The sequence below is a fragment of the Grus americana genome, chromosome 31, assembly GCF_028858705.1.
Source record: "Grus americana isolate bGruAme1 chromosome 31, bGruAme1.mat, whole genome shotgun sequence".
NCBI classification, from domain to species: domain Eukaryota; kingdom Metazoa; phylum Chordata; class Aves; order Gruiformes; family Gruidae; genus Grus; species Grus americana.
In genome coordinates this window covers 1,855,982-1,926,318 of record NC_072882.1, presented here as the reverse complement: position 1 = coordinate 1,926,318, position 70,337 = coordinate 1,855,982, and the positions used below count along the sequence as shown (strand labels likewise).

Genomic DNA, 70,337 nt, shown 5'->3' with positions numbered 1-70,337 from the left:
CCTGAGACCTCTCCAACCAAGCGGTGTGTTGTTTTACAGATGGGGAAACTGAGGCACGGCGTGACAATAGGACTAATTCACATCAGGGCTCTGGAACATCATGCAGCGCCGCACAAGGCAGAGGCTGGGTAGAAAGTGCGCCCGATGATGTCAAATTAGACAGCCAGGTTCCCAGATCTTTTGCTCTTTTTTTTTTTTTTTCTTTTCCACCAGTATTTTTCCCCCTCATTTCTTCCAACGGGTCATTTACTGAGTCAGAGATCCCCCGAGCGATGAGCTCATGGAGCGGCTGGTGCACAGCGGACCTGGGGAGACGGGGACGTGCCACAGCCAGTCGCTCCGACCCCCCTCGTGCCCCGCTCACCCTGGGATGTTTGCTCCGGCGTGGGGGGCACCCTGCAGGCAGACCCAACCGGACCAAGCCTCACCTGGAGGCGCCGAGCCCCCGGGGACCGCGCCGTCGTGCTTCCAACCCCCGGCTCGCTGCAGACAGCTTCAGCCGGCTGCATCCGCAGGCAGCAGATTTACAACCACCCCGTCGTCATTCACTGTCAAATTAACAGCTGAGTCAAAACAGGAGAAAGAGCCGGCATGCTTCCTTAGTCCTCTTTCCCTAAATATTCCCTTTTTCCCCTTAATAAAAGCCTCCTGGAGCTGCTCCTCATCTCCCTGGCCTCAAACCAAAGCTTTTTGGTGGCAGGAGCATCCCATTCGGGATGGTCCATCCATGCAGAAACCCCCCTGCCTGGGCACGCCAGATTTATACCAGCTTCGAAACATAAATGTCAAGTGATGGGGCTGCATAAATTACTTTTAATAAGAATAATGCTGCGTCTCGCTGGCATGTTAATACATATATTACCCATGCTGAGTGCAGAGGGCTCAGCAGGATGCTGAGCGTTTAATACACTTGTTCGAAATGCTCATCAGAGAGAAATCAGTGGCTCCCACTGGCAAACCCCAACGTGCGCAGCTCAAGCGTTGAGCGGTTAATGTTCTCTAGCTGGGTCACAGGCGCGCACCCCCCCGAGCGGCCCCACCACCGGCACGCTCGGCGCTGGCACGAAACCTCCCCGTAAAACCGAAGACGCCGACTCTCAGCGTGCCAGTGGCCAGCGGCTCCCCGGGACCGACTTTGGCGGGTGCTTGGGGTGGGCAGAGGTTGAGAGCAGAGGGGATAAATGAATGAAGGCGTCCGCATCCCAAAGGGACTAAAACGGGATGAGCCCATGCTCAGACCCCTTTTTTGCCCAAAATCCAAGTGGGAAAGATGCTCCAGCACTAATCCCCTTAACAACCCCCCTTAATCCTCCCCTATCTAAATACCTATAGTTTCCAGGGCCCCTTTTACCACCCTCCTGCGTCTTCCCACTCTGAATGAAGGGCTTTTACACTCTCAAGACTCCTTTATATTTTGGAGAGTGTTTTTCTTGCCAGAGTTGCATGCAGGCTGTGAAGCATGAGCTCCGCCATCGCCTCATTGCATTCACGGGCTGGAGGGCTCGAGAAGAGATTGATTTACGATTCCCTAAAAGTGATTTATGCTCTTAGCAGAGCAGAGCGGCAGAGTCTCGTTCCCCCCCCCTCCCCAACGTATGCACACCCCTTCTCTGTTGAAAGTTTTAAGATGAATTCACAGGCAGTCTCCAAAAAAAAGAAAAGAAAGGGGCTTCCCCCCGCAGCCCTCCAACCGCCACTGCTGCGACTATAATTACCCAACCTGTAATCAAGGTAATTTGCATCCAGCACGACCCAGAGTTGCACATGCCCAGCAGAATTTTCCAACCCGCTGCAATCCTGCAGAGCAGGGCGAAATTTTTTATAAGGAAAATCCTGCCACGTCATTGTATTCCTCCGGGTCTTGCGCAAGCGCCCGGCGCTGGGGACAGCAGTGGGAGAGGGTGCAATCCAGCTGGATTTAAGCATTAACTTAAATTTAGGTAGTGCTGAGCTGTCATTCCTAGATGTGGGGTTTCTCCTCCAACTGCGCATCCCCATTTTGCCTGGATCTGCCCTCAAAAAATCCCTACTGAACCCATCAATGAGTCTCGGCTGCTTTCCTAAAGAAATTATCACTTGTGCTCTGTGTGTGTCCGTGTGAGCCAGCATATGAATTCCCCCCTCTCTATGTCTTTTAGACCTCTTGGCCATATTAATATCAGTACTGAGCTAAAGGTCTCAAAGATAATTAAATTCCTACTCTATTGATGTAACCGGGTGAAGGCGAGGGACGGTATTTCTATCTCGGGGAGGTCTGGGTGAGCTCCACACCAGCGTAACCTTTGGAGCCTCCCTGCCAGAGAGAGAGACATTAATGCTGCCCAAAGCCCAGCAGAAACTTCACCCGGAGCCCGGATCCTGCTGGCGAATGGAAAATCCATTTTTCAGGTCGTGCTTTAGAGTTAGTGAGACTCCACTCAAAAGGGTGAGCTTTTGAGCTGGCAACTGGGTTTCCTCCATCCCAGGACTCATGAGGAGCTGCTGGCTCCAACAGCACCCAAAATCCACAGGTATCCTGGGGAGCTTTCACCCAACATCAACTCACCTTCAGTGCAACCGTTCCCAAGGATGGCGTGGGAAGCCGTGGTGTGCCATGACCCCACTGAGCATCCTACGGCCATGAATACAAGCAGGAGACCCCCTCCATCCCTTCCCAGTAACCCTCTCCCAGTGGGACTGGTAGCAGGATAGCGATGCAAGGCTCATACCAGAGCAGTGCCGGAGCCCGGGCTGCAAGGAACGATCCACCAGCTCCCCCTTGGCTCGTAAATCACCGTCCGTCCCGTGGCCCGGCGTTATCATTCATCTTTGAGTCCACACAAATCAATGCGGTTGATGGCTGCCGTCTGTGAAACACCGCTTTTTGCTGGATAACGTGGCATTAGGAGCTGGAGGGAGAGGCCATTTTTAAAAGCTGCCAGTAAAGTGTTTTACAGGGCGGACGGTAATTTATTTTAAAATAAATAAGTTCAGCAGAGGAATGACAGGAGGAAAGTGAACACACCAGTTCCCGGCTTTCCCCAAATTGAGTTATTTTACTGAAAAATAATTGTTTGTTTCTCCTTTGAACTTTCTTTTCCTGGCGTTACGAGCATTTCTGCGCAATTACAACAGCTGCCGCGCAGGGATGGGGTGAGCATCTGAGACTCGCTGGGGATTTAAATCTTGGGTGATGAGCCCTCAACGAGTGCAGCTTCCCCAGATGGGAGATGAGGATTTACACAACGATTAGGTAAGAGCTGGCTGGAGTGCAAGAGCCAAAGCATCTGCCGAAGTAGAAAGAAGGCATGGCCCAGTGTTGGGCTCACCCAAGTCCCCTGTGGTGGGACCAGAAGCATCTGTAGTTTTTCAGAATGAGTTTGAGGCTTGCTGGACTCAATGGGAGAACTTGCAGCTTGTTTCTGAGGTGTCTTATGTGGGATCAGGCTTGGCCACCACCAAAGGATGCCTACAGCTAAACCTTCTCCTGCACCCTGTGCTTGGCCTCTCCAGGAAGGATCAGGGCTGGTTTCTTGGCCCCGTAAGGTCACTGTGAAGCATTACAGGATATATGGGGTGAACTCAGGCTGAGCAGCCAGAGCCTGCCCAGTCCCATCACGTTCACTGAGGGATCTGTGTAAGGGCATGTTGCACCCTTGAGGTCTCGCCCTTGCTCCAGGCGTTGCCCGAAAGCCATGCCTGAAGCAGCTGTGAGTGCTAAGAACTCTCCAAAATACAAAGAACTTCATCAGCACCAAGGTTTTTGGACAGAAATGTCAACGCCCAACAGCATTGCTGCCCATCCCTCACGCCGTACCCCAGCGCTGGTGCACATCAAGGCTCAGCTTGGCACCATGTCGGGCTGACCCCAGTCGAACCAGCCCAGCCTGGGGAAGCTGCAAAGCCACGTCCACGTTGCGCATCTCCTGACCCGGTAATCCCTCCTGGAGTTGGCAGACCTGGGTGGAGGCCAGCTGGGCACCTATTTCTGCGATTTATCCCATATTTAACCTGCCCACAACCAATGCCATGGACTCCAAAGCGTACAGCTGGGGTGTTAGACCCCCCCTTCTCCTCCTCCGCTTTCCTGATGGAAAGAGTTACGGTTGCAGAAGAAAGTTATTTCCATTTCAGATGCAATTTCTGCAGGATGCCTATCTCTGCCCGCTCATATCCATGCTGCTCTTCCTATGCGTTTGCCCAGGTTGATAGGGACTTCCAAAATCTACCAAGGGAGCTGCTGTCTTTTATTTGATGAATGGTTGTAAGTGGAGAAAATAGGTATATTTTCCAGTTTATATCAGACCACCAAAGCATTTCCCAGAAGAGGCAACCCTGGCCTCCATTAGCTCATCCCTAAGTACGATCCTCCAAGCTTATAAATTTTTCTAATGCAGAATCTCTGGGGATGAGGGATGAAATACAGCCCTGGCTGTTACAAAAAGGGAGGTGTTAAAATCTGTTGCTCGCAGGGAACATTGAATCTCAAATGCTGGAAGACCAGCTCAGACAAATCTCCATCAGGAAGGATTTCTGCTTGGGCCAAGATAACTGAGCGGGTGACTTGGTCCCATCCCACCTCATGGCCTATAACTTCAGGATAACAACCACTCGGCTCTGGTGGAAATGGGCCTTGAGGTGAGGAGTCCTCTCCTCATTCATGGGTTTGATTTGCTTTTACGAGGTTAAAAACAGCTCGGTAAATGCTTGAAAGCCATGTAATTCCCACCACCCCCAAATCTACCTGTCAGACAGTGCTAAAACCATCTTCTGCACACACCAGTTGTTAGAAAGCTTTTCAGCTGGAGTTGTCCAAGTGGTTTGCCAGGGAAATCACAGCCATTATCTCCACTTTATAGAATAAGAAATTGGAGCACAGGGAGGGGAAATGACGTGGTGAGGTCACCGGCAAGCTGATGGCAGAGCCAGAAATGAGCACACAGCGGATAAGGTGCAAGGAGATGGTTAAGGGCTCCCAACACTTTCCAGAGATGGACGGAGCAGGTAGAGCTGAAAACTCAAGGCTTTCCAGAAGATGTGGCTGCTTTTGGCTCAGAAAACAAACATCTTGCTAGGTATAACCACATCAAACCTGGTTGATTGAGAAAAGATGTTGTGAGGTGAGAATGGGCTAAAATAACGATGTGGGAATCAACCTGGATTTGGATGAAAAGATGGAGCAATGCTAGGAAATGCATCCAGCTCACTAGACATGGTCCTCACCTGTTAATCCACACCTTTGACACTCCTTGGATTTGCAATTTGTAGGGCAAAGCAAGGGGAGCAAAAAAATCCCATGGATAAAGCATTCTTTCACCTTCCCCCCGGCAAATGCAGCTCAGTGTGTCCCAGATGTGGGAAGAGGTGGGTCCAGGGGGGCAGGTTCTGCAGAAGTGCACAGCAGAGGACATTCTTGAAAAGGGAGCTGAGCAAACAGAGAGGTCAACGGGTCATTCCTGATTTCTGGGTTTATGAAACGCAAGGGATGTGGTAGCGCACTTTGGAAGGATCCCCATCTCACTGGTGTCTGCAGCAAGGTGCATTGCTTTGGCAGGAAGAAACAAGGTGCGAGCTGGTATGGCTCATTCCTGGAGCTTAGTCATGGAGTTAAAGGGTGTTGTCATCAACACACAAACAGAAAACTCCCTGGTCTGAGTTTCATCCCGGCATGATGACAGGGGCAGATTGAACTGGCTTTGCCTCCCCAAAGGTGTTGAGTTTCCAGAAATCCCATTTCCTGCCCTTTTCTGGGCCATGGAGAGGGAAGAAGACATTGAGTTTGCACAAAACATTGCGGCAGCACACCTTGTAGGAGAGAGCTGAGACCCTCAGCTGGGACTCATTGTGCAAGGTGCTGTGCAGACACAGGACCAAAGAGGAGCTGATCATTAAAGAGGGATTCGTTATACCCAACTTCACCCCCCCCAGCAAGTCTTTGCTCTGAGCTGAACGTGCAACAGCCCAAATCTCTTCTGTGTCTTCAGAAATCACGAAGCCGAGGGTGTCCCAAATCCCAGACACCCTCAGCTCGGCTGGGCCGGTGCCATTAGGTGCTGCGGCTGGTTTGAAGCGCTGCAGAACTGGTTTGTGCGTGACCAGCCAGGCAGCTCCAGCCTCTCTGGGTGGATAAAGGGGTGACTTTTCTTTGCCGTCCCCTCAGCCGACTCTAGTCACCCTAATCCATCGCAGTGACGTCAAGTAATGTGCATTTGGCTGGGAGGAAGCACACCGTGCAACGCTTCGCTACCGAAGCTCCAAGATCCCAGGGTGAAATCATGATTCCTTGGATGGGACAGCTTCATTGGTGACAGTGGATTTTGCTCAGGTCCCAAGACCTCTTGGGGGAATAAAGCTGTCCTGGCTGGTGGCACTTTGGGTGCACAGCAGGTCTGACCCTTTTAGATGCTGAAGCCAAGTGTGCAAATGCCTTGATGCCCACACAATCTGAAACCCAAAGCCACCAAAGTCTTTTCCTTCCCCCCATCCTTCTGTCTTATTTTTAGCTCACCAGGCGGAGACTTCAAAAGAAAATCCCTTTGCAAAGAGAAAGGCGAGCCTGGCTCGTCCTGGCACAGGTTGTTTCGAGGTGGATTTGCTGTGCGTGGGTATGAGCAGCCACCAGCCGCCGTGAATCACAGTGTTGCAAATGCTGAGTAAAGATCCACTCCCCGGAGTCGAGTGCTGTGATTCAGGGAGCAGGAGTGTGCACGAGGCTGTGCCTGCCCCGGAGATTTTGGGGCTTACAACCTATTCCCTACCACCAAACCCTAGGTTTGGGTGAGATCTTCCACCTCAGTGGGCATTAATCCCATCGATTCCCAACCAAGCAGGGATTGAGGGTGGGCAGTGACCTCTGGAATGGTCCAGCTGCTGAGGTCTCCAAGGTCTGGGCACCTGATTCCCACTGAGATGGGCTGGGGGAAGCCTTGAGGAACTGAGTTCTGAAATCCTGGGGGAATGAGGAACTGGGCCTGGAGGAGCATTTCACAGGCTTGAAGATGTGAAAGAAAGAAGGAAAAGGAAGAGAGAGGAGAAGAGAGGAGAGAGGAGAGAGGAGAGAGGAGAGAGGAGAGAGGAGAGAGGAGAGGAGAGGAGAGGAGAGGAGAGGAGAGGAGAGGAGAGGAGAGGAGAGGAGAGGAGAGGAGAGGAAAGGAAAGGAAAGGAAAGGAAAGGAAAGGAAAGGAAAGGAAAGGAAAGGAAAGGAAAGGAAAGGAAAGGAAAGGAAAGGAAAGGAAAGGAAAGGAAAGGAAAGGAAAAAGGAAGAGGAATACTTCCTTTAATGCTAGTAAATTGAATGCCCTGGGGGAAAAAATACCCATGAGTTCCCTCCCCAATGTTTGTTTTTGAAAATATTGTTGCTAAACACGAACCATGGGCCAAACCCAACTGGGCGTAAATTGGCTCTGCCCCAAACACTTCAAAGGAGGCAGGCTTGCCTTACACCACCAACACATTTGGCCCAAGGAAGACTTTTTCTTGGCAGTTGGAGCTTCCAGCCACGCCAGGGCTCAGCTCGCCCTGGCCCGAGCGCGATGCTCTGATGAAAGCTCCCCTCGTTTGGCTCCGCAGCCCAGCACCATCCCGCGCACGAGCATTGGACGAGCCAGCAAACACGCCGGCACTCACTTGGGTTTACTTCACTCCTCGCATGAGGCAGGCTGAGCGTTTCATTCATGGAAATTAATAAATTAATTATCCAGAGGACAGAATAATATCTGCAGATCCAAAACGTGCCGTGGATGTGTGCAAGGGAGACCGCATTTGGTTTTGGGTGTGCAGGGGGGAAACCAAGGATTTTTGTGTGTCTGTGTGTGCACAAGGGTTGGCTCTTGGCTTAATAAAACCAGGAGAAATCCTTCTTTTGGCTCAAGCGCTAACCTGAAAGACCCACGTGTGCGTTAAAGAATAAACCATTTTAAGTTGTGGGATTATGGAGGGAATTTACCTTTTATTTCCGTAGCCACTCTCATCACTGCTCATCCCAGCTCGTGTAAATCAGAGCCCCTACGACGAGTTGGGACTGATCTAGGCAGGTTTTTTACCACCGCAGAAACTCAGTAGGAAAAAGTGATTGAATGGGGAATTTGTTGGCGTGGAGTGACCCCCTCTTGCCCACCACTCCGGGGTATGGAGCGGTTTCTTCCCAGATCCCGTTTGGACCAAGCAGCTTTGCACCTTGGCCATGCGAAGGGAAATAAAACGCTCACATGGGATCGGAGCACACATCCCCCAAAATCTGAAAAAAAAAAAAAAAAAAGGAGATAAAGCAAAAGAGCAAAGCGGCAATTAAAAGCATGCTACAACGAAGCTTTCCCTCTCTTCTTCAGGCAGCTTTGGTGGCGAATCCCAGGGCGAAGCAGGCAGGAGGGATTTGCCCCCAAACTCATCTCTCCCATTTCCCACCTGCCCCTCGGTCTCCCCAGGGAGCAATTTTCAAAGGATCCTGCCCAAATTTTGTGCCCTGAAATACAGTGGGATTGTAGGCAAGGGAGATGACCTTTTTTTTTGCTTTACGTCGAAGCGATCGAGGGGGCAGAGAGTTAATTTCTTCTTGGCTTGGGCACTTTTGAAGCTCCTGAGATGAACAAGCATTTCTGAAACCGTTCCCCTGGTGATTTTCCAAGCGTTTGGAAATGGCATCCCTGGGTTTGAAGTCCCTTGGCCATTTGCTGCCATTTTTCTCTCTACTGACTCGGAAAGTTTTGCTCCAGCGATGGAAATAAATAAGACAAAAATGTCCAAGAGAAGGGGAAAAAAAAGGCAGATTTGGGGGAGGGGAGAAAGGCCTGGGAGAGGAATATTTCCAGAGGCAGCGAGTCATGGGAAAAATCCGTTGTTTGACTGGAAAACAGATTTTTAACCATGCGAGACATGGCAGAGTGGGAAGGTTTCTTCAGCTTGGCCAACTGAAGGCATATTTAGTCATGGGTGTGTGAGAGTGGTTTTTGGGGGTTTTTTTTTTTAGCTTTTGTTAATCAGCTCACATAACCACAGCCGATCCCCTTACTCCCCACATTTGCATCAGGATGAACCTCTCCAATGTCTCCCACGGTGTTTTCATCCATCCCTCCATCCCTCTTTCCTCTCTCTGCTGCTTCTAACCCCAACACCCCACTTTTCAAGCTCTCTCCTCAGCCTTTTTTTTTTTCCCCAAAACCAGTCCTTTTGACTGCGATATTTTGTTAATAACATGGGGTCGTCTCTAGCCATCAATTTTTAAGCGTAACCCCAGTCCAGGTCAAGAGGGAACTTTGTTTAAACCCAGTAAAAGTACCATTTTCCTACCAAGAGGACTATTTCATAGAAGCGTGAGTCATTTCTCTTCCTGTTGACAAGTTTTATTTTGTTGAATTTACGCCTGACAAATTTAGGAGGCAAAGAATGAGCCTGAACATCTCGTAAGGGCGGCGATTTTTCATAAAGGGCTGTTGTGAGAGGGAGGCATTTAAGGCAGAATAAATCTCTCTTTGCACTGGGAAGCACACGGGGCAGGGGGGGAAACCCCAACAACCCTATAAGATGGTAAATTGTAAAGTTGTTGTTTTTTAAAAAGCTCTCAAAAGTCCCCGAGCTCTAGCCGTTGTTTAGGAAATCAGGTTTTTTGGCAGCTGGGCAAGAAGAAATGGGGAAAAGAACAACAACAGAAAGTCAAGTGAAATCTTCCCACCAAGAAATAATTTATCCAAGATTTCATCTGCAGGCACATCCAAAAGCAATTACAGGAGCCTCATTACCAGTATTTATTGAACCACCCCCTCTAGCTAGAGGAAAAGCAAAATACATAACTAAAACGAGAGGAAAAGGCCTCTTATAAAAATAGTTAAAAGTCCATAAAAGCTGCTGGACGATGTAAAGGAAAACCAACAAAGAAACCGCACTGGAAAGCAGATTAAATCCTTGCATGATGCCTTGGAGGCAGGGGGAAACCAAGAGGGTCAAGTGCAGTTGCATGTCCAGGAGGTCCTGGCTGGGTTCAGATGCCTTCAGACCTCCTCCTCTTCCTTGCAGGGAGCAGGAGGAAGGCTCAGCTCTGCTTGTGCAGTGCCTGGCTCAGTTCACAGACAAGAAGGACAAAATATCCTGGAAATATAATATACAACCTGGGAAATACGCTGGGAAAATATTCTAGAGAACAGATACAGGGTGCTATGGTAGGGCCAGGACATCGCTGTCCCCTTTTTCTGACTACGCACAGGTGATGGAGAACATCAAGAGTGGCCAAGGTCCACATTTGCACACTATGGTGGGTGGGTGGGTGGGTGGATGGATGGATGGATGGATGGACGGACAAGCATCCCTAAGTGGACCTTCCCTTTCTTTTAATTTCCATTGCTAATTTTCTTTGGAGACTCTTGAGTCTGTAAAGAACACCCAAGATTTAAAAAGTCCAACAGCTTTGTGTTGAAGAGGAGTTCTTTTCTTTTTTTAAATGAACATTTATGCCAAAAATCTCATCTGGGGATGAAACCCCTGTGTGCGATGACCCAGCTCATTGGGAATAGATGCATGCCTTCATTTCCATGTTGAATGTCACCTCAACACTGGTCCCTGCAACCCAATTTCCTTGGAGGGCATCTTCACAAGGGCTTCACCATCATCGGGGGTGCAAAATCAACCCTCTGGTCCTGCCTTCCATCTTCTCCTCTCTCTTGGTGACCTTCATTCTGGTGATCCTGGGAACAACAGGTCTCCAGAGATGGCCACCTATGAAGCTTCAGAGAGGACCAGGTCTTCCAGAAGAAGCAGTATTTCTTGCCCCACATGTCCCGCTGTTGGAAAGGGAGCCGTATTCCCTGTGTCTCTCCTCCCCGTGCCTTCTTCCCAGCTCTTGCTTCCAGCACACCTGCGCATGAAGAAGAAAAACGGGGGTTTCCCAAAGAGAATGAAATTCCCCACCACCTTTGAAGTCATTCTTAGAATGGATATAATTGCACAACAGACCTCCTGGTCTTGAAACCATTTGGTCTCCCATCCTGTACGTTGTCCTTCTCTGGGTCCTTCCCTCATAGCTTTAAGCATAAATCAAGCAATCTCTCCTCAAAATCGGCCTTGCCCTGGGATACCTGACGTCTGAGCCATCTGCCAGTGGTCTCTGGAGACTGCAGCCTCAACTGGAGTCTCACATACCTGGAAGGAGAAGTAACGTCTCATTTTTCACTGGGAGAGCACCAGGTTGGTGCAGATGATGCATTTGAATGGTGCGGTGGGGACGTCAAGAGAAGAGGAGAAAGGCCAGAAATGCAACGGGAGCATGAAGAGATGGGCAGTGGGTGGGACACATCCATCTCCAAGGGACGCTGCAACCATCGGTGCCTTGATCTGAAGAGAGGATGCACCCAGACATCTCCACACCCCCCCAAAAAAATTCCCCCAGAGAGTTAGAGATACCTGCATGTCGCGGAGGTGACAAACTCAACTTGGCTTCCCACCAGCCTGAGCCCAGACAGGCACCAACCCCACCAGGGCAGAGTCACATCTGGGTTAGAAGGGACGTAACCAAATTTTGATATTATGAAAAATACCCAAAAGCCAGGAGAAAAAATTATGTGAGAATGGAAAAAGTGAGATTGTGCTTTTTTCCCTTTTCTTAAAAAAAAAAGAAAAAGTATTGTTTTCTTCTACATTTTTCATTTAAAGGGATGAGGTGGGACAGGGAAGAGCAGTGCGCGTTGTTTGGGGCAAAAAAAGGGGGAATTGGGGCCGCGGGGGTGGGGGAGCAGAATCCGCAGCCCGGCGCGCAGTGCCTGCCTGGGAGAGGCGCCGATACGCGCCCGCGCAGCTCCGCCAACGCGCTATTTCCGCAGTCGGGGGGAGCAGAAGACGTTCGGCTTCTGTGCCCGGCGCTTCCCATCCCCCCCCGAAAAAAAACCGATTTTTTTTAATTGTTTTTTTTTCGGGGGGGGAAAAAAAAGAAGAAGAAGGATGTTGGGCGGCGGGAGGTGCTCGGCGCTGCAGGTGCCGGGGGGCAGCTCCCCCCCCACCCCTCCATCGCACCCCGACCGGCTGAGCCTGGAAGCGCTCATCGCATTAGTCATAGGTCACCGGGAAGGCTCCGAGTTAAGACATGCACAAATCATCATGGAAATCTCTCCCCATTCCCACGGGAGCAAACTGGCACCAAACCACCCGCGCAGGGCTGCTTTTTCCTGGCTTTTTATTATTATTATCTTTTTTTATACATATATATATGATTTTTTTTAATTTTTTTTTTTCCTCCTAGGAAAGCCCCAAGTAAATCCCTAATCCACCCCCGCCCTCGAAAATAGCCCATCGATGGGTTTTAAAAGCACCGTCCCTGAAAGGAAAGACCTGAGCACTTAAGAGGGAAAAGAAAATAAAGCCCGAAGAAACGATTTCCTTCCTTAAATAAATTATTACCAGTTCAAAGACCGGCGCTGCGGTTTCGCGACTGATAATGATCGAATTTTTTTTTTTTTTTCTCTCAGTGCTTTGCTTTCCTAAATTAATAGGTATTTAAATTAGGGGGGGGGGGGGGAGGACTGAGTAGGAAGGCGTGTGTTCACTCACAGGAGTAGATATTTCCAAGGCTGGATCCTAAATTGAAATTCCCGAAGGAAGAACGTATATAAATATGCCCTGAAACAATAAAATAAAATAACGATTTTTATTTAAGAAGGGGTGCGTTTTGTGTCCTTACAGAAAACCACAACTTTAAACCTCCAAGACCTTTTCCAGAACCTACTTTTGCTCTTTTTAAAAGAGAATTTCTTCTTTTTAGTGCTTTTCCCCTTCCATACTTGCAATCTATCAGGTAACATCTATAAGTTACAAAAGCAGCTTTTTGGAAGGGAAAAGGGAGAAACTTGATAAAAATCGGCTATTTTAGGGCTTGTTCGCTCTTTTAACGTTATCCCCGAAAAAGTTATTTACCTGATTTATGGGGGTTTTTTAACTTAAAGCCTGCAGAAACGACCTGCACAGAGCACCAGGTGAAAAAACCCACTCAGGACACTGCGTGGTTGGACATCGAAGGGTGATGGCTTCCCGTTTTGGCCCATTTTCACCGATTTTCGTGTAATTCCTGAGCCCAAAGTGGCGTCAGACGCTGGTCCCAGGGCGGGTATTTTTTTCGGAGCACCAGTTGCCCACGATATTGCGGATTTTGTCCTGTAGCTCAGAAAACAACCGACTCGGATTTAAAAGAAAAAGAAAAAGAAAAGTTAAAAAATCTTACTAAATTAACAACTCGGATTAAAAATTGGAAGGATGAACCTTGGGAGGGGGTTGAAGCGTGGGGAGGTGACCGGAGCGGTCCCCCGGGCTCCCCAGCTTTGGGGGATGCTGTGAGTGAAGATGCGGAGAAATGGGGTGGAAAAGAGGATTTGGGGGAAGCCAAAAGTGCAGGAAACATGGAAAAAAAATCAGGCCTTTGCTGGGAAAAGAGATCTTGGGGGGGGAGGGATCCAAAAAACTCCCACAACAACCGAAGTGAAGAAAACAGGGATAGAATGAAGTGGGGAAGATGCATCGCGATGCCTCCACGTAACTCATCACCTCTGGTCGGGTGGGAGGCGGATTTTTATCGGGTTTAAGCCGATAAAATTTTTTTTTTTTTTTTTTTTTGATGGGAAGAGGCGGGAGGGGGGGGAAACAGCGAGATTTGTTGCTCAAGTCATCCGGGACTGCCCGGCCCGGTGTAATGATTCTCTGACAGTCGCTGTTTTTATTTCTTTGGGCATTTCAGAGTGTCTGGGTTTCAGTGTCGGTTTAAAAGCATCGCCCAGAGCATCTTTTCCATTAATTAAAGTGCGAAATCTATGCCAGACATCCAAGAGCACAGCTCCCCCCCTCCCCGTACCCCAAGTCCATTAGCACACCATAATGCTCAATTAACATGTTCATCGCGCTTAATTAGAGCCTCCAAATCCTGGGGTTCCCCCATGACACCTCTCAGCTTGCAGCTCCCCTCAAACCCCAAGGCAGGGAGAGGCCGCAAGCCGGCTGGATCCCCCCCATGGGGAAACGGGCTGGGTGGTGCCGAGTCCCAGCAAGGGCAGGATTTGGCCCAAAGACGCACCAAGGTTTTGCAAAAAAAAAATTTAAAAAGCCTCCTGGAAGAAACGCCGCAGTCCTGACCCATGCCATTGCGGACACATGTGGGTGATTACCCCGTCACGGATCTATACGGACTGTGCGTGTTAATGCACATGTGTGTTTGCATGTGTAAATTTACATGCATGCATACACGTGGGCGTATGTTTGCGTGTGGATGTGCTGCAGGGGTGTATGAGCGATGGATGGATGGATGGACAGAAGGATGGAGCTCCGTGTCGTGGCTCTGCACCAGGAGGGAGTGGAGTGTGTGTCTTGGTCATTGCTCCATCCCAGACTGTCCCCTTGGACAAGAGACAAAGGTCTGCTGTCCCAGGAGGTGACACCTTTCTTCTCCTGGTGTCAGCTGGGATTTCATCCAGGGTGAAGGCAGGCAGAAAGGGAGAGGGGAAATGCACAGGTAGATGCAGCTGGATGGGCTGCAGCAGCTTTTTTGGAGTGAGCTCTCTCCACTCTGGTGTCCCAGAAAAAATGGACCGACCAAGATGACACAGGCAGAAGATGCCACTCACAGCTGGATCAGGGAGGTGGCCAAGGGGACAACAACAAGGGGACTTTGGGAGGATCCCTGCATCCCAGCAGTCCTGGATCAGCTGTGGTGGACCCATACCCCAGTTACCACAAGGCTGAGCAGAGGACAGACCACGCATGCCCCTGGCACAGAAGAGGCCAGATGTGGCCAGGCCCTGGCTACCGACAGCTTCTATTGTTTTTGGGAGGGTGGAGATGTACCCATTGTTCTCTTGGGGGACAGGAGGGGACCTCGGTTGCTCTGACCCGTGGTGGCTGCTGGTTCTTCTCCATTGTCTGGGGTCCACGAGCAACTCCCTGTTGTTCCTCATGGAGGACGGTGTGGACAGCTTGATTGTCCAGGGGGACTGGGTGGAATGCTGAGACTTGAGCAAATTTGGGCCTAAAATGGACAAAGAGGACCGTCTGTCCCAGATTTGGGGTCAGGGCAGGAAAGGAAGAGAGGGAGGAGCTCTCTCTGGGGACTGTTAACTCTGAAGCCTACAGCCCATCCCTGAGGGTGGGAGAAACCCAGATGGAGGGGACAGGGCAGGGGGGTTCACAGCAGCAAGAGACCTCAAAACTGCAGTTCAAACTCATCTCCTTCTAGGCAAAGACCAAAAATGTGGGAGCTGGAAGAGGTTTCCAGGAGCAGGATGTGTTTCATGGAGGCACAAGGTGCCCGCGGTGCAGGCTCAGGTTGGTGGCTCTGGGTTCTCAACGTGTGGGATACGCTGAGCACCCCAGGGCAAAACCTTCCTGTCGGCTCCGTAACGACCCCTCCACAGCCCCGGGACTTGCTGGTTTGCTCTGCAGATCCCTGAACAAAATTTGTCTCTAAATGGGCAAATGGTAAAATGTGTCGCTAGGAAGCAAAGAACGAGGAACGCCAAAAGCAGCCGCCGTTGAGAAGAGAACAGTTGCAATTATCTGAAGCTGGAGTTTTGCCAGGAAATTTTTTCCTCTTGTTTCTCTTGGCTTCGCTTGATCTCAATTGCCTTTTTTTTTTTTTTTTTTTTAAAAAGAGATTAAAATCACAATTTTATTTTCTTTTCTTCTTTTCTTTTCTCTTCTCTTCTCACTGGCTCCTTCTTTCTCCTTTTCTCCCCATTTCTCCCTTTCTCTCTCTCCTTCTTTCCTTTTCTTCTCCAAAGAGGCCACAATGCACCGCAGAATTTGCAAGGAGATAATTGCATCTTTCACCTCCAGCGGCCTCTGCCTGCCCCAAAAGCTGCCTCAGAATTCCCAAATTCACCTAAAAAGCCAAGGCGAGTATCCTTCAGAGTCACAGCACTAATTAATTGGCTAATCCAGATCAGCCAATGAAACTCTTAATTAAATTCCCCAAACTATTTATACGTTTATACATGCAAATCTGCATGTATATATACATAACCACAGGCATAGCCATAAATATATATATATATATATGCATATGTGTAGGCATAGATCCTTTCATCCTTAAATCTCTGGCTGTATATATAGGACCAGGAAAAGAGGAACAAATCATCTTTAAATTGCTTAACTTCCCCTTCATGAAAATGATTCCTGCCACGGAATGAAGAGCGATCAGAGTGACTTTGGTGCTTGCTCACCATTAAATGCCTGGGCGATGCAGGATTTGGGTCCTTTTGGAGGTAGTTTGTATGTCAAGGGGTATTTGGGGGGTAAATAACCTCTCCTGAGCCAGTCTCTGAGGTCTGTGTTCATCTCAGGGGTCCAGGAGGCAGAAGCATCCTGGGCTTGAGCTAAGAGCATCCTCCACCCCTCCACGGGGCTCTGGAGGGGTAAAACCCGAGTCACCAACCTTAAGCTTGGTCCACGCTCTTTGTTTTTTATTTATTTTGCCGGGAAGAAATGGCAGATTTGCAAATTTTCACTCCTTAGTGCCAGTAATTCCCCTCCTCTCTCCCATCGGCATTGCCGTGGGGTGAAGGATGGCTGCAAAGCGCCCGGACTGGTGGCCACCGTGGGGTGTCCGTGGGCTAGCAAAGTCAAGGCAGAAAAAAAAGCACCTTTTTATATCGCTGTTTGATTTGGGACCTCTCCAGCCCGTGGGAAGCTCCTGCCAGCGCGAAATGCGGATTTGTTGAAATAAAACACTTTTACTCCGCGGTTTTCTTACCTTAATCCTGTCCGGCTGTAAAAATTAATTCGGGCGAAAAATGAATTCGTGCATTTAGCCTCCTAAATTTGCACTCATGACATAAAACGGGGGAGTTAATCTTCTTTTGGTTTTAGTAGTAGTATTATTATTAACGATCCAGTTTGCATTCAAATCGCCCGGTTCTCAAAAACTCCGATTTTTTTTTTTCACTGAAAACTTCAAATCCTCCCCAAAATCCCGGTGCTTTTCCCGGGTGCTTGGCACATCCCTGGAGCCTTTGCATGAGCAAAAACCTCTTTGCAAGAAGGATCAAAGCCTGGAGTTTGCAATAACCTCAAAACACGGCTGGAAAAATAAGGCAGAAATATTTAGGTGAGATTTGGGGGGGGGGAGGAAGCAATTTTACCGGTAAATATTTGGAAACGAGAAAACTGATACAGGCCGGTAACTGGTGTTTATGTATTTTGCAGCCAGAAATGCGAACAGGGCTGGTGCAAGAGCAGCTCGGTGGGGAATAAATCCCGGTGCCCATGAGCAGCTCGGAAAATATCAATTTTCGTGGAAAAAGCTCGCAATATGCAAAAGGGACCCGGGTGGGACTTTGCCCTCCACGCCCCGGCTTTGCCCTGCAAGAGTCGGGAAAGGAGTTGGCTTTGAAAGAGCTTTGCAAAATACCAAGAGAAATGTTTATTGGCCACTATTTTTTTAAAAAAATATATATATATATGTATGAAAAATCTTTGTCCCCGTTATTTTTCATTCCTTTTTCTCAAGGGGCGAAAGGAAAGAGAAGGAGGAATTCATTTAAGGAAGATGCCAAAGCAATAGCGGAGATGAGACCCAGGGAAAATCGCTTTCTTCCACGAAATTTATGCGCATTTTTAATTTGAACACTCAAGAACAGGTTCCTGGGGTTTTTTAGATAGTGAATCTATTGATCTGCAGAGATAAAATATGGTTTATAGCCGGGATTTTTCCAAAGGTCCATCATTTTACCCTCAGATCCTCAGGTGCTGTTACCAGGAGTCGTGAGAAGATGAACGAAGAGAAGAAATCGGAGGAGATTGGTCCCCAACAGAAATTTTACGGCTTTTTTTTTCCATCGTAAATAGCTCTAGGAGGTCTCCAACTCCCAAGATGCATTTACATATAATAATATGATATTACGTAAGGTTAATATAACATGGGGTAATCAGTGCAGAAGCCACCAAACCACTTTCTTTCCCATCACCAGCACACTCCCAAGAGCTGCCTGAAGCTCCCACCTCCCGTTCCCTGCAGTCTTGCTGAAATATCAACTGATCTCCCCATTTCCCTTCCCCTAATTTCTCACCTGGTGAGTATTTTGAAGTGATTTAGCCCCAGAATTAAATCCTTGATAGCGGGTTGTGAATGTTTTGGCTCTCCACTTGATCTGCAAGTAAGAACAGGGGATAAATACTGTCCTAAAGAGTTAAGGACCCCAAATGTCCTCATGCGAGTCACCAGACATTATTTAAAGGACATAATTATATATTCCTCATTAGAAAGACACAACCCGCCATCGGACTTTCAAAGCGAGCTGTGGGAAGACAGAATACAAAGCAGGACCCGGGTTGTCTGCAATTACTTTGCAGAAAAAATTGATAAGTAACTCTTTCGGGCTTTTGTTTGTTTGTTTTGGCTTTTGGGGCTTTTTGGGTTTTGGTTTGTTTGTGGGTTTGTTTTTGGGGGTTTTTTTTTAGCAAAAGGAATAACGATGAATTAATTGGAAAGTAAATAATACGTGAAGTATCTCCGAGGGCTTCAGCATCCCTCCCAGGCAGAGCTGGAAACTAATTTTCGGGATAGACACATAGGAACAGACATAACCACAAGAGAGGAGATGTCCTGGAGAAAAAGGCTGTAAGGGAGTGGCTTAGAGATATATATGTGGTATATAATAGGTATAGGACATGCTATAATTGCATAGATAGATGGATGCATGGATAGGTAGATACGTGGGTGGGTGGAGGGATGGACGGATGGATGCGGCGCACAGATTCTGCTTGGCTCCCGGTTTTCCCTACGCAACACACTGCGGCCAAGTCCTCTGAATAAATCAGGTTTGATTTTTATACGGACTTTCAGCTAATTCTGGGAGAAAGAAACCACACGCGTGGCTGCGGTTCTCCTCTCCTTCTCCCTGCCTCCAAAGTGCGCTGCGGCTTTGTGGAGTGGCGAAAGGGGGGTGCAAGGAAAGCCCCCCCCCCTCCCGGAGCCCTCTGTCCCGAGGGGGTGAGAGGCAGAATCCACCCCCACCCCGAGGCCGTGGGGGACCCTCACCTGACCTAGTCCCTGCGTGGGTTCCTGTCCCTGCGCGGGTTCCTGTCCCTGCGCGGGTCACCGCGGCTTCACTCGGATCTGGAAGCCCCAAGGCAGCGGGGACTGGGGGGGACGGAGAGGACCCTGTGGGGGCTGGCGACCCCGACCAGCATCACCCCAACGCCACCTTCGCCCTTGCCGAAATTTGGCAGAATCAGGCAAACGGGGCTCACACCTAAACGCCAAACCTCTTACAACCCCAGAAATGAACATAAAAGAGAAACCCCCCCGTATTTTCACTCCTTTTACCCCTCCAGCCCCCCTTCATCCCGCCGAACAGGATGAATCCTCACCCCAACACACACTATGTCGGAAAAAAAGACACAATTTCTATAGAACTTTTTTTTTTTTTTTAAGATAAACAAACCTCCGTATTCTGCAGCACCCAAAGGTCCCCAGGTGCAAAATTTTAACCATCCCCCGATTTAACTTTTTTCCCCAGCTCAGCAGACACAAACCCACCCCCAGACACCCCCCCACCCCGCCCCCTTCCTGCCTTCCCTCCTCATTTGTAGCTCCCCGAGGAAGACTCTGCTTTACCCACTTGCGGTTTGATCCCGAAAAGCCCCAGCATGACAATAGAAAAGCCGATTTTTTTTTTTTCCGGCTCGCAAAGGCACATCCTCAAAGAGGGAAAAAACCACGAGGAGAGGGTTTTTTCCACGTGTTTGAGGAGGGGAAAAGCACATAGAAGCTGTGCGGGTCACTCGTGGCGTGCCGGAGCCTGTGAAAGCATTGGAGGACAGGGAGGAAAACCACTTTTTTTCTTCCCCCCCCCCCCTCCAATAATGGAGCAAAATCCCTTTTCACCCCTTTTTAACTGAGGACAGAATGAAACTAGATCTTACTGGTGCGAAAGTTTTGCTGGTGCTTTGGATGCGCTCGGAGCAGCTGAGGGAGAGGGGTGAAAAGGCAGCAGCCCTGCCTGCCTCCTGCCAGAGTTTTTTTTTAGCCCGTCTTTAACCCTAAAACCCTTATTTGAGGGTTTAACCTCGGGAAAGAATTTCATCAGGTTCTTGGCATTTAGGATAGAGTCTGAGGATTAAAATGAAATCAGTGTTGTGCTCGCCATGGAGGATAAACAGCCGTACCTGAGGTGGAGGCACAGTCCCACTCCTGGGTGCAAATCCAGGTTATTCCCATCCAAGCGGATAAAGATCCTGCAAAAAAAGCAAAATGTCCCATCCCACGCACAACCCGCACACGTTTTGGGGGAAAACACAGCGATTTCAGCCTCTCTCGGCCAAGGTGGAGTCATGTATCGCTTTATTTCCCCAAGCGTTTCTTCTCATTTAAAATTCAGCCCAGCAAATATTAAGTTTTGGAACGGGCTGGGGTCTCTCCTTTTACCCAAACCAGAACAGTTTTTCGAAGAGAAACATGGGTCTTTTTTTCTTTTTCCCCGTTTTCTTGCTTCTTTGCTTACTGCATACATATTTTTTCTAGCTAATGCCTAATAAATCCCAGGTTTTCCATAGACGGTTACGCCTCTCCCATCATGATGCTGCTCGGAAATGGAGATTGCATCGCTCTTTTACGCTCAGTGTGAACGTGTGGGTATCGGTCGTGCCTATTCATCATTTATATTCCTCTATTTATTCTATGTTAAACCCCAGTTTGGCAAATACAGTTCATTTAAGTTCAGCTTCTACCTCTGGAAATGAAACTCTTCAGTGTTTTGCTTTTGAAAATGTGAATAAACTTGGCAAAGAGCTCCCACTCTTCCCTCTCAATCCCTCCAAGCAGCTCCAAGGAATGAAATATTTGGATATCAAGTGGACCAAGAAGTAAATAGTTGGGGTGGGAGAAGGGGAGAAACAGCCCTGAACACACAGCTCTCATATAACTGATTCTGAATAATATTTGGCAAAAGAAAGAAGGTTTCTTACACTGGCCTGGTGTTTATCTCCGTCCTTCCAAACGCATCTTGAGTTAATTCGGTATCAGGAGATGGGGAAGAAAAAAAAACAACCCCGGATCGCTGCAATCCCACGGCCATAAAAAAAAAAACCAAAAAAACCCAACAAACAAAAAAAACCAAACCAACCAACCAACTCAACCAACCCCCAAAGCCCCTGTATTTTAGAGCACTTACAAAGAAATAAATAAAACTACATTTAGGAGGGGGGAATAAAGCCTCATCCAAGGGCTACAAAGCACCTGAGCGTCCCCTGCTCCTCTCCCTCGTTCTCTCCCCGAGAATATGAAGGCAAAAATGATGAGAAGCGATAATTACGCTCTCCAGATACCACTTTGTTGACACCAGCCGGACCAAATGGCCCCCTTTTCTTTTGTCAGCGCTTCAGGCGACCTCCTGTTTTAACTTGGAATTGAACTTGGACTTCCGACCAGACAGGGGCCCTAAATTGAGGTAGATATTTTATTTGTCTGTCTCTGAATCGCTGAGTCAAGAAGCACCTATTGCACCGGGCCAGCGTGGAAATAATAACAATAATTAACGGTGGGGAATTGCCAAGAGCTGGGACATTCCGCAGTGGCTGTAAAAAAAAAAAAAAAAAAAGCCCTTATTTGCCTTAAAATGTGGTGCCGCCGTGAGAGGAGGCGGCGGGATGGGGAGGAGAGATGGGAAGGAGAAAAGGGGCTGCGGGATTTTGGGACACACACATCCCGACAAGCTGCCACGTCCCCACGGTGTCATCCCTCGGGTGATGGGTCAGATGAGTGGGACCAAGAGACATTTATCCCTTTCCTCTTCTTCTCAACTTTAGCATGGGTTGGGGTTTTTTTGGGGGGGAGGAGAGAAAAAGGATAAAACACGGTAATGAAGCCACAGGGCTGGAGACAGCGAGGTTTGGCTTTGCAAATCCACCCTCTGTCTTGGGGCGAAGGGGGGGATTTTTATATTTTTATATATATATATTTTTTTCCCCTCTCTGGATAGCAAAATGCAGGGAAACCAAAGAAAAAAACCACACAAAGAACATCCTCAAGATTTAGCAAACACCACCCCCTGCAAGCTGGGGGGATGCTGGGGGGATGCTGGGAGCAGCTTGGGCTGGTGGCTAAATAAAAAATAATTTAAAAATTTTTTAAAAAAAAAGAAGCCTCAGGGTGGATCCACTCCAAACAGGTTGCAGGAATCTGACAGGTTAGGAAGGAGAAAAGCCGGATCGTCTCGGGTCAGGCTCAATTCCCCGTCTGACACCACCCGAGACGGTTTGCTCCAGCCCGGGGAGGGGGGCGAGGGGGGGGAGTAACCTGATATTGTGTTTCCGTCCTCGATGCATCTTTCCTCCTCGCTCCCTCTCTCTTTAAAAGCATTTCAATTAAAGATTAGATGGGGGGGGTATTTGATTTTTTTTTTTTAATTCCCTGTATAAACATCTCCAATGCAAGGGGGGGGTGTGTGTGTGTGTGAAGAATTGGTGATAAACCCAACGGCTGGGACAAATGTAAGTCTGATGCAAAACTCTTCCCCCCCCCCTTTTTTTTGGGTGGGTTGTTTTTTTTTTTTTTTTTGTCCCTTTTCGGGTGCAATGCGTCAAGGCAGAGAAGACTGTATTTAATCTTTTCTTGCGCTATTTTGGGTATTGCTTTTGCAAGAGTGCTGCTAAAGCTTGGCCACAGCCTCCAGCCTCCCTGGTTGTATTAATTCAGCTGAACCAGGGATGTTAGGACTTTATTTTTCTCTTTTAAAAAAAAAAATTAAAAAAAATAAAAGCACGCAAAGTTTGGGAAAAGAAGTCGGGTTTGGCTTTTATTTATCCAAAGCACATTTTGAACAAAGCCTGGGAAAGCTTTCCTTGGATTCCTCTGCAATAATATGAGATTTAGTGGAATAGGGTTTTTTTTTTCACTAAATTGGTATTCCAGTGGGAAAATTGTATGTTGATCTCAGATTTTCTCATACCACGGGCTCTAATTTCCCTGAGGGCTCAAAAGCTAAAATTCTCCTCCTTTAGTTCCCCTCCTCCTCCCCCCCCCCCCCAAAAAAAAAAAAGAATGGAAAAGCAACTTTTCTTTCCAAATCTAGGTAGGGATTTTTCTATGCGGGTGCATCGTGTTTTAGAGGCACTGACAGCGGCTGGAGCCGATTTTCCTCCAATAAAACTCATACCTTGGCCATTTTCCTTTGTATGTGAGATGTCTGGAGGTGGGAAGAACCAGAAATACGGTTTTTCCACCAGAAAATGGTGTATCGAGGGGGGTTTCTAAATCTTTCGGACAACAAAGGGGGGGGGGGAAGGGGGGAAACAAAGGAGGGAAAGGGAAAATTAAAAAAGGGAAAGAAAAATACCCATGTGCTGCAGATTTGCGGTGAACTATTTTCATCTATCCCCTAACTGAAATAAAGGATCTGCCTTTTTGCTTTATTCTCATCCAGCCATCTCCCCCCCCCCCCGCTTTTTTTTTTTTTTCCTTCCAGCATATGTGGATAATAAAAAAGGATTTTATCATAAAATTCCGCAGCCGATGAATTTTCTTTTGGGGGAGATTTCCCTGGCCTGCAGAAGCAGCGCTGGACTTGGAGGCACTTTAGATGTGCACGAATGTGCTTTCTAGGTGTTTGGCCACAGACACATCAGTATTTTCAGAGCAACAGCTCCCTTCACACGTTTTGGGGCAGAAATCCCTCTTTTCGAGAGTTTGCCTTGAATATCTACAAGCCAAATCAGCTGGTTTTTTTTTTTTTTTTTTAAATGCAATGCATGAGAAACCTCAAGATATCCGGCTGCAAACACACGTTCACCTGCAAAACTGTGTTCAGGTCTAAATACCCGTGGTTTATTTTTTAAAGGGGAGAGCGGCAATAAAGAAAATGGCTAATTTAAAGGAGAAAGGGTGGAAAACCGCCTTAAAAACCATCAGCTAAAATGCTGGAGATAAGGTAAAGGGAAACAACTTGCAGGTTTGCAAAGTAGGACAGAGCTGGACACCACAAGGAGATAGATATATATATATATAATTTTTTCTCATGAATTCGGAGATTAATCTGTTTCTCTCTTCCTTTCCAGAGCTGGAATAAAAATAAAGAAATAAATACACTGAATTTCTCCCAGGGTCTGTCTTCAAGGAGGCAGAGAATGGCAAGGGGAACCCATGCTGTCTTCAGAGGAAGAAAATTCAGCTTCTTTCTTCTCAGAGCCCGCTGGTAGATTTTTCCCTGCAGAAATATCCATATAAAACCTTTTCCGGAGCAATCTGCAAGCCTAGAGCCGGCATAAGGATGAAAAAGAGGAATTTAGAAGTCAATATGAATTGATATTGGTCCATTTCCCTTCTTATTTCCCTAATTTAAAAATTAATCCTGAAAATGTGATGCGATTGAGCGAGGCGGACTCTTCCAGCCTTTTTCTATAAATGCACAAGAAGAGGAATATTATACTTTAAAAAGAGCTTGGGGCGGGGAGGGGGGAAATGCTATAAAAGAAACCCCAAACCTAACGAACGGGTCTCACATCTGCTCTTATTTCTAATTGCTCCTTTCCCTCTACCTATTTTTTATTTATGGGTACCACTCTCCTAAGCGGTTCCACATTTTGGTAAGTGTAAACATCCCCGAGCTGGTTTGGGTTCATTAACCCACTCGCCATCGCGGGGAGAACCGCCCTCAAAAGCTGAAAAATGCACAAGAATTGTTAAAAAAAAAAAAAAAAAAAGCATTTTTGCAATGAATTCCTGAGTTTCGGAGCTGAGGGTTGGTTTGCACATCGACCCTCCTCCTCCCTTCCCAGCCACGGACCCTTCCCCAGGAAACCACCCGTTTAAATGTGATTTTTCTCTTGTTACCTCTAGAAAAAGACTTTTTTTTCTCCTTCCCCCCCCCCCTTTTTTTATCTTGGGGTTTTTTTTTCCTTCTGTTATTCTCTCGTTCTTTTCTCTTTTTCTTTTGTTTTTCAGCCTGCAGCCCGCACTAACCCACCGAATTACAAAACTCAGTAATTCATTAAACCCCTATTTCCCCTGGATACGAAGTGGAAATGCCCCAAACCAACCCAATTTGCTCTTATTTTGAATTTATCGTGGTATCCGCCTTTCCTCAGGTCTCCTACCTCAACTCCCGAGCGCCTCGCCATCGGAGCCCTGCCTGCTGCCTGCCCGCTGCCTGCCCGCTGCCCGCCCGCTGCCCGCTCCGCGCTGCGCATCCCCCGTTCCGCCTCCATTGCCCTTACCATAAATCTTTACATTTTTAACATTTAATCCCCTTCCCACTCCGCGCAGATAGGACATATGCTACAAAATGTTAACTACTTCATAAAAACTAAAGGCAAAAAAAAAAAAAATTAGAGGGCTGCTGGGGGAGGGAAGGGTTTTTTCGTTCAGGTCCCCCCGTCCCTTTCCCCGACGTGGCGGACACCCGGCTTTAATTTCCGTATCATTTCTTGCTCGGCTTCTTCCATCACCCCTCCGAGCCATGTGGTTATTGGGACGGGGAGGGATGTTTCTGCTGGGTGATTTCTGGGGGGACTCCCAGCACTTTGTGGAATTCAAAGGCTGCGGGCCTTTTATTTATTTTATTTTATTTTATTTTATTTTATTTTATTTTATTTTATTTTATTTTATTTTATTTTATTTTTATTTTTATTTTTATTTTTATTTTTATTTTTATTTTTATTTTTTAATTTTATTTATATTTTTTCTTCCCGTCTTTTCTCTTTCCCTTTCCTCTCCTCTCCTCTCCTCTCCTCTCCTCTCCTCTTCTTTCCTCTCCTTTCCTCTCCTTTCCATTCTTTCCCCTTTTTCTTTTCCTTTCTTTCCCCTTTTTCCTTTTCCTTTCCTTCCCCTTTTTCCTTTTCCTTTCTTTCCCCTTTCCTTCCTTGTCTCTCCCTTTCTTCTCCTTTCTTTTCATTTCCCCCTGCCCATCTCAGCCGGTTCCAAACCCAGATCCAAGCCCAGATCCAACGTGCCCCGAGGCCGCATCCCCGCAAAATCCATCCCCGACGCTCCCGGGGACCCGCTTGGGCTCCTTCGCCTTGAACTTGGACTTCGACGGCTCTTTAGGACGCCGAAAATCCCCCCTCGACAGCTCGGAGGTTAATTGAGAACTCGCCTTCGCCCTTTTACGGGCTCCCTTTGCAGCGTGGGTTCTCCCACCCTCCAAGATTTGGGGGGTTTTCCTGGGGTTTTTGTCATTTTCCAGCTTTTTTGCCTTTTTTTTTTTTTTTTTTTTTTCTTCTATTGGGAAGAACTGGAAGAGGATGAGCTGGGAAGCGAAGCGCTGGGCAGGGGAGGGGTATTACCCCCAAAACCAGCAGCACCGAGGGATGGTTTTAGGATTCAAGGGGTCACACGCAGCGTGGAGGGGTGTCCTGCGTGGGTACGCATCCCACGAGGCGGGCGACAGGGACAAGAGGGGACCGTCTAGAGGTTGTCTCAGACGACTCCCCACGACACCCCCCCAGGAAAATTTGGGGGGAAATGCAGCGCAGGTGGAGCTCACCCCGCTTCTCAGGGCGCTAACTTTCTAAAAAATATACTTTCCCCCCCCCCCCCACTTTTCCCTCTTTTTCTATTTTCTGGGGTGCTGGAGACGTTTGAACTCCTCCCTCCCTTAATAACTCCTTACCCCGGGGGTTCTCCGAGCCCCCCCCCAGTGCCCCCCTTCCATCCTCTTCCCCCCCAGCCAGCAATCTGCCATTTTTCGATTTTTTTCCCCCAATTCCGTGGCAGCCCGGCCCAGATTTATGAATTAATTCCCGTTTTTCCAAACCCTCACAAATCCTGGACCAACAGACACCGCCCCCCCCCCCCCCGTGTCGCGTGTGCATGTGTGTGTCCCCCCGCTTTGTCCCTACCCCGCTGAAGTATTTATCACCGAACTATTAAACATCAATACCCACCCCCCACGCGTGATGAATGGGCGAAAATCAAATTATTTAGGAGTCTGATAGGAAAATTGCGGGGGGGGGGGAGCGGTTGGGTACAGATTTTGGGTGGTTTTACTTTTTTTGGGGGGGGGAAGCACCTTGCGATGGAAAAAGTAGTCAACAGGTTCCACCCGCAAACAAAAAAAAAAAAAGGAGGGGGTGCTTTTTGGCCGCCCCCTCGAAGCATCGTGGGGTGGTTGTCCGGCGTTTCGCCTTGAAATATTGCGGGTGGGTGGTTATCCTTGTGTGCCCCCCCATATAGCATAGAGCATCCCCCCCCCACCGAAACACGCGGGAGGGGGGGGGATCCTTCAAAGGAAAGCATCTGTCCCCCGTGTCCTCCCACGCGCTTTGCGTGGGGATATGACCGGGGGACACACACACACACGCGCTTCGTCCCACCGCAGCCGACACGCGTGGGCAGGGAGCCTACCCCCCACGCGCGGCCACGCGTGGCTCTTTGTGCCGCCCCCCCTCGACGGGGCGGGCACGGGGGGGGGCGACGACGACACACACGCACGTGACCCCGCCTTTAATGGAAGGGGGGGGAGAAGCAGACAACCAATGAGCGTCGCGGCGGGGTCACGTGGGCGGGGACACGTCGGGGCGGGGGGGCCGGGTGGGCGTGGCCGCGGCGGATTTCTTAATGAAGCGGCGGCCGCGAGGCGGCGGCGCATGCGCACGCGGCGCCGATATGTTGGGGGGGTCGCGGGGCGGCGGGGCGCGGCGCGGAGCTTCCCCCGACGGCGGCGGCGGCCGAGGAGGAGGAGGAAGAGGAGGAAGAGGCGGCGGAGGAGGAGGAGGAGGAGGAGGAGGCGGCGGCGGCGGCGGCGGGAGCAGCGCGGCATGACATGACGGCACCGCTCGGGCTCCCCCCGCGTTGGCCCGACGGCCTCGCCTGCCGCTGCGAGGACGCCCCGCGGGAGAAGAACCGCATGGAGGGGTTGGGGCACTGCCGGGAGATGATGCCCCACGCAGGACTCGCCGTGCCCACCGCTCCACCGCCACCACCGCCGCCGCAGGGAGCCGCGTACGCTGAGCTGGCGGCTGCCGAACCCCCTCGGCAGTGCCCGTCGGGGGCGGCTTCCAGCGCTGCGCTGGGCTACGGTTACCCCTTCGGTGGGGGCTACTACGGCTGCAGGTTGTCCCACTCCCACGGAGTCAACTTGCAGCAGAAACCCTGCGCCTATCACCCCGGGGAGAAGTACCCCGAGGCCGGCGGGCCCCTTCCCGGCGAGGAGCTGCCGTCGAGGGCCAAAGAATTCGCCTTTTATCCCGGTTTTCCCAGCTCCTACCAGGCGGTCCCTGGCTATTTGGACGTGTCGGTGGTACCGGGGCTCGGTGGTCACCCGGAACCGAGACACGACGCTTTGCTTCCCATGGAAGGTTACCAACACTGGGCTCTTTCTAATGGCTGGGATGGGCAAGTGTACTGCTCCAAAGAGCAATCGCAGTCTGCACACCTCTGGAAATCACCTTTCCCAGGTAGGCTGCTCCGGGAACCGGCGTGCTCGCCTCCTTCCCAACCGCCAGCTCCCACCGGAGGCGTGGATGTGCGTGTGTGCGGATGAGTGTGCATATATATATACACATATACAGATAGATACGTGTATGCCTGTATATGTAATTAAAGGGAAAGAAATGGCTCTGGAATGTCTCCTGTGCAAGGCAATGTGTATGAACATGTATGGGAAAGAAGGTGAAGCAATCATTTCTGAATCAAAATACACGCCGTGAGCTTGCTTGGAAAGTAACTTTGCCGTTTAATTCTTCCCTTTCTTCTCTCCTCCCTCTTGTTGCCTCACCTAAAAAGCGTCTCTCGGTGCTTTTCTCTTCATTTTCCCTAAATGCAGAAAGCTTAAAAAGAGGGGGGGGGGGGGAGAATAAAATAAACCCTTTCTCTAGTGGTTCAGTCGAATGAGAAGTGTCGGGGGCCGGGGCAGTAAATCATATGACAATTACACACAATTATAGGAATAGGTGTCAAGTGACAAATGAATCTGTTTGGAGGAGAAGGAGGGAGGCAGAGGGTTGGGGGGGGGGGGGGGGGGCTTCTCCACCAGGTCAGGCAGCCATCCTGCCCGACTGCCAGCCGGGAAGGCAAAACCCCTCCCTGGAGCATCTTTTAGCCCAGCAAATCCCTCGTTCCCTTCCCCTCCCGGTCCCACCGGGCCCAGCCGGCTCCGTGCCCCGACGGCAGCGGCGGGGCGGGGGGGAGGAAGGTGATGGTAGGTGCTGCCTCCCGGTACCTCTCCCCAGCCTCCTTCCATCTCTCCCCCCCCCGCCCCCAGTCCCAGCATTGGGTGGGGAAGGACGCAGGAGCCGGGGGGGGGGGGATGAGGGGGAAATAACGACAATAAATGGGGCGGGGGGAACCCTACAGCATCTTGGGTGGAGAGAAGGGACGGGTCGTTAGTCCTTGGGGGGAGCTTGAGTGGGGGGGCACATCGGTGTATGTATTTTCCTTCTTCGGGACAAAGAGAGTCGGAGGAATGGGTTTTCTCGGGAGAATGTTTTTTGGGGGGGGGATTTGGCGATGCGTTGTTGGCTGTATGATGGGTGTGGGGGTTTCTTGGGGGTGTTCCTCGCATTCAAGCTGTATTTTGGGGAGCTACCGCCCCCACTGCTTTCCCTCCCCAGCGCCTGTGGCTCTGCTGAACCCCCCTGAAGGAGATTCCTGACCCCCACCACTGGCCTTTGCGGCACCCTCAGCACCCCAATCCCCCTCCTTCAAAAAGCCGATCGCCCCCAAATCTCCCCTAGGGGCTCCCCAATTAACTCCTGTCAGCCATAATTGGGGCTGCGCTGCCTGCCGAGGAGAGCTCGCCTCCATCTTCCTGCTCCAGCCAGCTGGGTCACACCTTTGCGGCGAGGAGCTTCGTCTCCCAGGTCACCCCCCCCCACACCCTAGTAGGGGGCTGGGGCTGCCCGAAAGTTTGGGGGAACCTCACTGCCCCCCCCCCCCAGTAGAGGGGGTGAAGATGCTCCCCGCACCCCTGCTGAACCCATTCCCAACAGCCCCTTTGCAAAGCACAGAGCATCTCCCCCTCCTCACCCCGCGCAAAAGCCACAGCGGGGGGGGGGGCAGATGTTATTCTTGCTGGGTCCCCCCCCCAACCCTCCCCGTCACCCAGGGGCTTTCTGGGCTGCACCAAGCCGGCGGGAGGGGCTGGGGTGCGGGGGATGCACTTGTCTCTGCACCGGGCTCGGGGGTACGCATCTGCGGGGATCCCCGAGAAGATTTGCTGCTGGGGGGAAAAAATAAAGGGGGGAGAGAGAGAGAGAGAAATAAATAGGAGAGAAGCTGCAGATATTGTCCAAAATCTGTCCGTTGGGAAGGTCCCTTTGATTATCCACGCACATTAGCGTGCGGGTTGACTTGATGCTCCTTGTTTATCGGCGTGGACAGTGTCGCCAAGAAAAACAGGCTTTCACCAAGTGAATTAGGAATATTGTGTTATTAGTACTATTATTCCCCTCGCTGGATGCATTTTCTGCCGGCCTTGTCTTTTTTTTCTCTCTCTTTCTCCCTCCTTCCCTTCGCTCTCATTCCTCCACTCCTTATTCACCTTTTTTCCCCCCTTTCTTTCTCTCCCCGACGTGCAGAAATCCACACCCCCTCTTCCTCTCTTCCTTATGTTGTTTGTGTTGATTGATTTATTGATTGATTTATTTATTTTTTAATAAAACCAGATGTGGTCCCCTTACAACCCGAAGTCAGCAGCTATCGGAGGGGACGAAAAAAAAGGGTCCCTTACACCAAAATCCAGCTGAAGGAGTTGGAAAAGGAGTACGCGGCCAGCAAATTCATCACCAAAGAGAAAAGGAGGAGGATTTCGGCCACCACCAACCTGTCCGAGCGCCAAGTGACTATCTGGTTCCAGAACCGGAGGGTCAAGGAGAAGAAAGTGGTGAGCAAATCCAAGACAGCGCATCTCCACGCCACCTGACAGAGGATGACTTTGGAGGAGAAAGGGCAAGGAAAAGGAAGCAAGAAGCGTAAATATTTATCTGGTAGTTTGTATGATAACATCATCAGGACTCTGCTGATTCCAAGTCATTATTTAAAAAAAAAAAAAACACCAAAAAAACAACACGACATTCACAAATGCCCACGCGCATCCCCCCCCCAAAAAAAAACACCGACCGCATCTTTGATTTATCCCTCTGTCCCGCTCTGACTGTGAAAACCCCAGTTTTGCTCTGAGAAATCCATCGATAAGGTTAAACTGTGTATATTTTTAAAAGAAAATAATAATAAGCTAAGAGTGTAGTGACGTTAAAGCAGAGAGGAACTCTGAATGTCGCCCTGTAACGCTGTATAGTCCGACCCCCTCGCCAGTCTTTCATATTTCGGGCCATTTCACCCACCGATGTATAAATGTATGGAGAACCTATGGCAAAGTTGCATCAGCTTCGTGTTTTTCTCGGCACTGGGGACCGAAAATAAGAAATAAGGCTGCTATTGTGGGAAGAAAACCATTGCTCGGTATCGCTTAAATATCCCAACCACTGATTTTTAGGTCCTAGATGGAAATGAATTGCTGCACGAGACTATTTTGGGTATGTTCTCATGAGGGTTTCTATATCTCTGCCGTAAAACTGGAATGTCTGTTCTCCGCTGACAAGATGGAAAATGCACAATATTGTCTTTGGGGTTTGTTTCTTTCCCTCTCTAAACCGGCTAATTATCGACAGTGTTCTTTGGATATGTAAAAGCATCTTTTTTTTTTTTTTTTTTAATGTCTTGTATATGTATATAATATTGTGGTGTCCAGATAAAATGTACCGACTGCAGATGACATTTCTTAAAAATAAATATCTTTTTTGTTGTTGTTGTTTTGCCTTGAGGAGAGGCTCTTTGTGCACCTCTTTGTAACCCTGTGCCTCTCCCATCCCTCTCCTCCAACCGTCTCCTCTCCCCACCACCGCAAATACAGCCCGGGCGGAACCTCCGCAGAGAAAGGGTGGGAAAAAAAAAGGGGGTGGGGAGGAATCCAGCAAATTTGGGCAGAAACCGCTTAATAAGGGGCTCCCCGGAAGATGCGAAGGGCATGTCCCCAAGGAGGTGTGTGCCCAGGGGGAGTAAAAAGCGGAGAAAATAAATTGAACCCAGTGCTTTTTTTTTTTTAGTTTTTTTTAATTATTATTATTAATTTTTGTCCTCCTTTTCTTCCCCCCGCAATTACCCCAGGTGAAAACGCGATGACTTTTCCGGAGACGCTTCTAATCTCTTTCAATCTCCCTCCCAAAGGACGCGTTTCGCTAAACCTGTTTGACTCCAGCTCCGGCCCCAGATAAAAATCTCCCAAACCTGCCCTCGCCCCGCCGCGGCCCTCCCGGCTCCGCGCCCGCGGAACTTACGCGGCCCCGAGCCGGCCAGGGCAGCTCGGAAAGAAATACGAGAGAGGAAATTGTTTCCATCGGCGGATTACAATCTACCTTAATATCTGCTAGATTTAATCACCTCGTTAAATGATCAAAAGGGGAGGGGAAGGGGGGGAAAAAAAGGCTTTTAAAGGGATGTGACCTAAAACAATGTTATTGCGGGTTAAATTTGCACTGAGTGTGTGCATATATTTATGTGAGGGGGCAGATAGAGCAGGCACAAGCTATAGAAAGCTATATGAAAAAAAAGATTGGCGTTGGTGTGCGCAGAAAACCACTAGGTGTTCAAGCTGATATGCATAAGTGCGTGTATATAAAATATATATACACATTTATACAAAGGTGTATGATGGCATGTGCATATAACCGTGTATTTCCGTTCTTTTTTATGATCTAGGCGTCGGCGTATATATATTTTATATATATGTAACATGTATGCGTACGGGGCTTGATGGTGTGCATGCAATTTATATAGGTCTGGGTATTAAGGCGCTCTGTGTACCTCTGTCTATCATATATAACAACGTATCTATACCCTCTCTATAGATTTATATATATATATGCAAGTGCACCCCTCTACATTATTTTATTAAATGGTGGGTAGATCATAGGTGTGTTATATATATAAATTTATATATATATTTGCAAGTGCAACTCTCTATATTATCATACGAAGTGGTGCGTAGATCTCATTTACGGTCTGGACCAGTGTGTACGTATGGGTGTACGTATAGCTTTATAAAGGCGTCTAAAAGATAGATACTCAGGGTGTGTGTATGTATAGCGTCTCTCCGCGAGTTCAGTGCGGTGACAGAGTGTGCCCTATGGATCCCATACCACCACCAGAAATACCCAGAAAGCCCCGTATGGATTTGGATGCTTCCCGGAGTGATCCCAAATCTCCGGAAAGGTGGGATGCTGCTTTGTCTAATACCGGGAATGGGGCGATCCGGGGGCTGGATCCTCTCCTGCCAGCTCCCCATCCCTTCGGGGGGTGTGTGTGTGTGTGTGCTGAAAAAAAAAAGGGGTCCCTGATTTCTCCCCCCTCCCCGCCCAGTCCCCGATTTATCCGAGTGCGAAGCTGATGAGCGGAGAAACCCGGGGTTGATCTGATGGTGTTTCCTGCAATTATTTTGGAGAACTTCAGTAGTTTGGAAGCCCCGGCAGAGCTTTAATTCTTCTTCTTTTAATTATTTTTAAAAGACGCTTAGCTAGGAAATACCGCAATACTTCGAGAAACCCATCGCTGGATTAAGTCGTTGGTAAAACCTACCCCAACCCACGGGACTCACGAGAATATATGTTTTGGGTGAAAAAAAAAAAAAAAAAAAAAAAGCTCTTAAAAAAAAAGCGCTTGCTGTGTGTGCAGACACTGCAATGCCTGAGAACAACTCCAGGCAAGCCCAAATCCGACATCCCGACAGCGAGTGTGTTGTTCGCTGTGGCTCTATTCCTCCTCATTGTATCTGAATTTCACCAGTTTTTTGGGGGAGAAAAAAAAAAAAGTTGATGAAACTGAGGTTATTGGACAAAGGTTATTGGAGGGAGTGAGGGGATATGGATAAATACTTTTATTTTTTGTTTACGGGTGTGGGTAATTGAGCCCAAGTTATTCACGGAGTTTCCAGTTCTTGAAGTTTTTGTCAATTGTGGTTGAATTTTGTTGGAAGGAGATTGGGCTGTCCGTGTGTCTGTTTGTGTGTCGGTCGCTGTTTCAAATAGCGTGGGAGGAATTAAAAGGGAGGGAGGGGACAAAACAAACGCAAAACCAAAGGAGAAACAAGAAATTCATTCATTGCACTTCAGGGCACCAAGGGTAGTTGATGGTCTTGGTTGGCAGATAATGGCTAGCCCATGAAACCAGGGGCTCTCCTACCATTGCCCACGTTTCCCGCGATATTTTAAAATATCCTTCTTTTTCGGTGCCGCTCGACCCCCCTCCATCCTCCCCTCGGGGGCTGTACCACCGCCCAAGAGCCGGGAAGGCGCACGGGATGCAGGCAGGCGATGCTGAGGTGCCGGCTGCAATTTTGGGGGGGGGTGGGGGGGTGGAGTGGGGTGGTGGTGGATGTAGACCCGAGGGAATGGGCACCCCGTCCCCGATGTGGGTTTGGAAGGGGTGAGGTCAGGATTGGACCCCCAGGGGCAGAGAGGGAACCCGGGAGCTCCGGATGGACAAACCTTCCCCTTCCCTCCGCACACATCCACGGACACTTGGTCCTCCCTTTAATCCCGGCGGTTTGGTGGCAAAAAAAAATGTTTTCGGGGCTGATCGGATAAAAATAATACTCCCACTTAATTTCTGAAAGAAATCCTTCCTGCCGATCCCAGACACGGTTGATTTGGGTTGGTTTTTTCCAGAAGAAGGGCAAAATATAATCTACAACTCAACTTCTGCGATCATCCTCTTCCAAGAGCTTTGCAGGAGGCACTTGCCCGGAGGAGAAGAAATTAAAATAAAAATTGTGCGCGCACACGCAAAACCCGCGGAACAGCTCGTTATTTCCCCGCTGAAGTTCCGCAGGCGCGGAAGCCGAGCTCCCCCGGACGTGACCCCCTCCCACCCCAGGAACACAAATCCAATTAATTTCTACCTTTTCCCACTTATTTCTTCACACCTCCGTTAGGAAATGGCATTGGGAATCACTTGCTTCTCTTTTCCTTGCTTATTTATCCATTGACGCCTTGCCCGTAGCTCGCTGGGTATTAGGTCAGCAGGCCGTGACGTCACTCCTGTATTACCCTTGACCGTGACTAGGCGTTGTTTGACCTTGACATCACGAGCTGCGGGGATAATAAGCGAGGGGACCCTCACCCTTGATCTTCTCCGCACCAGCCAGCCCCAAGCAGCACCCGCTCCTGTTTACAGATAAACAAGGTGTTATTTGAAGTCTAGACAGGCGGGCTAATGGCCAACAATAAAGCCCTGAAAAGGAAGTTTCCCAAGTTTAGCCTTTTCTTTCCTTTGTATCGAGGACTTTGAATAACTTCCCAACCGCAGCCTTTATGGTAAAATCCCGGACAAGGGATTTCCCTCGCCCTTCTTTTCCCCCCCCCCCCCCCCTGCCATTTTCTTCTTCTTTTCCTCTTTTTTCTTTTGTCTTTTAGCTTGCTTACATTTGCATATTTATTTTTCCTAATGCATTTTTTAAAGAATAACTTCCCAATCTGAAGGGGGAATTCTGCTCTCTCAACCCTGTGCTCAGTGCAGAGGTGAGTATAACTCTTGCCGGTTAACTTTCTATTTGTTGGTCTTAAAAAAAGGCGATTTTTTTTTTTTTTGTTAGCAGCGAAAGAGAAGAGACTTTTAAAGACTTTGCCAAGAAATTATTTCTTAAGACACTGACAGCCAACACGGTGTGTGTACACACATCACACAAACTCCTACAGCACTGCTGGTTCCTCGCTTATAAATTGCCTTGCCTACGTGGTTCAGCACATTTTGGGAAACCCCCGTGTTTATGAGTATTTAAGAATTACATCCAGCAAAATGTCGTGTCTCCTGTCGCCTCCACTTCGGGGGGAAGCTGCTGCCTGGCAGGGAGCTCAGCTGGTTCAGCCCACAGTTGGACCAGCCGTGGGTTTAATAAACTCCCTTTCTTCCCCACCACTTTCTCTTCCTTTACAAGGAACATTAAATAAGTGAGATCACGCTTTTCAAGCTCTCCAATTGCGATTTGCTCAAGTGTCGTGAATTCTAGAGCATTAACCGGGTTGTTGTTGCAGTTGTTGGGGGTTTTCAGCCCTCCAAGGGAATTACAGTACGAAACGCCACTTCTCACCCAAACCAGAGCTGGCGGACAAAGCAAACTTCCCTAAAGTTGGGACTAAACCTTTGCCTTACAAAAGATGCAGGCATCAGTTTACATTAATTTAATAGGAGGAGAAGATCCTCTGCTGGCAAAGCTGGGGGAAAATATAATGATATTCCAGGCATTTAACTATTCCCTGCACCGAGGCTGGGACCCGCCTTGGTTAAAACTGAAAGCTGCCCCAGATGATTTGTATATTGGATGAGCTGAAGTGTCGTAGACGTTTTTATTCGCATCCATTTACCACTTTTCCATGTTATTTTTTTTTTAACCAGCTCCTACGTATTCCATTTTACTACCTTCTTATACAGATATATATATAAGGTGTCTTGTACGCTTATATATCTATAAGGTGGCTATAGACATGCATTTTCCACATCAGAAAAAGTAGCCGGGGCAGGTTTCAATGATATATAGCTAAGCCGAAAGAACAGTTCTGTGAGCTTTCCAAAGCCTGTCTCTATTTTATTCCCCGTGTCATGTATCTATATATTTATTCTAAATACTTCCTTTTTTGACCCTGGCAGCTAACTTCTTGTTAGAGTCACCGCAACTCCTTACAACTCCCAACCAATTTGGGGTGAAATTCGGTTGAGTAGAAAAGCTGATCCATGACGGGATCTGTTTTTCCAACCTGCGGACGCACAAGGAGACCTTTTAATTTGCTTTTTTTTTTCCTTCCCTTTTCCAGGCAGAAAGATGCAATAGATATGTTGCAGACTATTTTTGCCCTATGAGGGTTAAATCTCCTGGTCTTTTCTGGGAGAAAACTCAAAGTAGGGCTAAGTCCTTCCCATCTGAAATGTAAATATTTTGTTGGGGCCATTTTTATTGACTTTATTCTTATTATTTTTATTTTAAGAGACCAGGCTAGAGGGGTGGAGGAGAAAGACCCTGTTTCAAGCGGGTTCCCCGGGCTGTGCAGGAGGAAGGTGAAATGCGGGAGGAGGGGAAGGGGAAATTTTATTTCTCACGCTTGGTAAAGAGAGAGGTTGCGATGGTGCAAAACGGGAAGAGGAGGAAGGGAGGAGCGCAGGGCTAAATCCCCCAAACAGGGGAAGGGGGGAAAGGGCAAAGCACAGAAAAGTCAACCCCAAACTTGTGGTTGTTTCCCCCGTGCAGTGAGTGATGCTCATCGAGACAGTCATTAGCATAAGATGTCGATCCTATTCACTACACTAGACAGTGACCTTGAACTGAGACGTTGCAATCTTGCTTTTCCAGCGTCTTTTTCTCTCTCTTTTGTGGTTTTTTTTTTTTTTTTTTTGGGGGGGGGGTGTTGGAGTTTTGTGGGTTTTTTTCCGGGGGCTGTTTTTTTCCCTGCTCCCATGGGCAGGGATCTTCTCCCGGCTTCTTCCCACCAGCATTTCCCAAAAGCTGTCTGTGTAACTCCTAGAGGTGGGGGGAAAGAAACCCTCCCCGAGGATTATTAAATATCGGCGTCGAAAAGGTCTCTCTACCTGAAAACTGGGATTTCTGCAAATGGGGAAAGACTCAGAGATTTTTTTTGCTGGGCTGGGCAACTTTTTTTTGGGGGGGGGGGGAGGAGGAACACCGCAGGAAAAAAAAAAAAAAAGAAAGGGGGTTGTTCAAGGCAATTTGAGGTAGAGATCAGGGTATATTTTTGGAGAGCCGGCGCTCGGGGTGGGTTGTGCACGAAGGAGACTGCCTAAGGCAGCAGTGCCAGTGCCCCAAGCAGGAGGACTCGGCTCAGCCTTTCGTTTTTAAGCACCGCTCAGCCTGCGCTGAGCATTAGAAAAGCCCAAGCGCTCAACCTGAACTGGGAAATGCATTTTTAATGGGGAAGAAATTCCCGGGGAAACGCTGCAGCTTTGCTCCAGAGTCTTTAGGATTTTTTTTTTTTTTTTTTTTTGTCCCCCTCTTCCATGGACCTGCTGTCTGCTTGCAGCAAGAGCAGCGCTGAGCTGGGGAGCCCTATTGAAGGCCACCAAGAGCAGGGAGTTACTCTCCACGCTGTGCATCGCTTAATATATTTCTGAGCACGGCTGTAGCATTTCCCAGCTCTAAAAAAAAAAAAAAAAAAAAAAGACTAATAAATAAGGGATCCGGGGGTGCTTTTCTCCCTCTCCCTTGCTGTGATGCCCACGCTGACATTATCCCTCCACGCAGGACTCCAGCGCGCAGTTTGTGGTTCACTTGCTCCGCAGCTCAGCCCTGCAGCTGCCTCCCCAAATATTTCCTTGGAGGTAAACGTGAAATGTTATTAATTTTTTTGTTTCACCCGGCCAAAAAAAAAAAAAAATCAAATTGAATAAAGAGGAGAAACCCCAAATACCCGGAGACTCCTCTGAAGGAAAATTGTAGTTTCCCAAGGTCCGGTGGAGAACAAAGCCGTGCAACACCCGGGCACGTCTTATATGGGGAATTTTGCAAAGAAAAGAGCAAGGTAGAGGAAGGGTTTTCTTTAAAAAACCAGCAAACAAAGCCAATTCAGATGGCAACCTCCGGCGATCACGTGCTCATTTTTATATAAACTATTCCTCTCCACGCTTGCCCAGCGTTGAGAGCGCTTCTTGTGCAGCGAGAAGACACTCTTGGAGAAATTGCAAGCAGCTTTTTCACTTATACCTGCAGGGAGAAAAATTCCTTGGCAAGGTTTTTAAAAAAAAAAAAAAAAGAAGAAGAAAGAAAGAAAGAAAAGTGCTAAACTTTCATTCTAGCAAAATATTTCTAGTAGTCGTATTTCTTCCTTCGCAGGCAAAGCGTGTAGGAAGGTATGCACGTATCTCTGCAAGGTATGTATGTAGCATATCCATAGATGTGCCAGGGAGAAAGAGGGATGGGAAATGTGGAAAATAGGTTTTCCACCTTCAGGAGCTGTCCATGGAAGACGAAAAAGCACCTAAATGAGTTATTTTATTGGCACCTGATTTTTCTTGCAGGGCTGGGAGGGGGGTTAGCTGAAGCCCCAGTGTTTTGCCAGCCGAGGAAAAAAAAAAAAAAGACTTTATGCTTGAGAAATATATAAAATATTGGAGAGGGAGGTTGGTTGCTGGCTGGAAAGGCAGCAGTTGGGGAGGTGCGGCTGCACCCGCCCGGCTCAGCCTCCGCGGAGCGCCTCCGCCCCCGCGCAGCGGTTTTACCTCTACAGGAATATTTACGGTACTTTGCAGAGTCAACCTGGCAAGGGGAGCGCTTGGGAGTTGCTTAAGGCAGGGAGGAATGCAAAGCCATGCAAAAATCCAGCAAACGGGGTGGGCATTTTGGTTTCTTAAAAAATAAAAAGGAGGGGGAAGGAGCAAGGAAAAAAAAAAAAAAAGAGAGTGAAGAAAAAAACCCACTCCAAGAAAATAATCTAAAAACACCCTCAAATGTCTTCGCGTGTTCCGGGTTTCCATACAATGCACCTTTTCCAGTACCTTTTTTTTTTCCTTCCCACAACGCATTTATTTTGCACTGCAAGAAGCCAATATTGATTTTTTTTTCCCCCTTTTCTTTTTTTTTCATCCCTTGTATTCCTTTGCAGCAGCTCTGTTCAGTATGACCAGGAGAAGACGATGGGTGGGAGGGAAGAAGAGCTCGGTAGTGTTACGAGGGCAGAATATATTGCTATAAGGTGGCGAGGAACCGGCTCTGTGTGTATGTGTGTGTGTGTACCTCTGTTTCCAGGGGTGGGGACCAAAGAAATGTGGGGGAGGACTATAATTGTTATTCTTTCCCAGAAACGAAGCAAAAAAAAAAAAAAATTTTGTTTTTTCAACACTCATTCTATACGTGTGTGCGCCTTGGTGCATATGGAATATATACCGGGTAAATTAAAGCTATATATAGTCGTGTTCTTCTGGCTGCTTTATTCGACACAGATCATTAATAAAAGCCATTGAGGATTGTTAAAAAAAAAAATCTTCCATCTCTTCTTGAGAGAGTGGCAAGAGCCTGGGAAGAGGCTGCATTTCCCCAGCCCACGACAAAGCCACCTAGTCCGAGAGGAGGGGAAAGAAAATGATAATAATAATAATAATAATTTTAAAAAAAGGTAGAAAAGGTCGCAAATAGCCTCCAACTCTCCCATCCCACCGCGCGTAAATATGAGCCTGTTGCGGGCACCATCATTCGTCTCCTTAAAAAGCCCGTAAACTTTATATGACACAATATCTAATAGTAATTTATTGGGGAGATATTGTAAATTCGAACTGTTTTAGTTAATAAAGGAGCTAATTAATGAGAACCAGTCTCGCTTTTGCAGATGGTGGAGGGCTCCGAAGTGTTGCCGAGGGAGGGGCGCGCAGCGGTTTTGGGGCAAAACCCTCGCCTATCGATTATTTTATGCTAAATATGACATTTTAGGGTGCTTCGAGCTTCTCAAGCCAGCACTGGGAGCAGTTGCCTTTTTTTTTTTTTAATAAAATACTTTATGGGATTTTTTTATGATTTTTTATGATGGGGGGGTGAAGAAGGCGGGGGGGGGGGGGGGAGAAAAGGCGTAAAAAGGCGGAACTTGCTGTTGTGTTTTGTCTCGGCTGCCAGGGGAGGGGAGGGCCCCCCCCTCCCTCCCAGCGCAATTTGGGGCTCACGTGACCCCCCCGGACCAATGGGGCCGAGCCGTCGGTTTAACTATGTTTAATGTCAGATAGCAATAAAGTAGAAGCTTTCGGTCAGGCCCGCGGAAATGGGCGAGCACAACCTCCTTAATCCCGGCTTTGTGGGACCTCTGGTGAACATCCACACGGGAGACACCTTCTACTTCCCTAATTTCCGTGCCTCCGGAGGGCAGCTGCCCGGTTTGCCTTCCCTCTCTTACCCCCGACGGGATAACGTCTGCTCCCTGCCCTGGGCATCCTCGGAACCCTGCAACGGGTACCCTCAACCCTACCTGAGCAGCCCCGTCTCCATTAACCCTTCCTTCGGTAGAGCCTGCGACCTCGCCCGGGTGGAGGAAAGCAAATGTTATTACCGGGAAACCTGCTCCGAAAGCACCGGGCTCAAGAGGGAGGAGAGGGGCAGGGACAGTGCCTTGCTGCCCCTCGAATCCAGCCTCCCCAATGGCATGGGGGGCAATTTCAGCAAATATGACTATCCGACCAGCGAGGCGGTACCCCACGACCCTCCGTCCTGCCAGTCTTTGGAGTCAGACTCCAGCTCTTCCTTGCTCAATGAAGGGAATAAAGGCACGACCGGAGAAGCGGGGGGTTTGGTGTCCCCCCTGAACCAAGGCAGCACTTTAGGCAACGGTGGTAAGACCCGGGAAGGGGTGGGGGTGTCTTGGGGCTGGATCTGGCCGTTTTTGAGGATGGGGAGGGGGTTTGCTTGGAAACTTGCCGTCTTGGGGCTCCTTCGTGGTGTAATTCATGGGCTCAGCGATGGGAAGCGGCGTGTCTATGTGTGCTGAGACCACTAGGGGTAGCACCGAAATCCCTAATGTTTTATTAGGTGGTGCTTCTTTTAAAAGAAAAGGCTATAAACATGTAAATATCCCATTAAAAAAAAAAAAAAAAAGGAAGAGAGAAAGAGACGCAGAGGAGGGTGGTGGTTGCGCATCCCTGCCCGGCGCGGAGGGTTGGCGGAGCGTCCAGGAGCTTTTTGGGGACATCGCAGAGGTGTGTCTGCCCGAGGGAAGGGGGAAGAAGGGGGGGATGCTTAAACACACCCCACCCGGCTTTCAAGGTTGGCACTGGGGTGGGGGTTTCTCCCTGTTAGCGGGGCCGAAGCGAAGTGGAGCCCTTCCCGGAGGGGTTCCCCAGGCTTGTCGCCCGCTCCCTGCCCGTCCTTTGCTCCGTGCCCCGGTTATAACGCTCCCCACCTTTCCCTTCCTCTGCCTCCTGTGCCCGCCCCACGCATCACCCGTGGCCCTGGGAGGCAGCTGGGAGCATCCCTAAGCACCCACCGCCAGAACAGTGGGGGACAGCGGGGACAGCGGGGCCATCAGGGAGATGCAGAAAGGGGTGCTGGGGGTGCCCCCTTTTTAAAAGAGGAGGGTTGGGGTGGGGTTGGTTTTTTTTTTTTCCTTGCCAAGTGCTCAACTCTCGCTCCCCCCTTTGCCAGGTGCTCCTTGGTACCCGATGCACACACGGTCCCGGAAAAAACGAAAACCCTATTCCAAACTGCAGCTGGCAGAGCTGGAAGGGGAGTTTATGGTCAATGAATTCATTACTCGCCAAAGAAGGAGGGAGCTCTCAGACCGATTAAACCTGAGCGACCAGCAGGTGAAGATCTGGTTCCAGAACCGGCGTATGAAAAAGAAAAGACTCCTCCTGAGAGAGCAAGCCCTTTCTTTCTTTTAAAGTTTTAAAAGCGTCCGTGTCGGGTATTAAAAAAAAAAAAAGCAACAACAACAACAAAAAAACCCCACATAGACTCTCTAGCGTTCACCCGAGCTCCCGGGACTTTACCTGATCACTCTTAATCCCCCCACCCCTCCCTACCCAGATATCAATGAATAAAGAAATAATATTAATAAATAACCAGTTTCCCTTAAAATATGAAACCCGACAGCGAGGGGGAAAAAAAATGCATCTGCTCCGTCGAAACCGCGGGGGCACAGACGGCTTCCAGAGATGCTCGGCGGGCTGAAGGGGAGGTTTTGAATGCGACTTTAGCCGCTTTGCCTTTGCCAACAGCACAGGTAGGGTTTCCGTGCAGCGCCGGGCACCGTCGGAGCCGTCGGGGGCCGCCGGTCCCGCTTCTTCCCCCACCCCACCCCACCCCCAGTCCCCTCTTCTACCCCCGCCCGGCTTCGGTTGGCGGCGAGACCGGGGTTGAAGGTGATGGAGATGGATCCTGGAGCTTTTCCTGGGCTGCCACGCAGGGTTTAGGGCTGGTTTGATGTTTAGTGGGAAGGCGGGAGGGAAAAATAGCAAAAATAAAGGAATAGAGGGGGGAAAAAAATAGGGAAGGGGATGGGGGGTTGTTGTCTTAAAGGACCAGCCCCGCATCCTTATGGAAGATGCTTTTTTTTTCCTCCTTCAGTGCACGGTGTGCCCCAAGATGTGGTTTTCTCAGTCTAAATTGAGGGTTTGCGGCTGATCGGTATCTCTAGGCTTAATCAGGATCTCTAGGAAGAGGGGAGAGACAAAGACTGTGTATATATCCGGTGTATATGGTATATATCTATATAATATATGAGGTATGTGTATCACACTATGTCCCTATAGATATGAGGCTTTGATGCAGGCGGTGATGTTGTCCTCAACGCCAGAATATCACAAGGAGAAGGAAAAAGCGCACACGCACCCCTAGAAAACCCTCCCAGGAAAAAAATCTGCACTTCCTTCCACGTAAACTGAGCCTTTCAGAAATTTTTTTTTCTTTCCTCTCTGAATTCACAGCGTTTCTCTGCACTACCCCAAAATTCTATCTTTTCTCTCTAAAAAAAAAAAAAAAGTTTCTTTGCAACTACTCTGCTGACGGAGTATGTATGCTGTTTTGCTGTGTTTATTGATGACAACATAGGAAAAAAGTAGAAAAATTCCCTTTCTTTTGTACCCTCTGGTGATAACAGCCTGTTGGAGTCTGAGCGAGTCGCATCTCTCCTTCCCTGGGATAACTCGGATGAGCCGCTTTGTCGCCTGGGTGCTATTTGCTCAATTTAAAAAAAAAAAAAAAAAAAAGAGAGAGAGATTGTGGGGTTTTAAAATGAAATTATCTCATTCAGCTATGTCTCCCTTTCCCAGCTGCTCATCAGGTTAAAAAAAATGCAGGTTTCTAGCAAGGGCGATGCTTTCTTTACCTCCCAAAAAAGTCCTGCTGGCTGCAAATAGAGACAGCCCCAGCTTTAAGAGGAAATTTCGATCTTTAGGGGTCGGGTAGGGGGGGGGGATTTGGGCTCCCTAAACCCCTGTCTGGCTTTTTCCCTTTCAGGACAGTAGAGAAGGGCCTGATAGGATGCGACGCGTTTTCTTTGTACGTGTGCTCGGATTTCCTGGGGAAACCCCACCAATTTTCGCGATTCCCTGTTCAGGTCTGTGTTCAAGGCACTTTTAGGTTGGGGGGAAGCGAAGCGGGGGGGGATGTGGGGTGTAAGGACGGGGGGGGCGGGGAGCAGCAGGTTTAGGACCCTGGGGAGCTTTGCCTGCATGGGGAATTGTAATTCAGGTTAAAAAGTGGTGGTGGTGGGGGGAAATAGGAATTTTGAATTCAGGGAGAAGGGGGCGGCGGTGCTGCAACCCGGTGCTTTGCCACGCCGCGCTTTGCTCCATTCGTTTTATATCGGAGGGGGGATTAATTTTATGGCAAAGCAGCGTTTTCTGGGAAGTCTGGATGCTCACCACGTGCTCCCGCTTCCCCGCGTTCATGGTCATGACCAGCAGCGCCGAGGAATGCTTTTATTTACGAGCTGCAAAGGATGGAGCCGACTCCTTAAAAAAGGAGGAAAAAAAAATAAAAATCCCTCCCTGGGCTAAAAGGAGCCTTTTCCTTCAGCTTTATTTTTGCAGGAGCATCCAGCAGATCCTCCTCCCTTCATCCCCATCCCTTCCCCGGCTGCTTCTCCTTATTCCCCCCCTTCTTTTTTTTTTTTTAATTCCCAACCTGGGAAATGTTACAGCTTTATTTCCTTCCACTTATTTTTGCAAGGAAAGACACCCCCAAAACACCCCCCATCTCTTTCAATGCTGGTCTCTGGGTGAGGGTCCCCTCTTTCCCCCTCCTCCCACACAAAAGAACCGCCGATGAGGGTATCGTCTGTCGCGATGCTGTGCAATAAAGCCTAGGATGTGTTAAACCATGCATATCTATAGATATATCTCTAGATGCTCCAGCTCGACCATGTGCAATTAAAAGAGGAAGGCGATATGGAGGAATGCAATGTCTGGGGGTGATTTTTGGGGGGGTGGTTGTAGGGGGAGATTTTGGGGGGGTGGGAGATTTTGGGGGGTGGTTGTGGCTTTGGGTGCTTTTAGAGCACTTTATCACTGTGTTGCGAGGCTGAGGGTGACTTCGGGCTTTGCGGTGTCGTGGGGACCGGGGGTGTGTAATTCCACGGAAAAAAAAAAGGACCAAATCCACCCAGGTTTTGTTTAACCGAGCTCCCAACACCCCCCCACCCCTGCAATGAGGGTGGGGATGGAGGCTGGATTTTGAGGAAGGTAGAAATGAGGGTGAGTTACGGTGAGATGTCAGAAATGTTGTGTTGGATTTCAATCCCACCATCCCCAAAAAACAAATCAATCCGTTTCGTTATTCTTCACCCACCGAGGGGCACTTGTATCCCCCGGAACATAATAATAATAATAATGATAATAAAAACCCAACAAAAAACCAACCCACCCCACCGTCCTCCCCAACACAAAGGCCAAGACACCAGCAGCAACCCCTAGAGAAAATGCCGAAGAAAAGGAAAATATATGCAATATTCTCTTCCAAATTGCTTTAAAAAGGCGGCTCGGTGGGTTTTCTGTTTATTCTGTGCTTGTTCTCCGTGTACGTGGTATCATTTTTTCTGCTTGTATCCCCTAGTCTAGGTTATCGCGGTTGTTAATATGCATCCTTCGCAGTATAGTTCATATGTAATGTTTCTTACCTCAAGCTATTCTATGTAGGGTCTATGCAAATGTCTGTTATAGCACGTTCTGGCTTTATATAGTCATGTAAAAAGTTGCTTCCCAATAATAATAATAATAATAAAAAATTAATGTATTATTATGTGATTTCTTGATAATAAATAAAATTGCCCAAACATCTACTTGGTGATTTACTGTTTACTATTTAAAATTAGTATTAACTTGCAAGGTTAATAAAAGAGTAACAAAAAAATATATTGGCCAGCCTTGCCTTCTGTGGCTTATAGATCATCTTTTGGTAAAAAAAGTAATTAAATGAATGTGTAAAATGCGTTGTAAAAGGAAAGAAATATCGCTTGCTGCGTCGCTCTAAATATAATTAGAAAAATCCTGGGGAAACAAGAAGCATAAGTTAATCTCCAAATTGCTGGTTTAATGAGAGTTATAGTTGTGCGCGTAGCATTAATTGGAAGCAAAACTCAACAGAGATGTTATTTTTTTTCTAAAAAAGAAGCTTAAATATGGGCTAGTTGGGATTCTTTTGTCTCTGGTGGAGGGTACAGGGGGACTATACCTCTCCTGGAAGCATCTCCCTGCCCAAGGGGCTCCCACGGTCCCTATGTACATATGGAAATGCCCTATGGATGGGTTTCCTTATAGATATAGGAACCAGAGGAACGTCAAAGATATCCTGGGTATGACTTTAAGATGGGAATGAGACATGAAAGCACAGCTCTTAAATTGGAAATATATTAGACTGGGTTTAGATTCGGGCCTGTTGATGCTTATTGTTATGGTTATGGTTATTAGGACCAACGTTATTGCGTTTCTTCGGCGTAAATTCGCAGCAAATTCATTTAACGAGAGAAAAAAATAACCCCGTCAGGCCAATTTAAATAAATTAGATTATGATTTCCTCGATCTCTCTCCAAGCGGGTATTTATATATAATGGATTCTCTGCTTTTTCCTTTCGGGGAGATGCCATACATGTCTCAGAGGCAGGGGAAAAAAAAGCTTTTAGAAGATTGATATGGGGTTTTTATTAAAGAAATGCCAAAGGAAATCCTGATGGGGCCTATGGTGAATTAACTGATCCTTCCCTCAGTCCTGGCCATATCCAGCCCCAAGCCCAGTAACCCCCAGCTCAACCCACCCTCCATTCTGGGCACACTGGGAGCCACTGACCTGAGCTTCGGCCTGATGGAGTTAAGATCAGTTTTTCTGTGAAAAACACATGATTAGGATAAATTAATATATTTTCCCCCAATTCCTCAGGGAGAATTCCCCAACACAGGGTGGGTGCACTTGGGGGTCTTCCAAAATTATAAAAGGATTCATCCAGTCCTGAGCAGTTTCTTTTTTTTTTTTTTTTCTTTTCTTCTTTTTTTCCCCAGGAGCTGCTGATTTGGACAGGAGAGGAGGAAGAAGAAAACCAAATATTTCTATAGGAATGGGCCCCACTTTCTTCTCCTTCCAGCAGCAAACCCCAACTTCATATCCCCAATCCAGAGGGATTTAAGTTTGGGGATATGAAGAAGCAGTAGTTGGGGAAATCTGCAGGGCTTGGGGTTTCTACAGAGTGAAAAAATCACTTTTTTCCTGTACTAGTTACTTTTTTTGTACTTTATTTTTTATTTTTTTAACACGGGTGCACACACTCTCCCTCTGTTTCTCCTGCTCCAGGAGAATATACGTACACATCTATCGTGCAAGCAAACTCAAGTTTGACTTTTATACACTTTTATTTCCTTCTTTCTATGTCCCTGCGCCAATCTGGCAGGAAAATGGGCAGGAGGAGGAATTATGCCTAACGGGTCTGAGTGCTATAGGGTGACATAAATTGTATATATTGTAAGTCGGTTCACCTTGAACAGGAATAGTTGGATTTCAAAGACATTCAAACACTCACGAAAATAGATAAAACTTATTTATTACCAGCGAGCGGATAGAACAAATTGTTGCTTCGCCATAAAATCCGTATTATTTCTGGGCTGGTTTCTTTTATTCAGTGGCGTATTTCATCGCTCCGGCTTTAAAATGGATTCGTTAGCGAGGGGAGAAAACCCTCTTCTCTTTAATTGCGAGGAATATTTCTACGGCTAATGACAAAGACCGAGGGGCTATTTCAGAGCTACTGCAAAAATCGTAGAAAATATTAATGCGTGTGGGTTAATTTTAGGGATTTATTCCTGTTTCGGTACTTTCAGAGTATACTCAGTGGGGGAAATATAACGTGCAAAGAAGGAATATAAAAAGGGTATTTTTTTTTTTCTTCCTGAGGCAGGAGATATGTTCTTGACACCTTTGTGCGGAAGAAATGTTTGATTTCTTTGAACTCTCTCTGCAAAACCCGACCCGACTTAGCGCTGAGCTCATTTCAAAGCCATCACGAGCCGCTTTAAGCGAAGTTTAATCAGGCAGTCTGCGAGCAACACTGAAAATCAAGGCAGAAAGTCAAAATTCTTTTCTCCCGCTCCTCATTTTCTCACAACCCCCTTTTTCTGAGCCAAATCGGGGTTTGTTTTTTTTTACACCCAAAGCCAGGCGGACCCAGAGGTGGTTTAGCAGAAGGAAAATTAGGAAGAATTAAAAGTGCAGGAGAAAAATAAACCCGGACACACTGCTGACACCCAGGTTGGTGCTTTTGCCTGGAGGGGAGGGACCTGGAAAGTCTTTTTTTTTTCTCCTATACGCCCCCCAAAATAAAGACTAAAGGCGTAGCCTATATAGCATGGAGTGCTATAGGCTGTGGGTGCATATAGGTGTCCCCGGGTGTGCGTGGGCTTTGGGTGCGCTCAGCCCTTCGGACCTGGCCAAAAGGGAGCTGCACAAAGAGCGAGGTGAAGGGAGCGTGGGTGCCGGGGTGTGGGGTGGGGTATTAGAGGGTGGGGGGGCACCTTTAATTGCTGGACATTGCCTTGGGGTGCGGCGGTAGGTGCTGGGTGCTGGTGGTGTTACGCATGGGAGACCTGGGGATAACGCGCAGGGGAAAACAGCGATTTGGGCTTCAATCCAACATCTTCAAGATGCCCGTGTCCATGCGTGGAAATATTTTACATTCCCGCCTCAATCCACCCCCCCCCAACTCCCCAAACCCAGACAAAAGCAGAGCACCTCTTTGCAGCTGCGTTTTACAGGGCTGCAACTTCAAGTATCACCGCAATTAACAATACATATAATAATTCCCATTAAAGTGAGCAGAATGACTGGATTTCCTTCTCCCGGTCTGTGTGTGGCTCAGGCTCCGTCCTTTGGCTAATTCCGTGATATATTAACTGTTTGCTTTCCTCCCCCCGTGCTATTCTAGGGACTGTTTTCAGGCACATGCCTCCCCACCCCCCCCTTATCATTAATATGCCAGTGCGTTATTGCCGAAGAATGCCTTGGTTTGGTTCCGAGTGGGGGGTTCATAAATATAAAATAAACACAGAGTGGGAATAATTAGCAGCATTTGTCAGCATATGGCCACCCACCCCACTTTGAAACCTTCCAGACCCTGCGAGAGGAAAATGAAGTACATTGCAAGTAATTAGTTTTAAGCAAATCATTTCAAATAGAAACTTATAGGTAAAGCTTAATGAAGTGCAGAGGGGGGGAGGAAAAAAAAAAAAGCCTCTTTTTTTATTGCTTGGTAGGTAGCAAGTAGATACAGCAATATTTTACTGTTGAGAGAATAAATTAATTAATATATCTGTAGCTAGCAACTACAATGGCTCCATGGATGACTGCATTTAAAGGAGATATATGTATCCAGTCTCATTGGTGTTGTTAACAAGAGTGATAATAAAGATGAAAAGGATAAGAAAGATAAAAAGATCAGTCGGCTTGTACTCCTTACTGCGGCTAAATTGCGCGGATTTTCTAATGGCTGCGTCTTGTTGACTCTCCACAAACTCCTGGTTTGTTTTTTTTTTTTAGAGTCAGACTTCATTAAGTGACTTTATTTTCATGTTGCTCAAATAGGAAATAAAGATACGCGCCCCTCGCCCCCCAATAAATCTCGTATTAACTATCCTTCTCTGCAGCTAAAGGCAAGGGGGGGGCCTCTCCCTTCTCCCTATTTCAGTTCCAAAAAAATGATTATTTTTGAAAATAAAGTACTTTACCTGCTTTTGCCAGTGCGGAAATTTAAATATGTTATTCCTATGATTTTCTGGTACCAGACAAATGCAGAAATCTTATATCTCCCTCAGTCAGAATAAATCACATTTAGCCCGTGTTTTGGTCTAGCTGGAATATGAGAGCATGTGCCTCAAATCCGCGTTAAAAATCTACCTGTAATTTTTTAAGAGAGTTTGTGCTTTAATTTTAGGCTTGGGTTAGCCAAACACGGCCACAGAGAACATATAAACCATCAGGATATCTCATTATAAAAACGTTTGCCAAAATTAATTTATTTCAAAGAGAAAGCGTGTTAATATTCTTTTTTTTTTTTTTGCAGCCAGTACACTCCTGTGCCTCCCAAACCTACACGTCGGGTGGAGAAGTGTCGATAATTACAGAGAGTGTGGAAATTCATTTTATTTTTATGATTAACCAGTAAACTATTATGAGGTGAGACGAGACGCTGCTAAAGGAGAAAGCATTTAAAAAATTAGGTATGGAAAAGTACAGTGTGAGACCCAAGGTAGCAATGAGGAATGTCGGGCAGACTTCAGGTCCAGTAAAATGAGGGGAAGGAAAAAGAAAAAGGGGGGGAAAAAGGCCATACATACCTCAAATCAAAATATTTTAAGGTAGAAATAATAGAAAATATTATATTTTAATAGATGGCGTGGGCCAGGGATTTTTTTTTTTTCCTTCGCTGAAAAATAAATCCCGTGGGGATTTGCGGGGATCTGCGAGAGTAAATGGGTGTAGGGAGGGTGTACGTGAACACCCCGTGGAGTGGAAGTATCCGTGCACAGCTCCGGTGTGTAACCGTGGAGCAAGGTACGAGTACAGCACAGCTCACTCTGCCCACCGCCGCCCGGCCAAGGACGGACCAACTCATCGCACCCGCGGACACCCCACTGCCAGAGGGCCCAGCTAAAGCAATTCTGAGATTTTTATATTTTTTTTGTAGCCCGTCGTGCTCATTTTTGGGGGCTGCCGGGACCACAAGGCTTTTCCTTGGGATTTTCCCCCGCCATAGCTCTTTACACCTCATTTCTCCCCTCAAAAAAATAAAATAAAATAAAATAATCCCTCATTCCCAACTTCCAGCCAGAGCCCAAACACTGACTTTATGGGTATTTAAACCAACCATCTTCATCGGTAATTGTGGATGAAGAGTATTTATTGCCTCGGTGGATAACTAGATATATAATTATCTCTTTATAGAAAGACTGTGAAATAAAACATCTGTCTCCCCCCACCCCAGACACACACAAAGGCGGGTGAACACCGTCAAATTTACACATCTGCACAAGCACTTCTTTTTATTTTTATTTTTTTTCCGCCCAAAATACATTCATCAAAGTCCGAGGAACCTCTCCTCAAACTTAAAAAAATCCTCCTAACCCAAAGAAATGGCTCTGCTGTGGATTTTTTTTTTCTTTTTTTCTTTCCTGAATGGGACTAAAGAAAATACCTATTTGCAAAGAGGAGTCGCGCTGGCTGCCGCGGTTCTGCGTTGTCGCTTTTTTATTTTTTTTTTCTATAGGGGGAAAAAAGGATTTTGGGGTGGATTTCGGGGAAACAAAACAGGGGGAAAAAGGTGGTCGGAGAAAAAAATGTGCTGGGGAATTTTTCGGTGGCTCTTTAGCGGACGGAGGGGGGTGGTGGGAAAGGGGATGCGGTGGGGTGAAAGGGGATTTCTCGGGCAGGACAGAGGGAGACGAAAGGGTCTGCTCGCCTATAATCCAGATTTTATTGTAGGCAGCGGATAAAACTTGCCTTCACCCCCCTTCTCCGTCCAAGATTGCAAATAAATTTGGAAAGTTTTGATTTTTTTGTGTGTGGGGGGGTCCGGGGCAGAAACTACCCCACATTCCCCCTCGCCCCCCCACCCCCTCTCCATCCCCTATTTTCTTTTCTTTTTCTTTCCCTGGATTTCCGCGGTTGCGGAGGGCTGCCCGCGCTGCCCTGCCCGTTCTGCCTGCTCTGCCTGCGGGAGGAGCCGTCTGGGCTGCCCGTCTGGGTGGGCGGGGGCCGCCCTCGCAAAGTGAAGGTCAAGTTAAGCCTCCAGCCTCCCTTCCGCGGCCCGTCCGCGCTGCTCCGCCGCAGCCCCGCGGGCAATGCCATTGCCGGCGACCTGCTCGCTCAATGCCGCTACCTTTATTTTTATTAAACACCCCCCCGGCTCCAGCCGGTGAGGGGCAGAGAGATGAGGCAAGTGCTGAAATAACAAAGGGGGGGGGGGAAAGGTTTTATGGAGCCTTTTTCTCCAAATCCTGATTTTTTTTCCATCTTTTTTCTCCCCCCAAGCTGGACTGCAGACTTCAAACAAGGTCTTTCCCCCTTCTCCTTTTTCTTCTTCGTGGGTTTGGTTTTGGGGTTTTTTTGTTTGGGTTTTTTTGGTTTTTTTTTTTTTTGCCTTCTCCTCTTTTCCCAGCAAGATGCAAACCCGTCTGCCGTGGAGGAAATTAAACATCATAAAGAAAAGCCCAATTAAGGTTTAATGTCTGAACATTACCATTTCCTCCAGAAAACAATGAAGTTCGCTCGGTAAGGAGAGAGGCAGAAAGAAAGAAAAAAAGGGGGTGGAGGGAGGGAGAGGGGCAGAATTTTTTGTCTCAAAGAGGGGAAAAATTGGGCATAGAGGGGTAATCATTAAATAAAAAGGGGAGGGGGTGGGTGGGTGTAGCAGATATTTGGGGTTGAGCCAAGCTCGCCTGCTGTGAGTGTTCGGAGATGGGGATAAATTGAATAAAATAATGTGGATTTTAATGCGTGGGCAAAGCTGGTTTCTGCTCATATTTGACTCCTGCGAAAGGTCTGAGCAGGGGCCGGCCGGGTAGGGGGGAAGGGGTTAATAATAAATAAGCAATAAGCAGGGAAAGGGGTGAAAAGGGGGGGTCGGGTGCAATTGGGGGTGGATAAAATCCCCGAGTCCCGTTACTTCTTGCCTTGCAGTAAGTGGTGCTGTCCTTCCCCTGTCTCCCTCTGTTCCCACTCCACCCGGAGCTGATTTCACCCTGAACATTTGCACTCCAGGAAAAAAAAAAAATTAAAAAAAAGGGGGGGGGGTCGGAGAGCTAAAAAAAAAAATAAATAAAGAGGGGAGAAGCACCCAAACCGGCAAAATCACCCAAACCCATCGCTCTTGGGCCGTGGGAAAACGGCAGAAAGAGGAAAAAGCTTGGCCGGGAAAGGACTTTGACAAGGTCTGGGTTTGTGTCTTTGCACCCCAAGTCCCCCCGCTCCCGAACCCCAAATCCCCCGGCCCCTCTCCCACCCTCCCTGCGAGCGCGGGGGGCTGCCTCTGCCGAGCCGAGCCCGGAGTGGGGACGACACCCACCAAAATGTGAATATTCCCCGGTTTTGGGGGTGTGTGTGTGTGTTTCTGCTCTTTCTTTCTCTTCTAATAGGCAGCTCTTTGGTGGGGGACCATGGGGTGTCCCCCTCCCCCGGTTCCACAGAGGTGACAATGACCGTCTGAAAAGCCCCGTAACCCTGCGAGGGCACCGAGCATCGCCTGATGCTGCAGCCCGGCTTCCCCTGACGGCCCAGCTCCCCGCAGCCCCCAAAAACACCCAGAGGAGGAAAAAAAAAAAAAAAGGCTCAATTTTTTCTTTATTTTTCCCTTCCGCGAGAAAAAGAGCATTAAATGTTCCCCCTGGTTTTCGGCTTCTGCCTTACTCAAAGTGTAAAAAAAATAGTGCGTTGAGTACCCAGCACTGGAAAGGATGGAAGGAGAAAATCCGCGATTACTGTAATGGAGAAGCCAATTTGGCACATACTTGCCTTTATTTCATATAAAGAGATAATTATGTATCTATCTGGGTAAATCTCTGCTGTACCGAATAGAAATCCATAGAAATATTCAATCAGAATGCATACATGGGTGTAATACAGCACTGAATAAAGATTTATGCGTATTTATGGTGTAAGAGCAAATAACTTGATATTTCTGCACAGTTGCCAGTGCTGGAGAGAAAGAGAGAAAGAGAGAAAGAGAGAAAGAGAGAAAGAAAAAGAAAGAAAGAAAGAAAGAAAGAAAAAGAAAGAAAGAAAAGAAAAGAAAAAAATTCAGGAGGGAGCAGAAGGAGGGATTAGATAACAGACCGATTATTGGACCGATTTTTAATTCATAATTTATCTGCTCTCAATACACGAGGTATCTTAAAGCCCGTACCTTATTAAAGGAGAACTCCGGCTGAATTAATTTATACATATATTCATTTCAACTGAATATAGCACCGACAAAATACTCAACCCTTATCCCCGATGAAGAAAAAGATGCGAATATCTTTTTTTTTCTTTTTTTTTTTTTTTTTATTCTGCAGGGGAGCTTGAGGAGCTGCGCCGCTCGCAGAGGGCAGAAACCAACTTCTTTAAAAGAGATTTTTGTGCCCCGATCCCTCTGCATCTCCAGCTGAAGAGAAGAGATGGAATCGGTTTTGCATGCGGGGGCATATTTTATAGGCAAAGGGCCGTGAATGCATAGGGAAAGGCAGGTACATACATTAGCTATAGGTAGATGGAGAGGGATGGACACAGGCATTTCCCACCTCCCACTCCTCCGCCGGCAGCATTTATCTTCTAAAAGCTGGATATACGTTTGGAAAATGTCACCCCGTGAAGCAGCTGAAGGATTTTGTTTCATTTTATTCTGATTAATGCGGGGATGGAAGAGAGAGCCCAGCTCCGTCGCGCTCTCAATTGCGAATTATTGAAGTTTATCCCCATAAAGTGTTGAGATTCGCCTTTGATCAATGGTTATCTGAGGGAAATACATCTAGGTGTTAGCTGTTGTGGGGGGAAAAAAAAGAAAAGAAAAAAAGAAAAAAAAAAAAAGAGGGATGCGGGAGCCAAAGTATTAAAGTGCAATACTTGGAAATTATTTCCTGAGTATTTAAGGATTAAATACCACGCATGCAAGCGTGTGTGCGGTTTTAATAAGGCTGGGGCGGATTAGCCGCCCACCTTCTATTCTGAACTTTGCATTTCGGGGTTATTTTGCTAATAAATGGGTTACCCAACAGAAAACACATTTTCCCTGCCACAATTTCCGACTTTTTACGCAGTTTTTTGCACATTTTAGTGGCGCTGCTAAAGTTATCAAGAGGCAATGTCTGGCGAATAAAGGAATTTCTTTTTTTTTTTTTTTTAAAGCTTTGGGTGTGTTTTATATGTCTTCCTTTGTGTTTAAATAAGTATTTTGAGAGGTTTGGAGGGAAGGGGGGGAAAGAAAGGGAGGCTGTGGACTAGAAATAGGTGTTGCTTAACGAGCTCCTCTGGGTTTCCTGTCTCCTCTAAGCTGAATTTCGCAGCGGCTCTAGGAGCGAATTTAGCACGCTGTGAAGTTTTACTTGAATTCCCCAAACCTCGCCTTTTCACATGCTTCAGCAGCTCCCTGCAACCGAGCTGTGCAGAGAAAAAGAAAGTAAATAAATAGATGGAAACACACAGGCATTGATATTCCCCCGGCCTCAGCTCTCCCTGTGGAGAAGGTGGGGAAGGACCCGCGGCTGATGAGAAATTAAAAATAAGTGGGAAGGCCGATTGGCAAAGTGTTGGTTATATTGGTTATTATTAAGCCCAACTCTTCTTAACGCCTCCTCGGCATCACTTCTATTTGAATCCGACACCCGCCGCACATTTTTATCCCAGACAGTCCCAGCCTTGCCTGCGGTTGGGAAGCATAGTTCAATCTGCTTTTATCTTGATTAAGTCCACATGATTTTGAACTTGCAGCTCAGGTCTAGAGAGATCTAAGTCATTTTTTTTCTTTCCCCCCTCTTTGAATTGTTCACAGCTTATATAGTTTTCTTTCGCAGCCTGGCATCCATCCAATTAAATTTATCTTTGCCATTTGGGGACAATAATATTTTCCAAGCGCTTCCCACTTGTAGCTATTGTCTCTCCCTTCAGATTTCCTGTACACATACGCGGTGTCTAGTAATCTGTTTACTGGCCTGGGTTTCCTCTCTTTCTCTTTTTTTTTTTTTTTTTTGAAGTCCATCTGAGGAAGCAATTGTAGTATCGTCGTGGAAGGGAGGGAAAAATCACTTTGAGAACATCTGATAGGCCAAAGTCATTAGACATCAGAAAGTTGGAGCCTATTTAGCAAAAGCGAAGCACATCTCTGCAGCTTCTGGGAGATGCATCTGCTAAAGAAGTGCTTTTTTTGCACCCACTCACGATGCATTTGCAACCCCGAGTGAGCACAGGTTGGCAATGCAGGTTGGAAAAACTCCTTTATTTTTTTCCCCAAAAGCAGGAGGCAAAGCAAACTCTTATCAACTGTGTAAAATAGAGAAAGATTCAGGGTCTAAATAATACATCAGGTATCCTGAGAGCACAGTAAGTAGCAATGAGTAACATGATAAACCAGGTTGGTATAAAATCTATTATTTTATTTTTTTTTTCTTCCCCCCCTCTTTTCCCACCTCCCCTAGCCAATACTTTCCCTACTGTATGGGCTCGGACAAAGACTTCTTTATGGCAATACTTAGAAAAAAGTTTTTGATTGAAGTTGGGAGGTTGCTAACGATTTTACATTGCGTTCAGATAACTCCAGCGTTGGGGGGAAGGAAAAAAAAATAATATCTTGACTCCTCAATGGAATAAAAAAAAAAAAAAGAGGAATGATTTATTGAGAACAGTTCAAGTACAGGATTAACCTAAATCAAAATATAACTTCAGATGTTTACACAGATCAGCTAAAGCCAACTTTCACAACTCCAAGTTTTTGATTTTGGTACAATTGCTACAATGTTTTTTGGTCACGAAATGCCTCTAACATCCCCTTAAAATTCATCTTAGTAACGCAAAACACATCTCACAAGCCTTGAGCCTATTTGCCTGCTGAAAACGCTGTTAAATGTGTTAAGTGTTTGCATTATATCAGGCAAATGAGTGCGGACTCCGGAGCAAGGGGGGGGGTGTTGGTTTTGGGGGGGGGGTGGGTTGGATTTTTTTTTTTTTTTTTCCTTGCACTTTGCTTTTTCTGCTGGGGCAATTTGGGTAGCGAGAAGTCTCCGGTTGAGATGCCAGGATGAAGCTGGGTATTTTTATATATATATATAATTGCAGAAGAGGCACAAGGAGGGGCGAGCTCGGTGCTGCCGCCTCCTTTTCCTTCCCTCTGGCTGAAGAATAACTAAATAAAGGGGGAAAAAAATCTTCTAGATGGGGCAGTTTCATCTTATACACAGAGTCATAGCAAAATCAGCAAAATCAGACCTTTCCTCCCCCCTTCTCAAGTTCCCCTAGCTATTTTTTTCCCCTTTAAAGACCACAAATACAGCTTTTCTTTAATTTTCCCCTCCACGCTCTAACCTTTCCCATTCGCTAGGAAATGAAGCAGGTTTTTTTTTTAAAAAAAAAAAAAAAAAGAGGTTGAAATGCTCTGGGTGCTTTAAGGCTATGCCTTAAAGTTATTTGCCTTTTTTTTTTTTTTTTTTTTTTTTAAGGGCAACCAAAAGGAATGCGAGCCGCCAGCCCTCATTCCGTTTTATGGTGGTCACTTTGGTGGTCAAATTCAAGTGCTGTGACTCCACAGCTGCCTCTTCTCTGCTTCCTTGCAGGAAGCAGGCAAATCCTATCCTTTAAACTGGGTTTAAAAACCAAAACGACACCAGGGCTTGGTTTAGATGTATTTACCTATGAAGAGCAATAAATTATTCACGCACCTAGAGGAGAGACGGCGAGTTTTATGCCACACGGATTTTTGTTGTTTGCTGGTGTGTTAGGGGTCTTTTTTGGGGTGTATGTGCTTTGTTTTGGGTTTAAGGAGCAGCTTGGATACTGTTTTTTTCAACGACACGCTCTAATTCCTCCCCTGGATGAAAAGCTTCAAGCCTACAGCCTTCCTATAGAATCTGGATTGGAATAAATATAACAAAAATATTTATATTTTAGAACATTTCCCCTTTTAATCGGAGGGAGAAGATCCTCCACGCAGGTTGCAAACAGGAGGGAATTGGGGGAAAAAATAATTACACTCATAAACAATAGCTTAACGTTATTAGTTTGTAGTTAGTATTAATATTGGTCCATAAAAAGCCAAGTTAAAAGATCGCTGACACTTTAATTAAAAGTTTTGCCCAAAACGACGTCCAAGTCATAAAATAGGGCAGATTACAAACCTGAAGAAATCCATCTCTGCAGCCCCTATACATATATATATATGTATATTCATCAGCCAAACGGTGCATTAGAGAGGAAAACACAGCTCATTTTGGAATTACAGACATATTTATATGTGTGGATATCTCTCTCTCCACACACACGCATTCAGAGAGACTCGCACGCCCCGATCCCTTATAAAAAGGGTTTTATGAGAACGGCTCTTTAAATAGAAAATACAAAGCTAGAGAAGCAGGGAGGGGGAGAGATCCAGAAATTAATGAGAATAAATGATCAGGAGTGCGTTGTTGCCTTAGGAGGATGAAGAAGGCTCCAAGTGAGGAAGAGCACAAAACCATAGCATGTGAAGCCGCCATGTTTCTCTTCAAGATTTCCTAATAAACACATAAAAATCCGGGCACACCGCCTGATAAGCACTATAGTTTGGAAAGCCCTGCTGAAATACCCCCTGTATTTTTTGCTCAGGCATCTTGAAATCCCTTTGCTCTCTGCTCGGCTGCAAGGTACGGACTTGCGAGGTTGTTTCCTTCCATGAAAATAAACTTTTCCCCCTCCTTTTTTTCATGCATTGCTGCAGAATTACAGGATATTTATATTTTTAGCAGAGGCTGCAACCTCTGCCCGGCTGCTCGAGGTGCGTTTTCCACCCTTTTTCTCTACATCTCGCCCAGGAATTAAGCAACTCCCCTGATTAAAATGCAAACAGCAGGTTGGGTGCTAGCAAATTAAATAAAATTAAATAAAGAAGAGCGAAGTGAAACAGGAGCTACCCAGGGATGCTCAGCATCCCCGAGCTGGGCTGGGACCCTCTGATGCTCCTTTTTGGTGAATTGGTTATTTTCGGGTGAGTTTATGCTTTTTTTTTTTTTTTTTTTTTTCGGGGAGCAAAGCGAAAACACGGCAGCCGTCGAGGTTTTTTCCTGCTCCTAAAGCACAGAGCTCTGAGACTGAGATTTGCCTTCTTTCCTTCTTGTTGTTTGAATTTACTGCAACTCGATTTGACAAGATCCTCTCTATAAAAGCGTCTCACTCTCTCCTGGTGCGTTAGTTTTGTTCGGAGTATTCAGCCCACCACCAAATAGATCCCATGATGGAGTTTAGTTCGGGTTTATGTGTGGACAATTCAATATTTTTATTTCTTCTTCCTTTTACTGGGCGTTTTAAAAGGGATAATTCAAGGGGGAAAAAAAAATATGCCTAAGTGGCAGGCTGTGAAGAAAAGGATAAAAAAGGGAGGGATGCGCTGCCATATTTTCATCTACAGATAAAAGCAGCCACCTCTGTTCGGCAGAGAAATATTTTCCACCTCAGACAGATGATTTCTAATGCAGGTGAAAACCCGATTAGCGCCCAATTGTTGCAGGCAATTTTCTTCCTGCAAGACCATTTAAAGGCAGTGGGCTAACCCTGCGGAGCCTGGTACCGCGGAAGTTACGCGTCCTTCAGGTGCACCTTTCCAATGGGTTTGTAGAAGAGATTTTTTTTTTTTATTTTCCCCAGATATATTTTTTTTCCATGCCGAATAATTCTTTGCAGAACTCGCAAAATATCTGGCAACACTTCGATAACCTTGGTTTTTTGGTATGAAAATGCAGAAGGACAGAGAAAGAGGAGGCTCCCGGGGCACGGGATAGAAGACAAATGACTTTAATAATAATATCTTTTTTTAATTCAGCTGGAAGAATAAATGATGAGAGTATTGCTGAAAGTACATTCATTGATTGACAATAAACAATTGCATTAAATATTCAATATGCCACTCTTACGTAATAAATATTTAACCAAACATTAAAGGAGGTTTTCGAATATTTATTAGACATTGACTTAATTCATTTGTTCTATTCTTTGATATATCACTAATTCGATATCAAAAGTCATTAAGCCAGGCCTGCTTTAACTTTAAAGTTGGAAACTTTACACGATCCCCCGCACACTGTCATTGCCTAAATGGTATATTCTCCATAAAGCATGCCAACTTGGTTGATGTATAGTTGATGTGCACATAGAGATCGACATAATTAGCGTATGTTAGAGGCTTGTTAATTAGCACCAACCCCCTCAATCCCAGATAGAGAGATAGATAGAGATTTACTTCTAATTTCGCAGCCCAGCTGTAGGAAGAGCTGAGCATTCCCGCCTGCAGCAAGGGCTTGAGAAATGTTGGAAAACTTACTTCTGCATCTCCAGCGATTTTATTGAGCTACCTAAAGTCTATTCAGGAACACTTCTAAGGATAGAAATAGCCAGAAGAATAAATTATAATAATCAGCGTAATTAAAATATTTTTTTAAAAGGGTGGAAAAACACGGTTCGAGCTCCCTAAGACCCTCCCTCTCCTCCCTCTCCTCCCCCCCCCTCCCCAGCCCAAATCGCCCCCACCCCATCTCCAAACCCTGCTGAAAAGCAGCAAGCAGAATCCAAATAGGAAGGAGAGGAGGGAGGGAAAGAAAAAAAAAAAAAAAGGCAAGAAGGAAAGGAAAAAAAAAAAAAGCAGCAACTTCACAAGCCACCCCTTGTACTTGTTCTGCTGTGAATGCTTACAAGGGGTGTGCCTTCGGGAAAATGAATACAAATCTGCAATTGATTTTCATAATGTTTCTGCGGTGTTTGCAAACCAATCGTTTGAACCTCTGAGATCTTACCTAAGTGAACCACTCCTACGCATCTAAGTGCTCCAAACTGATATATGACAATATCTACTTTGGATCACGTGTCCTCCGGAGCGACTAAGACGGATAGCGCGTCATCTCGCCTTCCCAAATTTTTTCCCCTCCGCACATCGGATCCAAAACATCTAGCTATAGGAGCAAGAAAAGGAGAAAGATGTTTAACTCGGTGAACCTGGGCAACTTCTGCTCCCAGTCGCGTAAGGAGAGGAGCGCTGAGTTTGGAGAAAGGGCAGGTTGCGCTTCTAATCTCTACCTCCCCAGCTGTACCTATTACGTCCCTGAATTTTCAACTGTGTCATCTTTCTTGCCACAGGCCCCCTCTCGCCAAATCTCCTACCCTTACTCCACCAACCTCTCGCAAGTGCAGCCCGTGCGAGAGGTCTCCTATGGTCTAGACCCCTCAAGTAAATGGCACCACCGAAGCAATTACGCCTCGTGTTATTCCGCAGAAGATCTGATGCATAGAGAGTGCATCCCGCCTTCCACCATGACCGAAATGCTAATGAAAAACGAGAGCGTGTACAGCCACCACCACCCCAGCTCCAACCACCCGGCATCGACGGGATTCTACACCAGCATGAACAAAAACACTGTCTTGCCCCAAGGTTTCGACCGCTTCTTCGAAAATGCCTATTGCGGGGCGGAAAATCCGACTGAGACCTGCCTGCAGAAGGGTGAGGGCAAAGTGGAGGCAGAGTCCCAACCCCACGCACTGTCATCCCGCGGAGAGCAAGGTATAGACCCGGAAGATGAGGAGGAAAACACAAACCCAGGGTCTTCAGCCTCGTCCTCTTCTGTCACCAAGGAAGGAAGCAAAAGCAGCAATTCGAGTAGGTAGAGCAGTAAATGGAAAGGTTAAGGGACTAGCCCGTGTGTTTTGTCGGTCAAATTTTATGTGGAGTTTTATAAGCATTCAAAGGATTTTATTATAACCTACAAAGCTCTTTCTTCCAACGAGAAGAATTTTTACGATGGGAAAAGCTCTTTGAAAAAAATGGAGATGTTAGGCGCAGACACAGTATCTTAGAGTCTGTGAAATTTTAAAAGCACACCATCGTGACAAATATTAACTTTGATCATGAACTTACATGAGCATTTTAAAAGGATTTGGTCCCGGGTTGCTGAGGGTAAAAGGCAATTGGGCAGAACACTACTTTAGCTGCCTGTGCTTTCTTTTAGGCATTAAGATGCATGCAAAATGTTTGGGTTTTTTTTTTTTTTTTTTTTAATTAAAACTGTATGTCGAGTCTTTTCTCTTGGTGGGGGTGCAGGGCTAAGGGGGAAATCCGCCGAATTTGCAGGGAAAGCTGAGCGTTTCCTTCGCCTTTTCTGTTTAAAGTGGCATTTATTCTCCTCCAAGCCTTGTGGAGCGTCTAGCTTTTGTCAGGAAGGGCTTTTACTTACGTGGTTGTTTGCTTGGGTCTTCTGGGGTTGTTGTGTGTTTTGGGTTTTTTTTTTTTTTTTTGCATGCACTCACATTTTCTAGGCAGTCTTAGAGGAGCTTTTTTAAAGGCTGAATCCAGGCAACTTTGCAAGTTAGCGTTCAGCGAGGGGCTCTTTTGGGAAGAGGGGAGGGTTGTTTTGTTTTCCTATTTGCTTTCGTGATGCAAGTCCCCTTTTGCAGCTCAGATGCTAAGTTCTCTTTTACTTTGATTCCTTTTTGCGTGTGTGGCGAGGACTGGAGTTAATCAAAAACTTATGCGGAACATAATATCTAGTTCTTCTAATTCCAACCTTGCTCATGCTGTTTCTATACAGATAACAGATTTGCAGCTGAGCGTGGGGTTGGGTGTTTTGGTTTTTTTTTTTTTTCCCCAGCCTCTCTAAACCCTGCTCCAACAGCCTGCTCGCCTCCAGTCCCAGGCTGTTCTTTAGTTAAAAAAATAACCTATCTGCACCGAAAATGTCTGCATGTGCCTCCGTTAAACCCCGTGCAGTGGGAAAATAATTACACCACGGTCCTTAAGACCCTGTGTAACCTCACCTCTGCTACCCCTAACAATAGGCGAACTGCTGGAAGATATCCCCCCCCCCCGCATTAATAACCGGAGTTATTAAGCTGCTCTTATCTATGTGGTCAGCTGTGAAGATGAGTCTGTGTCTTGCATTTCCTTAGGATATTTACCCTGCCTTCTGGTTCTTTTAAGGTGCTCCCAGAACGAGGAAGAAGAGATGCCCCTATTCGAAATTCCAGATCAGAGAGCTAGAGAGAGAATTTTTCTTCAATGTCTATATAAACAAAGAAAAAAGGCTCCAGTTATCTAGGATGTTAAATCTTACTGACCGACAGGTTAAAATTTGGTTTCAGAACAGAAGAATGAAAGAAAAAAAATTAAGCAGAGACCGCCTGCAGTATTTCTCTGGAAATCCCTTGTTGTGAACATCTTTTGAAATCCCCTCTGCTGGTGAAGTGTATGTGTATTGAGGAGGAACAGTTGCGAGCATGGGTTTGCCCTCTGAGTCGACAAAGCAACCTCAAAGTTTAAGCCTTTTCGTTACTTATATTTGTATGTCTGGGACAGTGCTGAGTAACAAAAGGAGTGAGATTTTCTTTCAGTTCCCGCTTCAAGGACTTGGATTCCATGAACATTTTATTTAACTTTTTTCCTTTTTTTTTTTTTTGGCCTGAACAGGTTGGGATTCCCCGTTGTTGTTTTGTTGGTTTTTTTTTTTAATTATTATTATTATTATTTTTATTGTTATTATTATTTAGGCACCCTGTCCAGTTGAATAAATGGCAGTGCTGTGTGTTACTACCACGGTGATTTCAGTATGCAGCTGTGTTATCACAAGAGCGGCCAAAGTCTCCCTGTAGGATCAAATCACTTCATCTGGGGTGAGTGTGTGTGTGTGTGTGTGAGTGTGTGTGTGTGAATGCACGCACGGACATGTGTGTCCTTGTATGTGTGTGTGTGCACATTCACACCCACCCCGCTCATCTGTGTGCTAAGGCAGATCATTATTTTCACCTCCTCCATCCATCCTTTCTATCTAAAAATATATATATGCGTATATATATGGGAGTCTGTGCGTATATATCCATATATATATTCTCTGCAGTATCATTTCTACATTTGGAGTCGGGAGGGGGGGGGAAATCCAGGCGAAAATACATTTGCAATAACTGTCTCTGAAATGGTTTGTAAATAAATTTCGTAGTGCATTTTTTTTTCCTGGAAATGGGAGACGACAACAACAAGAGAAAAAAAAAAATTCCTGAAAATAATAATAATAAAAAAAATCTTTGTGTATGTAAAGTGAGTCCCCGGGATACTCTGTGAAATTCTGTGGCAAATAAAGACATTGCAAGCTGTTCTACATTATGATTTTATTTGACCATTTTATTAGAATTTCCCCTCTTAAAAGCCTCTTTGCGGTCATTGTGGTGTGGGTTTCTTCTATACGAGTTTAAATACCTGAATGCATATCAGAAATATCATCATCCATATTCATGGGACTCACTGCAATCTGCTCTAATAGGACTGGTATTAATACGAAACCTCCACCTTGGAGTACACGTTTGGTGTAGAGTTCATTGTATTCATCAGCGAACTGAAATTTATAGGATTTTTCTTGGCCCAGTAATCCTACTCTGAATTTGGCTCCAGATGTCTTTCGCTGTTTTCCGGTTGTAGTTAATCTTTTTGCATTTTCATGAGAACAATATATTAGTCTTCTAAAAAAAAAAAAAAAAGGAGAAAAAAAGAATGAAACTCTAATTACACCGAGAAACGAGCTGCATTTCCATAAGTCAAGGATACCTTATACCTACAAAGCACAAATGCAAAGTCAAGTCCTTAAATTCCTGCTTAAGGAAAACAAGTTCAACTCCCAGGCACAGGGCATAAAAGTGATTTTTTTTCTTTCCCCCCACCCCTATCTGCACAATGACGTTTTTCTCGCAGTGTCCGAAAGCAACACAACGTTTTCGAGGACAAAGAAATCCCGAAGATGCCGTTGGTGATGTGGTGCATGTATTTTGTGTAAATACAACAATTCGGAAGGGTTTTGGGGTTGGTTTTTTTTTTTTGGGGGGGGTGGAGGGGTATGTTTGAGGTTTCCAGTCTGGATGCTCTCCTGCTTTCTGATGTGGAGCGATGGGATTGTGCATATGGACGAGGGCGGGAGGGTGGGGGGACACACAAAGAGGGGGGAATAAAACCCCCAGCAGCCAAGAATCAGCACATTATATTCCCATCCATCGAGCGTGTTCTTGTAAAATTCTCATACTTGCTTTTAAATACAACCCTGTTGAATGAAAAACCCTTTGATGGTGTCTTCTGATTTTATTTGACAACGGTAGGGAAAAAAAAAAGATAAACCCGCAAAAATGCTCTTTTTGCACCCATCCAAACATCCCTACGCACCCCCCCGGGCAATTAAACGCAAACCAACTTCAAGCTTTCGTGATAGACCCGTCCTGGTTACGCCACGATATGATCTTAAAAGGATGTTCAAGAGGCATGTTTCTCATTAAAAGAGTGGGAAAGAGAAGAAAAAAAGGGGCTCGGCGGATGGCAAAACGCTTCTTTATTTATCTTATATTTATTTTTGCAAAGCCTGCGAGCTGAAAGGACGCTTGTCCCCGGCCTAAAATCTCGCCTAAGCTTTACATTGAATAAACCAGGCGTAAAGGAAGGGGTTTAAATTTTTTTCTTTTTTTTTCTTTCTTTTTTTTTTTTTTTTGCGGGCTGCAAAGTAAAATAGACAAGATGAAGATAGGAGCCATCTTCCTGGCAGATGTAGCTGCACGCCGGGACCAGCCCGAGGAGGGGGCTTACCCTCCACTGAAAAAAAAAAAAAAAAGGGAAAAAAAAAAAAAAGCACCTTTCTTTAATGAGTGTTTGCCAAACCTTCCCAAGGTTAGGAAAACTAAAGAGAGGTGCAATAAGGTGAATATCGGGAGGTCAGAAGCGGCAGTTAATGCTCCGTAACAGCAGCGGCTGTCCGGACAAAAGCGGCTAGTCTAGACATTGTAATAAAGACTGCAGCACTAAACAGCTTAATTTTTCTTAATTACCCCGTCTGGCTAAAGGAAAAGACTTCCGCAGTAAATAGTAAACAAATAAGGGAGTCTTGCCCAGGGAATTTATTTTTTTTTCCTCTTCTCTTTCCCCCTCCCTCCCTTTCTCCCCCCCCTCCCCTTTTCCAAGGCTCCAGTTCAACTGCAGCACAATGAAACTGTAGGCCTAGTTCAAAGTTTTCGCGAGCTAAAATGGAATGCTAGTTGTAAAATCCAAGTTTATAGACCATGTGGGAGTTTACAGCAGCATTAAGCATCAGTGCCATGTAGGAAAAGGGCTGTTAATGTTCTGGGGAGGGGGGGGGGGGAGAAGGGGCTGGCGGAGGATGGGGAACGGGGGGGGGGGCACTGAAGATGCTTTGGGTACCACGATGGGGGAGAGTACAAGCAGAACAGGGTTGAGACATATGTATCTCGCCTGCCCAGTGTGCGGGCACCTATATGGAGGGTGACATATGCGGCGGGGCGAGGGGAGGATCCGGCGCCGGGTTTTTGGGGCCGGCTCCCATTTAACGGCAGAAAGTCCCAAATTGCCATGGTGAGGGGTTTTCCGAGGCGGGCTGGGGGATGCAGGGGTGGGAGTGAGACCCACAGGAAGAAAAATGTGAATATATGATGTCTTTGAACTTCAATAAAGTCAAGTCCATCACCTTTAACCCTTTTGTAATAAAGCGGAATCAGAGAGGGTCGCGGCTCCCCGGCCGCCCCGCCTCCAGGGAGCCGGGAGGGGGTGGTGGTGGTCGGGGTGGGGGGGACCCACATTTTTCCCCGCAAAAAAAAACCCCAACCTCCAATTTTGAACCCCGCGTGGCGTTTATGATGCTTAATATTTAACTCAGCCGCGCAGCATTTAATGCATTTCGAAGCAGGTTTAACACACCCGGCATCCACACTTTATTATTGTTATAAACCTTTTGATATCTTAACGCATGAAAAGTTTTTATAACTTTGTTTGGCGTAAAACTTTTACAAGTTTTTTTCCTTCCCCCCCCTCCCCTTTTTTTTTTTTTTTTTTTTTTAAATTCCCAGCACGCATTTAGGCTTTTCCATCAACTTTATTCCTACCTCGGATGTCCATCACAATAAAGCCTCCCTCATAGGCTGGGGAACCCGCTCTGTGCTCTACGTTAATGACACCCAGACTAATTACGAAGGCCCTTTCCATGTGACGTACAAACACACCAACCCAACCTGTTTCCTATTGCTCCCTGGATTTCATACACAACATATTGGAAGCAGCTCTGGGTGACTTTGTTGTGAAATATTGCAGAGAGGGAAGGAGGCGAGGGGGCCGGCTTCTAATTGGCTTCTTGCTGGATAATAATGTTCACTTATGTTGGCTTCCATACAAAGCAAATTAATTCCATTTTTGGGGAAAAAAAAAGGAAAAAAAAGGGAAAAAGGAAAAGAAAGGAAAAAAGAAGGAAGAAAAAAAAAGAAGCGTGGTTGGGGGGGACCTGTAAGACCTGCAAATGCTGGATTAAAGTGTCCAGAGATTCTCGCGGTGTTGGACGGGGCTGCACAGCACCACGCACACGCACCCACTTGCACCCACCCCACCCCACGACCCCACGCAGCCACTCCCGAAGGTGCCAGGGCAGGAGCACGTAAACTTGACTGTGTGATAAGGCGAAACCTCCTCGGTGGCATGTAAATAAACAACTCCAGCCGAACAACTCAGCGAGAGCGGCACACAATAGCCACGAGGGGAAATCCGTCCTTTTGACCATTTCCACTTTTCCTCACGGGTTTGACGTTGGTTTGCAACTTGGCCAGAGCTGGGATTTCGCAAAAGCGAAGAAGAAAGCCAGTGGTTTTGGCAAGTGGACTCGAATCGACCATCAATTGAGCTAATCCTCGCCTGTGGATCCTAGGGTGAATTCATTTATTTGTGTACGAGGAACTTTTATAGGAGCAATAGCTGTTCCCGACGGAGAGGCAGGGCTGGGTACAGGCAAGCAGGCAGCAATCCCCAAGTCCTGGAGCCCTCTCCCAGGGACCCTGGTGGCCCATAACTTTGGCGAAAGGCGATTAAATTGGTTCTCCTGAAGCACCGCTCTGCCGAAGGGGGACCGGCGGCGAATTTGCTGCTGAAATATTGTAAAGCCACCGGCAAAAGGAGGAGGGAGGGGAAGGGAAGGGGGGGGGAGAGAGGGATAAAACTTTGGGGAAGGAATTGCGGATTTGAGGCAGCGCGTTTGCAAACTTGCGATTTAGTTTTTAACACTCTCCTCCCCCCCCACAAAAAAAATAGAAATAGCCCCCTAAAAATAAATAGCCGCCCCCCCCAATAAATAAACCTCCAAAAATTAAATAGTCCCCAATAAATAAATACACCCCCCCCAAGTAAATCCCCTCCCTAAAAAGAAATATCCCCCCCCCCAAAAAAAAAAGGGAGACGCAGTGGGGGGTGGGAAGCTCAGGGCTGCGCTGCCCCTCCGCTCTCCGGGAATATATTAAAAATATGACTTATATTATTTTGCCCCAAAATGGCGGCTCATTAAGGCCTGGCTTATCCGCCTTTCATAAAGTTGGGGGATACAGGGATGCACAGCATATGTTAGATGGAAGCACGTTTCTCTGCTTTTGATAACTTCTAAATTACAACATGAAACCACGAGAATGTGGTTTGCAACCTCATAAGGCTGCCTTTTTTTTTTTCTTTTTTCTTTTTTTTTTTTTTTATCTGGAGTTGAGGAATTAGGCTGGAGCATATTGCTGATGGAGCCCATAAAAAAACTTTATTCATTTTGGAAGGAAAAAAAAAAAAAGGGAGGGGGGGAAGAAGACTTAATGTAAACATTACAATTGTTTATGTGCTACAAGTAGCAAAGTAAATTCGTTCGTTTTAATTGTTAAAAAGCGGCCTAATTCCTCTCTTTGAATTAAGTGATACAAGCAAATCTGCAGTCCTCTGCTTTAAAGATGTGCTTGATATAAACCGTATGTGACTGTAGAAATGACGGTTAAAATAGCCGAAACTCTCCGGGGTTTGCAAAGAGCTTGTGATTAAGAAAGCAGGAGATACTCGAGGTTAGCTCGCAGGCTGAGGACTGCAGGTACGGGAAAAATATTTAATTTTTTTTTAAAAAAAAAGGAGAATTACAGTGGTTTTTTTAAACAACATGCTCTCCCTGCACATATGTTTCTCAGCACTCTCCATCTCTGCGGCGGTATCTGCGTTTGGAAGGTAGAGACCCTCAAATTTAAGCAAATATAGCGAAATAAAAAAGGTCAGGCTTTAGCTCCGCTAACTCCAGCTTATTGCCATGCTGTAGGTGTGAAATGTGGATTTATTCGGAATTTCCCCCCCCCCCCCCAGTCTCTTCTTTTTCTTTCTGAAGGAGAAAAGTGAGTGTTAACCGCCCGTCCTCGCGGTGCTCTCCATATTCTGGTAAAATTGTAATTGAAACAATAATGTTTATTTTGAAGCGCTCACCAGACCCGCGTTGCCGCTTCAAAGACGCCTGTTAAATTATCAGCGTTTTAACCAAGTTTGAAAGAAATCATTTTCCTATCGTCATATGTGAAAAATAGGGATTCTTTGAGGTTTTCTCTTAACTTGCAGGGCAGACCCACATTTTAGCACGTCCTTCATTGTTTTCAATTTTTACCTTTCATCGTTACTCTTCGCCTCTTTCAACTTCACTTTTTTTTTTTAAATAAAAAAAACTTTATAAAAGGGGCTCTGCAAAATTCACATTGCCATCAACCGCTCAGTTATTTTGCAGCCTAAAAACCGCAGGGCAGCCACCAGCATTTCCCAGACCAAAAGAAAAAACCCACCCAGCCCAACACCTTTAATTTTCCAAACGTGCAATAATCCACATTTCCAGAGCTCCCACTCTGACTTTCCCACCTCTGCTAGAAATAATTCTCTTTTTTTTTCTTTTTCTTTTTTTTTTTTTGAGGGGGGGCGTCAATATTTAAGTTTGTTAACGCGGTTGGAAAATTAAAGGAAACATTTCAGCACTGAATAAACTCCTCCAAAATCCCCGTGTCACATCGTTGTGCTCTGTCACCCTGCCTGCTCTTGCTTATATATGAATTACACTTTCCAAATTTCGCCTTCGTGATCAAAGGGAAAGGAAAAGGGTCCAAACTCCATCCAGTACATGGGTGCTATGTTGGGGGTAGAAAAGCTTGAACACAGTTTTCAATACCACCTCAAGGAACATAATATCATTCCATAATTCTTTGACTTAAGTTACTCAGAAAGAAGGAAGCAGGGTAAGAGGGATTGTAAAGTTTGATAGATTTCTTGTGGTGATAGTTTACAGTTTCTAAGCCAACATATAAAGGCGTGGGTTTTATTTTTGCATCGCTGTTATTGTACTCCAGTGTACTTTGTCATAAATCAGAATTATTTCCGCTACAACATGGGGCATAATACCGGGCAGAAATACAAATTTAAGGTAATCATTAAAGTGTTGCTACCAAATACTTCCTCGAAGCGAAAATGAATGTTTGTCATAAAAACGTAAGAAAACTTGGTAAAAATTACAATGGGCATAAGAAGCACTTTCTACACATAACTCACGGTTAAATAATTAGATTGAAAAGGGGACAGGTAAAATATTCCGGGGAAGTCCGAGAGATGCTTTGTCTTGGAAATAGTAGACATTTATATACTCCTCGGGGTGATGGGCAGAAGAGGGGGTTTTCTGGCATCTTTTCTCCCCCCCCATCCCCTCGTCCCTGCCTAGCAGGGTCCACGGCTTCCCTGGCATCCCGAGCGCTGATTTGGGGAGGTTTTAGGGCAATTGCTCTGTCTGTGGCGCTGGGGACAATGGGAGGACGCGGGGACAGCCCGCTCCGTGCATCCCCCCCACTCCCCCTCACCCCCCCCCCCCCCGGAGAACAGGACCCGTGAAAGGAAGGGGACAAAACCCCAGGGTTTTTTTTTTG

The 70,337-nt window shown here is 46.8% G+C and overlaps 3 protein-coding genes across 3 annotated transcripts; all 3 read left to right on the top strand.

The window, feature by feature from the left end:
- The first annotated feature begins 27,692 nt into the window (after nt 1–27,692).
- On the top strand, nt 27,693–30,791 carry HOXC13 (homeobox C13). Its single transcript, XM_054807245.1, has 2 exons — nt 27,693–28,326; nt 30,535–30,791. Exons 1-2 carry the CDS (start codon nt 27,693–27,695, stop codon nt 30,789–30,791), a joined length of 891 nt encoding a protein of 296 aa, XP_054663220.1.
- Nucleotides 30,792–40,671: 9,880 nt separating this feature from the next.
- HOXC12 (homeobox C12) lies at nt 40,672–42,283 on the top strand. Its single transcript, XM_054807271.1, has 2 exons — nt 40,672–41,236; nt 42,045–42,283. The coding sequence occupies exons 1-2, from the start codon at nt 40,672–40,674 to the stop codon at nt 42,281–42,283; spliced, it is 804 nt and encodes a 267-aa protein (XP_054663246.1).
- Nucleotides 42,284–60,560: 18,277 nt separating this feature from the next.
- Nucleotides 60,561–63,586, top strand: HOXC11 (homeobox C11). The gene is made up of 2 exons (XM_054807224.1): nt 60,561–61,236; nt 62,554–63,586. The coding sequence occupies exons 1-2, from the start codon at nt 60,561–60,563 to the stop codon at nt 62,784–62,786; spliced, it is 909 nt and encodes a 302-aa protein (XP_054663199.1). The 3' UTR covers nt 62,787–63,586.
- The last annotated feature ends 6,751 nt before the right edge of the window (nt 63,587–70,337 follow it).

Bases quoted from the DNA above. Each gene is read 5' to 3' on its own strand.
- HOXC13 (XM_054807245.1), top strand. From the start codon at position 27,693: ATGACGGCACCGCTCGGGCTCCCCCCGCGTTGGCCCGACGGCCTCGCC. The intron at 28,327-30,534 runs GTAGGCTGCTCC...TAATAAAACCAG, and splicing joins CTGGAAATCACCTTTCCCAG to ATGTGGTCCCCTTACAACCC.
- HOXC12 (XM_054807271.1), top strand. From the start codon at position 40,672: ATGGGCGAGCACAACCTCCTTAATCCCGGCTTTGTGGGACCTCTGGTG. The intron at 41,237-42,044 runs GTAAGACCCGGG...CCCCTTTGCCAG, and splicing joins CAGCACTTTAGGCAACGGTG to GTGCTCCTTGGTACCCGATG.
- HOXC11 (XM_054807224.1), top strand. From the start codon at position 60,561: ATGTTTAACTCGGTGAACCTGGGCAACTTCTGCTCCCAGTCGCGTAAG. The intron at 61,237-62,553 runs GTAGGTAGAGCA...GGTTCTTTTAAG, and splicing joins AAGCAAAAGCAGCAATTCGA to GTGCTCCCAGAACGAGGAAG.